This window comes from Falco biarmicus, chromosome 8 (genome assembly GCF_023638135.1).
Source record: "Falco biarmicus isolate bFalBia1 chromosome 8, bFalBia1.pri, whole genome shotgun sequence".
In the NCBI taxonomy this organism is placed as follows: Eukaryota; Metazoa; Chordata; class Aves; order Falconiformes; family Falconidae; genus Falco; species Falco biarmicus.
Genome location: NC_079295.1, coordinates 65590747 through 65660584, shown reverse-complemented (window position 1 = coordinate 65660584; position 69838 = coordinate 65590747). Strand labels below are relative to the sequence as shown.

Below are 69838 nucleotides of genomic sequence, written 5' to 3'. Positions count from 1 at the left end.
CCCATGCTGGATGCGGGTGTGCAGCCGCTTGGCTTGCCTAAGTTTCGGCATGTGAGTAACTCTGTGCCAGCATGTAGTAACTACAGCGGCTTTGCCGGTGGTGTCCCCTCTCAGTCAGCACTCCAGTGCTCTGGATCAGGTGGTAAAGGAGGGGAGCAGCTGGGAAGCAGCCCCTGATGCCGGGTAACCTCCAGCCTGGGAGAATGGGGACCAGAAGTCACTGCCATAACCAGAGACCTGTCCGTGTCTCCTGAGTGCTGACAGCAATTGCATGAAAGATGTGGTATCCTTCTGCCATTGCTTTGGGCAATGAAACCTCACACAGCAGGTCCCACAGTGCCTGTGAGTTTATCCTTGAATTGTCACTGGTGTCCAAACTTGTCAGAAGACAACAAAACCAAAAAAACCCCCAAAAGACAACAACAACAACAACAACAAAAACAGGGAAAAAAAAACCCAAACAAACCCAAATCCAACAGCCTGCTCTTCTTTCATGGTGAAATTGTTATTTAAGGGAAAACCTGTCCCTGACCACAGTGGCAACAAGATCTAAACCCCTAAAATGCACAATTCCAGATACCTTCAGCCATACCTTTCCCTCTGCCTTAACATCTCCACCTTTCCCTCCAGCTTCGTATCCTGCTCAGGACTGTTGTTCTCACCTGAAGTATCCCACACAGAGGTACAGCCATGTTTGTCACTACAATTTAGCTCTAGTCCACAAATCTAATTTATTGATCTAATGATCTACAGAAATCATCCGAGTCTTCACCACCCCTTTTGTGTATTTTTGTAGCTTTTAGCCAACAGACTGAAGATTTTCCCTCATAATTTCATATATTTTAATCACATCTTCTATTGTATCTAATACCTTCCTTTATGTCTAGGGCAAGCCACACTGAACAGAAAACATTCTCCAACTCTTTACCTCTGCTGCTGCTTCATGCTGCGTGTCACACCCTGCGTTGCACTGCAGTGAGTACTTATCTCTAACTCACAAACATGTTTATTTTTCCAGCACTTTGGATGAGAAATAAATTCAGCTAACAATGCAGAACTAAAAACTGGCAGTTTAATTGCAGTTGTACAATATGCCTCCCCAGCGAACAAAACACAAGTGAGAACATTTCCTTCTCCTCTTCCCTGGTGTACCAGGCAATTGTTTCTGCGGCTGCATGCCCTGTACTGCAGAGACCTGATGTGGCAAGCAGGGACAGATTTTCATCTGCTTTGAACTTTGAGGGATGCATTCAGCCATATCTGTATTATCCTTACCTCTCCTGTTGATCTCCTTGGACTAAGTGGACAGCCAGAGAACCCTGGGTACTGGGTACCACACCAGGCCAACGTAAAAAGCACTTTAGGTTTCTGACTGTAACATACCCAAGCTAATACTTAGGAACAATAATAAAAAAATAAATATGACAGAAAAGCAGCTTTTTTTTTTTTCCTATCAGGATAGGTCCATCAGCTTTGAAGACTTGCCTGTCGCTATAGTATCTGCATTTCCAGTGGTCCCTGTGTGTTTAAAGTTAATTTAGTACTAAGTGTTACATCAGGACCTGGATATTGAACTCAGCTTCAATATATTAAACTGAATTTGCTCCTTCGGGTGGTCTCCTAATCCAATATTATATCATTTCATAACATCTGCCATAGTGAAACATCAAGCTGCTATGGCTTGTGGGGCAGTAAGTTACTTGTTTTACTCTGCACCCAAAGCCACAGTGAATCTCCTGCTCTTCCAGCCAGAGATGAAAGCAAGGGCATTGGAGGGGAGAAGTGGTCAGACCCCTTTGAAATTTCTTCCAGCCACTGATCTATGCCCTGAAACGGGAAAACAGATATTCCCTCTAGATCTACCTGATAGGAATACAAATGTTATTCTGCTTTTTATAAATGCCCCAATACTGTATTTAAGTTCTTTCTAAAACAGGTGAGCTCTGTTTTCCAGCTATCATTTCTCCCGGCAGACCAAATTTTCATTCTGCAGTTGTATTTTAGCACTGTTATAACTAACCATCTCCTCCAGGTTAAACCTGCAAAGGCATCCCAAATCATGTATGTAAATGATAGCTAAAAAATTCCCCAAACTGCTTAAGATTAATGATGATCTTCATTTTCATTTTCCACATATTTCTCTCCCTGTAATAGCCATGTGCTAAATCTTCATGAGATTTTTATAGTTTCACTGAAGGAATATTTGCATAATTATTAGTGCATAATCTGCTTTAATGGACCCACTGATTTTACTATTATGACTAAATGTATGTGGTTTCAAATTTAAGCATATAAAGTTCTGGACAGTTCTTGGACAGATCCTGTACCTGCTGGCAGGAAAAGCACACATCACCCATACCTGCGCCCGCTCCCAAGGGAGCAGCGTGGCCGGTGCCCGGGCAGGGTGCTGGTGATGGGCAGGGGGTGCAGTGGGGGCTGGGCTGCAGGGCTGTGCACCCACCCTGCCCCAGGGAGCACTGAGGAAACCACTGGCTGTCCTTGGCCTTCACCACACTCTGCCGGGGAAAACGCCACGGTGGAGACCCACATCCCCTGGTGCAAATGCAGGACGTCCACCCGGTAACTCCGAGGGGGTATGGGGGGCTCGATGCGGCACCAGGACCCCCAGATCCACCTACCCCGGGGGTCCGGCACACGTCCCGCTGCCCACCCCCACCCCGTGGCTGCTGGCAGGGCTGGTGGAAGCGGAGCTGCCCCTGTCATGGGCAGCGAGGTGCGGCGAGGAAGCGCCCCAGACAAATAGGGATTTGCAGAAAGGCAAACCAGGGGAAAGAGCCGCCTGCCTTGCTGCGGTGTGGGGTGTGCCAGTGGGCGACACTCCACTGGACATAATCCCCCCAGATCCCTGCATCGGGCATTGCTAAACGCTTGCCTTCAGGGATGCAGGGACAGGAGCCAACAGAAACCTGTAGGCTCAGTGCTTTGGGTAGGTTTTATGCCAGCTGAATAGGGTCTGGCCTCCTGCTCTCGCATTTTGGAACCCTCCCCCATGGGACTGACGTGAAAATATATAAAAAGGATCTCCTAAAATAAGAGGAGCGAGGTGTGTAGATGGTGTGATGACAGCAACTATATAAGGAGGCAGCACAGAATTTTTAGGGAAAGCATCAAGCTTCTGCTGTTTTCCAACCAGATCATACCTTCTCTATAAAATGTCATTTCCAGAATTTTTTTTTAGACTGTTTCAATAGATAGTGATAAATGTTCTTCTCCTTAGGGCTTGTCAGGAACAGAGGTGATTGATACTACCTTCAGAAGTAGACAAAAATGTTCAGTACAGTATCTGTCAGTATGAGAGATCGCAAAAACAATGGTCTAAATCTAATCTCTATGAAAGTTTTTTTAAAATATTTAAAATTCCTAAAACAGCAATTCAGGTTTAAATCATAGCTCTTCATAAAAGCCATAATAAAGGCCTTTTGACTTTTAAAATCTGGGAAATAAATAAGAAAAGAAAAGCATGTAAAAAAATGTCAAAAGCAACAGTACTTTTGAATACAGTCTTGGGGTGAACTTCTTTTTCTGAATCAATTTTGAAATTCAATTAATAGTATTTAATAAAAATCCTGGCATGTTTTAATTGAGAGATTCCCCAGGCCTGAGCCCGGAGGCTGGGAATGCCTCTTCTCTCCCAGATCCAAGCTCAAGCCTGAAATTAAGCTTTTAATACCTTATTAACAGCAGAGGGTTTTGAGTGTAAAATGTTCTTAAAATGACATATTAAATTAACTTTCCTTATGTATTTTCAGATGGAAGTTAAATATTCCGCATGGCTCTAGACAGCAAAAGACAATCAAGTGGGATTAGCTGAACATTTTTTTTCTCCATTACATCAGACCTCGGGAGCTCGGCTGGGGCCAGCGTGGGCACTGGTGTTCCAGGTGCTAGGGCTGCAGCCCCGCACGGCATGCTGTACTGCACCCCTTGGCTGCCCTGCTTTTCCATGTAACATTTTCACTGAAATCCAGGAGAATTACTTATCTGACGGGTAATTTCGCTTGGTAGAAGCCATACAAATAATGAGCATCCTTGTGTTTCTCATATTACCTGTGCCGTTCTGGGGATTTCAGCTTTCTGAAACACAGTACCATATTCTAAATTTGTTCTTCCATAACAGCTGACAAATAACATTAATTATTATCCTTTCAGCTGTATGCAGGCAACAACAGGAGAAGTTTGTGATTTATTTTTTTTTAAAACAGAAGCTGTCAGAATAACATGATTAAATGTCGCTGTCATATCTCCAAATTGTGCATACTGTAATCCCCAAGTTTTTTCAACAGTTTTGATGGTACCTTATTTCCATAATAGCAGATAAACAACCATGTAGTACAAGGCTATAATTTCATTGATTGTTTCTGGCAACCTTGTATACCATGACAGCTCCTGCAGCTCGAGTGATTTGTCACTTGGAGCTCAAGATGCAAGTCTTCCGTCTGACACGGGCTCATATTTTACATACAGTCCACTTACTTACATTTCACATCCCCAAAATAAACATATTAAGATCACATAGAAATCTGATGCTTCATTCTACCTCACCTGCAGGGGGTCAGTAAAATGCCTCATCAAACATTTTTGGGCATCAAACAGTGCTCAGTGCACCTGAGCGGAGCACGGCTTTTTTCTCCAGACTCCAGTGTCCCCTATGCTCCCTTCCCGCCCGGGCAGCCAGCTTGGGCTGGCACGGCTTCCTCAGGATTTCAAGCAATGTTTGGGGTGGGGAGCAGAAAAATGCCCCTCCAAAAGGGAGCATGACCCACAGCTGGAAAACCTTGGCTTCTGTGTCCGTCCTGAGGCTCGGTCTCCCTCAGGGACAATCTGGTGTGAAGGCAATTGGGGCAGCATGTGTCCGGGGGCGTTCCTGGAAAGCACCGCCACTGCCGGCGTGTGGGAAAGCTGCCCCTTTTGTCTCTTCGGTAGACACGTGGTCAGCGTCCTCTTTTGTAAATGGTGCAGCTGTAAGAAATTAGGAAATAACTTCTGGATAAATAGATTTATTGGTGCAATTTGATTTTATGTGGCTAGAATGGAGTGTTTATAAAATATTTATAGTTTTCCTTCACAGTGATACGAGAACCAGTTAAACAGTGCATGGGTCTTCATTAGTTCTACTTCACATGCAGGTTTGTTTTCTGTCTTGTCTTGTCTTGTCCCTTCATTAAGTTGGCCCTCATGGTAAATTAGCCCAGATCATTAATTAATAATTACCTCATCTTTATAAAATCAGATTCCTCGAGTTAGTGCTACTGGTTATGAATTTAAGATTATGCATAAACCTGTATGCATTTCCCTGCTCCATATTTAAGTCATTCTGCTATTCATCCAAAACCTCAACAGAACAGATAATAAACCACTTCGTGAACAGATGTGCCACTTATTCATCTAGTTCTATAATGATAACGAAGAAAATTTAATCTGGAGTGTCTATGGAAGATGATCTAAAAGACAGATTGGTATGAATAATAAAGATGCTACACAAAAATTTAAGAAATGACATGAAAAGGCAATCCTTAACTACTCTGAAATGCTGCCCTTGATATAGTCCAATAGTGTATAAAAACAAGCACCTCTTGGGTGTTGGACTCCACAAGGAGCTACTGTTTCTGCAGATGTAAATGCTCTAAATTGCTTTTACTTTAAAGAAGTATAGAAGATAATTTCTCTTACAGCTGTAAGCAACATCTGACATTGCAAAATGCTGAAAACACACTGAAGAGAGGTTGGAGATTTCAGATATATTCAAGGTGAGCAGGATAACTCACAGAGCTGAATATTTATCCAAAAAATAAGAAAATGCAGAACAAGTGGAAATTTGTGAAGCCAACACGCTCTGAAGAGCCATTTACCTCCCATTAGCTAGGTATATATTTATCTCTTTCCTCGTAGAAGTTACTATTGATTCCTGTCAATACAAAAAAATCAGGGAAGTGGTAAATGCAGGAGACAAATATTGTAGTCGAATATTTGCAAAGCCTTTAACATAGCTGAGTAGCTCCATGATTTTTGTTAACAGTCAAAAAGAGAATTAAAAATCCCCAAAGTGTCTTTGAAGAAAAAAAGCCATTGTGTTCAATGTTGGTGAAATGTCCTAGACTGACAAATCATCTGTTTATTCCCAAAGCAAGAAAAGCACAAACTGTGCAGTTTAAGCTCTCCAAACATTTGTGGTTGTTTTGTTTGTTGTTTTTTTTTTTTTAAAAAAAAGAGACTACTTGGAGGAGCAGGGCATAGAATAGGACATCATTACAATGTCCATGAAGGGGCACTAACTCAGAAACTTACTCTGGCTGCACATTAAACACATGCAGTTCATCATGAGAACATCAACCAGACCAGTGGGAAAAGTCACCCTTTGCTTCTGTGGAAGACAAATGAGGAGACCTCAGGCAGAGACAGACTTGGGGGGACACAGGCACTTACAGCTGCAGGTACAATGTCATTAGCAAAGCTGTGTAGGAAAAAATGAGTCCTGGAATGGGGCTGTTGCATTTCAGCTGGAGGGAAGTTAATGAAACCATTCGTGAAAACACCAATGCAGAAAAAAATGTAAGCACATGGATATTCTTGGGAACCTTTGAACTTCAGAATTACCTGTGTGTTTGACCAGAGCCCTTGCCCTGAGGAGGACCAGGGCTGTTGGGTGAGGGAGCTTGCGGCACCAGCCCCTGCCCGTCGCAGTGGGGCATCACCTGCGTCACCCCTGCCTCCTGTGGGCTGGGTACCTGCCCTGCGGGAATGGGCGCCCTGAACAAACCCCACGGCCTGTCCTGTTCACACCTCACCAGCCTGCTGGCAGCCACTGGGGCTGATGGAGAAGGCACGTCCAGCTGCCTCGTCCCACAGGGCTGGAGGAGGAAGTACTCCCACCCACACCGGTCAGTGCTCCCTCCTGCTCTGCCTCACTGGGGCCTGCTCATGGCCACTGTTTTACCTCTCAGCAAGAACAGGACTTAAAAAGGAATATCGTTAGTGCGGGAAAACCGAAAAGGAACTTGGTGTGAATAGTTATGTATATCTCGACAAGTCATTACACTGAATTACTTGCATGAGAACGCAGGACACTGTTCTTCCCTGCAGGCCCTGATGTCTGCATGTCCCTTGGTGCTGTGCCCCAACGCATCCTCAGCTGGCGGAGACAAGGTTATTCCCTCTAGAAAATGACCTTGAGGGGAAACAACCCCATAACAGTAAATCTTTTTTTTTTAACAGTTTGTCAACAAAGTACTGCTTTAGCACCAAAAATACTGCCAGCCTCTTTCAGCATCTGTCACAACAGCAGCAGCCAGCACTGCCACAAATTCTGGGTTAAGGAGACAGGAAATAAAATGGGTTTGAGAGGGCAATGTGGAACCTGGGTTTCTCTTTTATGGCAGGTCCTTGAATCTGAACCAGTAAGAGCACATGAGAGGAAGGATCCTGCCCCGTATGCGTGGGTCTATGTTCGCTGTAGAGTTGGGCTTGGTGGCTGTAGGAAGCAGGGTCTGCTAAGGCAGAGTTATTCACTCTTTCTTTCTTCCGTACCAAATCCTGGTTTGTGAGCTTTCCTTCAGTTTTCCTATCGGTTTTGATGGAACAAAGGTTTGCTTTAATTCACTGAGCTCTTACCTTAGTGGACACATTTTAGATTCAGGGTGTCCCCCTCACTGTAGCTGTTTACCAAAACAGAGGACACACAGCCATACCTGTGTGGGCTCAGACTTAGCATGTAGGAGCACAAATAAATCAACAAGGTTTTAGCTATCAACTTCTGCACTCATTTGCTGTCGCAGCACCCAAAGATATCAGGTGGACCAGAGTCCCATTTGCCATACTGTCTGTACCGCTGCCTGTCTCTTGGCCTGGAAAAGACATAGGGGTTCATGGTCTGCTTCCTTCAGTCCCACGTTAGTTGTGGTAGAGGTCACCTTTTGACATCAGTTGTCAGAAATAACAGTGGGGGCATGATATGGCTTTAAACCCAAGAGAGAAACAAGTAGGACAGCCATTGCCTGGGAACACTTGTTGCTTCTTGTCTGTGACCGAAGTGAAGCACACGGCCCCCAGCCAGGAGCATCTAACTCAGCTTTCCTGGAGATGTGAGGAGCCACCGGCATTTTTTATGTATCAGAATTGGTTATATACATTCATATTAATTATATAACTTCTCTGACATCTAACCTTTCATGGAGTGGATTTTAGTACTTTTTGCCAGATCTCTGCTTCTCAAGGACTAGCATGAACTGGCCAAAAGGATAAGTATTTAATCTTCTAGTGACAGAGCAGACATTTTAATAGTGAGATTGTTTTATACTTAGGATACCTTCAGTAAAGGATATACATCTTCCCAAGGACAAATAATTACTTGAGCAACCTACAGCAATTCATCAATGAGAATGACCCTGAGACTAGTTAAAGTTCATAAGGTGCAACATGAGTCACTATTAGAAAATAAGAGAACTATTTTTCTCAATAAAACAAGGTGAAAATTCAATAGCGAATAGGTATGAAATATTATGACGCAAACTAAATCAGAGATGAGTAGATGAAGAATTACTGTTGTTGCTTGTCTGGGAAGCAAATGTGAGACTACGTATTTTGAGTGCTTGAGAGGAAATCTGGTATCTTTGGTAACAGATATAAAGATATCAAGGAAGAACATCCAAATTATTTTAATTTATTACTGTAGTCATGGAACTTGAAAAGGCAATGAATAATCCCAGAAAGCATTTTAAGGACTCCACTCTCAAAGTGCTGGTGGTCCAGCAGCCATCACAGAGAGTACAACTGCAAAGCGCACAACACCAGAGGAGAAGCTGTAGGAAATGGATGTGAGTGCATAGGGTTATACTCTGCCTGTTCACCTGCCTGGTTTATATGCTGGGCTGCCGACCAGTGACATTGACTCCTGATGTGTCACAGCTCAGGACGCTCTCTCCTGATGCAAGTCTGGGGTAGGGATGGCCTTGTCAGGATGCCTGCTGCCCCATTCCACAGCCCGCCAGCCTGAAGGCTGACCTGTGGCTCCTGCTCCCCTCCACCTCCATGTGTCACCGATGGCAAGTGGCAGAGATAGGCAAGCATGAAGCAAGTGACCCCTTTGGGCTTTTTTCCAGCTCCGTGCTGACAGCAGCACAGTCACTGATATTTTGGTCCCAGACAGCTGGACAGGGTCTTGCCCAGCTTTCCAGCAGCTCATCCCTTGCCCAGGAGAGCACCAGCCCAGCCAGGGGAGCATGGGGAGTGAGGCTCTGCCGTTCCCGAGCGCAGAGTGCAGGCAGATTTTGCAGAACTACATGTAAAACCTGACAGTACAGTGACAGAGCAGGCAAATATGGCCACTGATCCAATATGTACACTGATGGATTGCACAGAGTCTTAAATATTATAGGATAAAGTATTTCATCTAGACAGGAAACTTTAAGCAGGACACAACAGACATTTTTCTTACAATATTAACAATTTACCATCTGAACTTTATCTTCTCCTTGGATAATAACCACTAGAGACCGGGCAAAGGAACAATTGATTTAAGATCTCAATCAAAAGAAAGCATTCCTCTTATCTGTATAGCCAAGCAATGAAGTAACAGTCATCTGGCATTATTGTACATTTGTCAGTCCATTAAAAGCGTAGACCCAAAATCTATATATGGAATGTATGACGCGCAGAAATGACTCTTGCAAAAATTTTTAGTGGTTATGAGTTTGCAATCCATGCCTTTCCCTTGATTTCCACAACGTTTACTAAAAAAGGCAAGCGGAAAAAATTTATACTTCCTATAGTCAAACTTGCTTCCCTCTTTCCACGTGCTTTTGCTTGATGATTTCATTGCTACTCCGACAAGGAGTGATGTGGTGCACAAGCTGCACTTACCTCCATCCCTCTGCAGGGTGGAGATGTCATTAGTCAGGATGACCTCACCCACTGTGGTGCAAATGCAGGGAACAACTTCTATGGGTTTGGAAACAAGGCCACAGCAACTTAGTAGTGGTTTGTGTTTTGTGATTTTGTGTTCTGAAATATTTGTCACTGTCAATTTATCAGTGACCTATTCCTGACAAAGCCCAATGTGCTGGGCTTGCAAACACAGCTGGAGGAGTATGTGACATGGCTCTTTTCAACCCTACTCATCTGCTGAAGGCAGAGGAGGAATTCATCACAACATTACAAATAAGAAAAGGACGCTGGGCTTGTACTGCATGCCCAGCACTGTGAATGCAGTTTGAAATGCACAAACTAATGATGAATGGCTGATTTTGAAGATGAGCAATTTGATAAGGATTTTCCCCCACATTCTGCCATCTCTTGCAGTACATCTACTAGCGTGAGGCAGAGATGTCAAATCCAAACTCTTCTGTGTAGAGGAATTATAGAGGAATGAAGGCAGGTTAATTAACATTGATAATACACAGCTGTGGGCTGGCTTCAGGGGCAGTGGGTTGGCTGATGTGGATAAGGTGCAGCTGTGGCTGGTTCCTGCTAAGCAGTTAAATAGCTCTAAGGGGTACAGAAATGGAGTACTGGATGAAGAGAGACCAGGAAAAAGCAGAGGGATGAGAGAGAGAGTGAGCAAGAGTGTGTGTGCCCTGGATATAGGAGAGGCTCTGGGAAGAGAAGGGGGCCTGGATGAGGAGAGGCTGGCTGGAAGAGGAGCTCAGAGAAGGAAGAATCCAGACACAGCAGAGGTAAGATGCAGGGTGGACTGGCCCAAAGAGGATGGAGAAACAGCATGGGCAGTAGATGAACTGTTGAAACCTTGTGGGGGACTGGTTGGCTGTGCTGGGGCAAGGTGTAGGAGCTGCTTACTGAAGTTAACCTGGTATGGGGCAGTAAGAGCCTTGCTGCAGCTGGCTGGTTTTGATAGTGCTGCAACACTGCCGAGTTTTACATCTCGGTATGTTTATTGACAAAATGAAGTATACAAACCCCTTTTTTCTCTCTGAATGTATTTCTAGCAATTATTTTAAGACAGCTTAAAATCTGTGCAGCCTCAACTGATCTCAACCAGAATTTCTAAAGCAAGGCCCTTGCTCTCCAAGGTTTGCTCTACTGTTAATGAATGATGCACTCTCATGCATCAGGTCTGCATTATTGCTGATCCATGCCAACAGTTCTAAGAGCAAACATTGATTCCAGATGTTTTAGTTCAGCAATACATTTGCCATATTAAATATAGTCATTCCTGTTAAAACACTGACTACCTTCCTCAAAAGCTATCTTGAGTGGAAGAACAGCTGTGCTTAGTATGCAAATGTACTGGTGTACCAATAAATTCAGTGACTGATAAGGATTTATCTAAATAACAGAAGTATGAAATAAAACCAGAAATTACCATTAAAAGGAAGATCAGTGTATTTCAGCCTGCACAGAGCTCACCAGAAAGATACCCTGCATGCAGAGCTGAAGCTGCAGTGCTGAATTGGTGAAACCCTGCCCACAGCCTTAATTACCTTGGGGTTAACTTGGACTACGCTTGTGCTGCTACAAGGACAGGCCTACAGGCAGGTGCCCCCCCACCCCACCCCCCCCACCCCCAGAGCTGCTTATCTCCCCCAGGACATGTAGAGGCTTCTGCTGCCCTCACCACCCCATGGTTCCTGATGTTTCCTACCTGGGGAAAGGTATGTCTGCTCTGGAGCCTTCTCCCTCTTTTGCACAGCCTAGTGATCAAGGGGGCCCTGCCAAGGTCTTCCTCTTCTGCCCCAGATGCTGTGCAAGGAGAAACAATGGCGATGGGCAGGTGTGCCATTGACACCAACTGATTGCACAGGGCTTGATGTGCGATGCACTCATCCAAACTTTGGGCAGGTCTCTGGCATGGTGTGGAGTGAGGTGGCTGAGGAATCTGGTGCAAGTCATGTTTATTTTTAACGTGACTGCTCTGCAATGATTATTGTGTCAAGTTGAATGCATGGCAAACTGGTTACGTTTCTATTCCAGTTACCATGGTTGCTAATACTTAAAACTGCCTGAGAAAGGAAGAGAATTGTTCTCCCCATGCTGGGAAATGTCTCCCTGGTTCATTCCTGCCCACATAGTGCAACAATGCTGTTGGTCTCAGCTTTGGATGTGAAAGCTGGCGGAGATCTGCCTAGCCGGGTCTGGCAGATGGAGCTTGGTTTCTCATGGTTTATCACTACACTGGCAGAACAAATCTCCTCACCTCTACTTTGGTTTTATGTAGGGAGAAATCTTTCATACTATTGCTGCCAGTAGGCATCTGTGGGAGAAAAGAAAAAGTGCACTTGCATCCCAAAGACATTTCTGCTGTATTTGATCTGAGCCAGTAACAGTGTGCGGTACCAGGCAGACAAGAACAAGGCAAAAGCCTAGAGGAGCAAACTGTGTGCAGACAATATCTGTGCTCCCTTAAGCACAATGGTCCACTATGATAAGCAAATAGCTCCGCAAGATTAAAAAAAAACAACAAAAAAACCCAAACCACAAAAAACCAACCAGAAAGTGGACAGAGAACAGTGGTTTGAGCATAACGAAGTGAGCTGTTTAATAGTGTAAGCCTTTGCCTTAGCCCTGTTGCTAAGCAGGGGTAACTTGGCAGCAGCATCTCCCTTCCTGGTGGCAGGTTCAGCCGTGCTACAGCCTAGCAAGCTGTGCAGGTGCAGTGTGGCAGGACATGGCACTGACCCTCCCTGTGCTGTGCCAGGCGCCCCAGTCATCATCAGTGTGGGTCTCACCTCCCCAGTGCCATGGTCTGTGGGTGGGATGGACCTGACCCACCTCACCCATCCACAGCATATATGAAATCCCTCCAGCTGGCAGACCCCGCCAGTATTCTCCATAGTTCACAGCAACAAAAACATATTGAGTCAATATGAATCTGAAAAGTCTTTTGACTGCAGGTCTGATGCAAATCCTCTAGCAGGTTGATTTCCCTCTGCTCTCTACTTCCCTACATCCGTGTGATGATTCCCTACATACAAAGAACTAAAACAAAATGTCACACCCCCAAAAAAATACCTGAAGTCTGTGGAGCTTAAATTCACAATTAATTAATGCATTATTAAACAGGCAAAACAATGACCTGAATCATTAAATCTCTAAAGGGTTTCAGAATCAAGGGGACCTTGGTTCAATTTACCTTCATTTAGGAGACTCAAAATAAGTTTTAGTGCCAGTTTAGCTAAATTTATGCCTTTATTCGCTTCTCTGAGCATTTCCGTGAAGAAGTTTCCCTCTGTCAAAATGGTACCTTTTCTGGGAAGTGCAGCCAGTGAGATCTCACTATCGGCACCAGTTTCTCCTTTCTACTGGTTTGAGTGAGGTCATTAAACAGAAGACTGCTGTGGGAAGCCTCCCTCTTCATGGGTGGTGGGGGATTGTGGCACTGGTCAGCACAATAAAGATGCCCTGAAGACAAGAGGACCCCCGAGAAAGGACTGCTGCTGCGGGCAGGGGCTCACGTGGAGGTGCTGCAGCATGACGCCTGGAGAAGGCTCCCAGAGGCTTTTACTGAGTCACCATTAAGTAACAGGCATGGAACAAGGGACCAGAAGCTGAGGAAGTCACCAAAACAAATACATGTTTATTGCCCAGCTAATCATCTGGTGAAACATTCCATGGAAATTCTTTATTTTATTGCTAACACTTCAAAGAAGTGTTAAATGTGTCCCAGAGGAAAAAAAATTAATATACTGCAATAGATTTTTCCTGTTTTCATAACAAATGTTTTGACCAGCTCTTCCTAGGCACCTTGGCATGTCATTCCCTGCTGTAATTCCTAGACCTAATTATTTAAATGCCCAAGCAATCATTTGGAAACCACTGCTCGGCAAGCACTGTTATTTTTCCTCTATTTTCTGGTACATGGCTGACCAGAAGGCATCATTGCATGTGGTAAACTACAGCCACACCTGTGTTTAGACACTTGCATCCTACTTTCCCAAAACAATAAATTGGAAAAGTGCTCAAAATATATCCAGGACCAATGGACGCTTCTTAATATTTCTGTCCATCTGTGCCCAGGCTTCACATTCTTATTCTATTTTTTTACTGAAACTTTTAATAAAAAAACCCCATGTGTTTACATTCCATAGCGTCCCCTGGTGCTGCAGGATGGAAGATCACCTCTGATCAGACCCTGTAGTTCTGCAGCACATCATTTGATAGACTGGATTTGGCTGGGAAGTATTTTGTCCCTGTGCTATTGAGAAGTAAGTTGACACTTCACAGTGGTTTCTTCTGGCTTATGAGTCTGCCAACAGAAAAAAGCAATAGAAATACTTGGGTCATTGATATTTCAGTGAAAAAAGAGTTTTGTAATTAAGGCTTACCTGGCTCTTCTGTTTCCTATTAAATAAGCATCTGGTTTATTGCAACCTATTTGTGAAGTTATCCATCATTCCTCACAAAATTTGGTACAAATTCATGTGAAAAGTCATTATAATATTCAGCTTTCATTATTCTCCTGTCTTTATGCCCATTCAACCACGTGACACCAGTTCCAAAGAACAAGTGGTGTTGTGGGATGAGGCAGCCATGGCCACTGCCAGGGGACACATACCGGCAGGACACGTGCCAGCGGGTCTGGGGGAAGGCGAGGACACAAGGCAACCTCTCGTGTGTACGCATAATCTGCCCTGTCTCAATTACACAGTTCAGAGGCAGCTAATAGCCTAGTAATGATATGAGCAGGACTAGTGAGTACTTACAGACTGCTACACCAGCAGAATATCAAGATGGAGTGGGAAGCTGCTGGCCGTGCAAAGGCTGAGACTCTGGTGGAGGGGTTTGTACCCAGGCATTTTCAGCCAGAAATGCTCCCTGCTGATGTCACTCATGAAGAACTCAAGAACACAGAAATACAGGGGAGCAATGCCATTTCCTTCTTCACAGGCATGGCAGCAAGTGCGCTGGAGGCAGGGCATCCTCCCAGCTGCCTGCCTGTCTGTAGACCTGCTGGTTGGTGGTTTTTTTTCAGCTTGCTTGAGCAGGGGCTTCTTATTAGAAAGCAGCACTCCCTGGCCAGATCTAGGGAGAAAAGGGATATTGACGTCTCTTTTTAGACACTTTGAGGTACAAAAAGCAAGCTAGGAATAATATGAAGTTCCACTGGCAATGTGCATAATGTGCTCAAGAAGCAAGGGAGACTGGAAGGCACTTGAGAGCCAGGTCACAGAAAGTGCTCCATGTGAAGCATTTCTCATGAGCAGATCAAATGGTGTTTTAGTGAGGACTTATTAATATGGCACCTGTTTCAATTATTTTCAACTAGCAGGAGCAGTCACGCCCCGTGTGTGTGGTGACACAGGAAGGGAGCAGTTTGTGACAAGTCTCCTATGTGTACTTTCATGCTTCTCTCCAGGATCACATAGGCTTCTTTTTTAAATGGCATTCTGGGGTAAAAGTGAATCTAATCACAAGCTGAAGAAGGTACAGCTTCATAATTTAGTAGATGTGCACTATATCCTCACAAAGAGAAGGCGGCTTTGGTGGGTACCAGAACTGATCTCACAAACGGCTGCGAGTCTGCAGTACGTAAGCCTGTATCTAAAAGTGCCTTTGGCTACTTGAATTATTCACAATTGCCAGCATATTCCCTTGCAGTAAATACCCTCCTATATAGAGGAGAATGCAGCAGATATTAAATATTGTTCAGTGCCAACATACAATTTATTGCTGCCTCCGTACCCCGTGAGACACTGCTTTGTTACTGGTCAGAGGCTGCGTGTGGAGGCTACCCAGGTCAAAGCTTTTTACAAATGCTACTCTTCTGTAATAGACAAGTGACATTTTTGGGTAAAGGGCAATCCATGCAGTTCTGCCCACCTGAAAATTTACAATGCTTGAAAGCGAGCTACTGTATTTCACCTGATCCTGACGCCTTCCTTCACACAGGGTGTCCAGGTTGAATTCTGCCGTGGAATGGGAAAGCAGCTGGGACTGCCCGAGCTCTGACGCAGCAGTGTCCTGCGCTGCCCACCTTCCCAGCCTGCGCTGCCCAGGGAGGCATGGGCTGCTCCCTCTCACCTGGCACACTTCTGCGCACCCTGCCAGAGCTCAGATGCTCATAAATAACAATGACAAAGCTCAGGTGTTTAAAGCACAAGGGGGAGAAACACAGAATAGCCACAAAACATTTACTGTCAAATAGGCTCAAAGTGCTGCTTTTATAACTGTTACTTACGTCATGACATACTTCTGTGATACAGTGATACACATCCAACCATAAAAATATTGTTTGCTTTTTAAGTCACTTCCAAGTATTTCAGTGCAGAAAACTTTTATATAATATCATTGCACTGTGCTGCATGTGAGCACCTGCACCCCCTGAGTGCTTTTGCGCCCAGAGCAGGAGGCAGTGAGGTGGTGCTGCCCTCTTGCAGATGAACAACAGTCACATGAGGAGGCTTGCCAAGGTCACAGAGGCAGGCTGAGCAGAATGGAAACTTGCTCCAGCATCTCCTGACTCCAGAAGAGATCCATACGTGCTGGACCGTATCTCATTGTGAAGATGCTGGAGCTTTGCAATGCAGCACCAGCACGAGCAACACGGAATAACCCAGCTCAGGGAGGGAGGAGAGAAGATACAGGTTTCTGGGTGGTAACCTGACATGAGTTAAAATTTTATATAACCCCTGCTTATCCTCTCTGCCCTTTCCCCCTCCCTTTCTTTCAGCAAGGGCCCACACACACCAGGGTGGGTAAGGATGCAGAGGGTTTGGTATTTCAGTACTTCAGCCTATTACGGGGGTATCTTGGGATAAAAATTCAGAGGTTCTCACTCTCATCTTCCCCTTTCTATTTCTGCCTTCCTGTTTCAGCCAGATGGACTTCAGCTACTCCTTGAAGCTCTATTCAGTTTCTGATGTGTTTTCCATGAGCAAAAGGGGTACTTACATTTTTCTTCCATCAGCAGTTTTCTACAGTAAATAAGGAAAGGAAATGGAAAACCTCGTAGGAAGTCCCAGGCTGCTGAGGCTTTTTAAATGGACTCAGAGCTCAGGCGTGAGGCAGATTAATCACAAACCAGACATATTGAGCCAGTGCAGAAGATGACATTTCAGGGCCACTGTAAGGAAGCAGGACTAATCGAATGATGGGACTAGGGAGAAGAAGTGAAGCCTGAGAATGAACCACCAGGTACAGGAGAGACAGGTTATGATAGCGCTGAAACTGTTCAACAAAATTAAGCACCATCATCAAAAGATTTTCCTTTGCATGAGCACTGTGATCTCATTCTATTGTGCTTAAGAGAAATAAGAGAAATCGTAGATGATTAATTGGATCATTTCCATATCCTGCTCCTAAGTGAGTACTTAAGGAAACCGTTTTTCTGTTGCTGCCTGACCTGCAAATACAGGGTGTCAGCCACTCCAAAGAAGCTTCAGCATGAAAAAGGATGGAGTGATAAGCAGTACATATTAAAGAGACAGGCAAAACAGGTAATAGCCCCTGTGTCCCCTGAAATATATCCCAGTCCTCAGGTTAACACTTTAAAAATGTATTGCATGGAAATGTACCCCTCATTTAACAAAAATAAATGACTATAGTCAAATAACAGGCTGCTGTCGACAGAAAGCAGCACTTGCCAAATATAATGATGCCTTTTCATGCAGTGTTAGTGCTCCAGAATGGTTAATCTTTGCTCAATGGTCCTTTTACCCTAAAAGTACAGAAGATACATTGCAGTGCTTTCTCCACTGGGAAACCTACATGTAATACTACAGCCATAAGTACTGAGACTCAAATCCCTTTGTCATTTCTCCCCTCTCATTTGGCTTCAGGTGCTGCAAGGTAGAACCAAAAAAAGAAAGGAAGGAACAGAAAAGCTACTGCTGCTGCGAGTGCACCCTCACTCTTCATGGACATGGATGGTGCAGTTCTGTTTGCTGGACAGCTGGTTCCTTCTTAATGCTTCATTTACTCCTGATTACCAGCAGTGTATCTCTTTGTATATCTTCAGCCCCAAAGATTTACTTTTCTTGGGGCTGGAAGATGGCTCTCAGAGCACCTAAAAAGCTGGTTTCCACATATTCTGCTTCCACATAAATATATTACTCATGAATAAGCAAAAGGAGGGTTTTTACTCCTGTCTGAAACCAGGCAGGTAAGCAAATGTTTCATATCGGGCTTGGAGGCAAGCCATCAGCAGGGCTTTATCTGGTGCTTGAAAATCTGGAATGTGCTTACATGGGTACTGAATTGGGTAGTCTCAGGAACAACATATAGCTGCCTTCTCATAGAGTTTGTCAATTCTCTAAGCCAGTTAGGGAAGAATCAGCTTCTCAGAGGCTAATATCCATACATCTGAACCTCAACAGTGTGGTTTCAACTTGTGTGTCGTTCTGAAAACCTTCCCATCAATCCATGACTTCATTTCAGTTTCTCAGCATTGCTAACTTGTTCTGAAGCTGCCATTGATTTGCTGCTCAATTTCTGAGCAGTTTGAAGAGTTTTTCCCCAGCAGAAATGTTCCTTATTTGAAGTAGAAGATGAATCAAATAGGAAAACTTCTTTTAATTTGCAAAACAGAGAAGGTTAAAAGGAGTAGAGAAAAACCAAGCTCCTCAAACCACTGAGTGACAGTTTTTAGCATAGCAACAGTACAGTAGCAGTTCCTGTACTGATTTAAAGGAAAAAACCAAAACCACATCACCTTTCCAACCCTTGCATCGCTGAGACATGTTAAAGGGACCTACCAAAGCCTCTCCGGTGCAGAGCATCATGGTCTGGCTCAGGAGATTCGCAAAGCAAATACTGGCACATGAGGGTGCAGCTCACTCCTGGGCTGGTACCATGTGCTCGCAGTGCGTGATTCCACAGCAACCTAGGAGACTTTAAAATGTTTTACAGATATAAAGTAAACCTTAACACCACCTCCCCTTTTTGCTCTCCTTGTGATCTAAGGCAGCTGAGCACTTACCATGTGGGAGCGGGAAAGGCTCTGTGTCCTGCTCTGGGACATCTCCAGTGAGGTGGAGCAGGCTGCAGACCTCCAGATCAGTGACCTCAGGCTGTACTTTGAACTGTGGATGCAAGCCAGTGCTCTGCATCTTTCCCAGCATTTCCAAGCCAGATGACCCTCTCTTGCCACTGCTGCACTGCTGTATGCTCATATTTGCCATGAGTATGGAGCAGGGAATTCAACCATTGCTGTGTGATGTAGCACTCTGTTATCAAAATATAGTGACAAACCAGTTATGCATTGATATATGAAATGAAATTCAAGATGAAATGAATTGATGTGGTTCTCATCTGAAGTGTGCAGAGACACCTTACTCTGTCATTTTCCACTAAATATACAGTCTTTCTCTTTGCTGAATTTATTTGCCACTTACCCATATCTGAACATTTGCATTCTTTGTTGTTGCATTATGTTTGCAATGAATTCTCATTTGTATGTTGTAGAGAAATATCTCTTTCGATGTCTTTTTCGGTCACCACATAAATGCTGCTTCTTGTTTCCTCATCGGATAACTCAAGAGCAGAGGCTGAAATTTACAAGTGTAAAGGAAAATGATGGGAAGACTCTGTTCCACACAGAGTAATTCGAAGAATGTCACATTTCTTCCGCTGTGAGATCCTTGATCGTTGGTTTTTTCCTTCTGCTAATAAGCTGTTAAAAGTAACACAGAAATTTAGATTCCTGGGTGCATGTTACAAGCCTTGAAGAGAAACACCTTGACCTGCCTTTCCTTGGCATCCCCGCTGCCTGCCCTCCCCAGAGGCGGCATTGCCGTCGCACCCTGCTGTGCAGGACAGTGCCTGCCTCTGCCTTGGACAAGGGCACGGCACGGTGGTGTGAAAAGCAGGCGGTGTAGGGGCAGGGGGGGGGCTGGTGCGAGTCGGGAAAGGTAGATGCACATGTGGGGGTGCAGCAGCAGGGACAGGGCAGGCAGTTGGTGAGCAGTTCTGCCTCCTGCTGTGCTGTGTGTTGTGATGTCTCAGTGTTCCACAGCTAAAATTGCTGTTTTGGGTATCGTTAGCCTCCATAGTTCAAGATAGGACTAATTATGAGTAACAGACTGTACTGTTCTTTTATCACAGGTTTTTGATTAACATGAGACATTATCTTTGGATATTTCCTATGCCAAATTATCCTTTCAATTACTGGAGCCTACATCCCAGGTATTTAGAACTGGTTGTTCCTGTTGAAGTAGAACAGAAAGAAAAGGACAAAATATAAAATCTAGCTCTCCTCCAACTCCTGCTCAACGGTCCTGCTGGCACCATTCAAGTCTTGACTGTACCTACAGGGAGAAGTGAAAAACCTTACTGACACTCGGTGTTTTGTTACAGGTTCTCACCTTTTAGGCCAAGTTCAAACCTGAGCTCTGACCTTCATGACTGAATGCTGAAGCAAGACACACTCTGAATCAAGCAAATAACCAGCAAATCTGCTGCCACCTGGCCGAGGCATGCCGCACATCAGGGGCGAGAGGGGATTGCAATGGGATGAACAGGTTGCAGAGAGCATTTTTGCAAGATGCAGAACATGAGCCTGTTCCTGCTGCCACCAATTCTGCAGCAAGACCGAGCAGGGTTTGAGCAGCCAAAAGCAGCTCCCCCCCCGGCCCCTGCTTGTCTGCCTTTTGTGCTTATTCCACCCCAACGCGGGTGGCTGCGTCTCTGCCCTGTCACAGACCACCGGCTGTGGGACCCCCTGGCCACCCACCTCTGTCACCCTGCTGCACGTCCCTGCCACGTGAGCAGTGCTGTGTCAGCCTTCAGCGCTTCAGAGGGCTGAAAGTAGGTTAGATTAAATCTGGTGGACCAGATTTTGGTCACCTTAAAAACAACACACACACACACACACACACACCCCTTTTCCCTCACAGCCCTCCCACGCACACATCTGCCATGCTTAAACTGGAAAATTAAATCACTTTTCCACTCAGCTTCTTATCAGCAGGAGTCAGCTGATAAGTTGTGAGAACAAGTGTTTTAAAACAAATTAACCCCTTCAGCAAAGCAGCCGAACTCAGAGGCAGGGAGGGCTGGCGCAGAGGTGGCAGCTGGGTCTGTCCCTGCCTTTGGGACAGCGGCTGGGAGGGAGGGCTTGGACACCCTGGAACGAGATACATTGCAGAGTCCACGTGGAGCAGAGCACTTCCACAAGGGCAACGTTCACACCAAGCAGCAGTGTGATGTGGTGGGTTGGTGCAGCTTGCCCACTGCTGCACCCCAGCCTTTCAACCAGAAAAAAAAAAGCAAAAAAAAAAAGCAAGCTTACAATTTTGTAGTGTATTTTGTGGCAATAGTTTAAAGGTCTTGTGGGGAACTACAAAAATTAATTATTCTCAACACTTAAGTGATGCTTTCTCTGTCATTCTGAAATAGAAGGCTACAGTGCTCACTTATAAGTGCCCTGACGTTATCTGTAATTCACACATCCAAGTGTCATCCAAAGCGTGTGGACTGTCTGTCTCATTTTAAACGAAATGTCTCCTGTCACATGCTAGATGAGACTTTTATCTTTCCTGGAGATGCACCTAAATGCAAGCTCACGTGTCACTTCTCAGTTGAATTGTCATTTAGGTGCATTTCCAGAAAGATAATACTCCCTTATCGAAATTAAAGTTATTCTATCTTATTTAATTAATTAAGTGGTTTTGCTGACCTCCTCTCTGCATTGTATTTCCACTTACCTTGTGCTTCATTAAAGTTGTATGAAGCTATCCAGCCTTCAGTGGCTTGCACTCAGGTTGCCAGGAACTAATCTGACAACAGATTGGAAATCACCATGTAAAATAATGAGCAGCTTTTACTGGAGTTATGAAAATACCTATGTCATGTAAGGTGATGCAATTAGCAGGGAAGCAGCTGAGGTCCTAATAGTGAGACAGAGATGACAGACAGAAACAGAGTTAAATCTGCTCAGGAGAGAAATGGGCTGGTGACAGCTCTGGGACTGGGTGGGAAGGGGAAGAACTTGAGAGGGCACGACCACAGCAGCTTTTACTACTGCACTTTTTTTTTTTTTAGCCTCTATACTGAAATGCAATCTAGATGGCATAAAACATTTACAGAAGCACTGTGCCTCGTCTACGTTGCTGCGATAAAACACAGCCTTCTGCAAGTGTCCTCACACAAATTTGATTCCTGTTTTCAACATCCAGCTGACATTGTTACCTGCATAAAATCATACAGACAGGCACGTCCAGAGCTGCCCGCACCAGGACACGAGGAACTCATCAAAGTGCTTGCTCCATGAATGCAGTCATTTGTGTCTGGCAAGTGTTCACATGTAGACCTGGCCTTTATCTCAATCACGGATATTCAAGTCCTTTGTAATTACACCTTATGCTGCAGGTGCTTCCTTGGGGATTAGGTAAGTGATGGGAAATGTAGGGCACCGAGTCATAGCTAACGCGCTCTCCATTCACCACTCACTTTTAGGAAAAAAAAATTATTATCAGGCAATATCAACTCAGTAAGTGATGACTAGCGTGATGAAGAGTTAGCTTTGACGAGCCTCTCACATCTCTAATTTTTTGGGGAAAAAAATTCTGATTTGAAGTGCCTTTACATTTTAGAAATTGTTGCTCAATTCTGGTTTAAAGAAGTTCCAAGGACAAACCCAGAACAAATTACAGTGTGATAAAATCTAAATGTGATGCTCTGATTGGGAACTCAAATGTGTAATGCTGAATACCGTTTCAGGAAAATTTTTAGAATTTATATTTTTCAGCCCAACACAGTGAGAAAAGAGTTGACATCTCAGAAACGTCCTGCCCATCTCTCCCACCCACATCCCAGTGTTGCTTCCAGGAATCTCTATACATTTATTTTTAGCTACCCATTTTCACATAAGATTCGGGACCAAAGCATTCAAGCTCACTCTCATTTTAACAAAACATGTTTAGTATTCAGCGCTGAACTGGAGGGCACAGAACAGCAGGCATTTAAACAGATCTCTCTGCAAAGCTTTCTAGCAGAAGGTTGCTTGCCCTGAGTCGGCCTGGTTGCATTTTCAGAAGTTTAAACCAGGTATCGCTCCCTCAAAGACACTGACTGGTAGAAATGGCTTAAGAACAAGGGTACGGCAATCCTGGGTGAAAGCCTGGCTCACATGAAGCTGCAGGAACCCCCCCAAACCCAGTGATTTTAACGTGCCTGGGGTTTTGTTCTTCACATTAGTATGAGAAGATTAATTTCAACATATAGGTGTGAATAATAAAAATAGAGATGACCTTTTTTAAGCCCTCTCTTAAAGCATTTTCAACGATGAAACAAGTATACAGGCAAATACTCCCCAGTGTACTCGCACCCAGCAAAACATGACAGAGCATTAGCAATCAGTGCAAGAACAAATTGGCACAAACTTACCATCATAAGAGAAACACAAGTGTGCAAACCAGAAGCAAATAATGCCAGGAATGCAGAACAACAAACAAGTCCAACCCCATTGCTGTTGAACCAGGGGAGGATTAAATTTACACTGACTGCAGTGCTAGTAGAACCATGCCTTCAGAGAAGTGACTCACATTGGCCGTCAAAGGATGCATGCATGGGGAGCCTACCACATTTCTCAAATACCCATAAGACCTTCAGGACAAAAACAAAATTGAGAAAAATACACAAATGTTGATAGCTGGGTGACTGAGGTGCTGCCCCATATGTGATACAATATCTTACGTATATCGTGCAGTGTTTACTTAAAGAGTGGATTTTTTCCTTTGATCTAAATATAGTGAGGAGCAAACTCAGAGTACCTTTTGCTGCATCTGCTAACTGGGGTTGTTTATTTGAAATGCCTAACAGTCAGTGGCATTTATCTTCATTTAGCATTAATCATGGCACACAGCATACTTTATGTGACACCACCTTCCCCTGCACAGCATACTTCATATTCATAATATTCCCAAGTTCTTGCAAATCAGTAAGATTCAAGCTCTGTTTTTCACACTTGTGGTGGTATCAGTAAACATCAAAGTACTTGAGAGACCAATCAGGACACTGTGAGTTTTGAGACAGGAACCAGTGCCTAATGCTACACCTGGAAAAAGCTTTTTTTTGCAGAGCAACAGCTCCCCACAAGCACAGCCACCAGCTGCTGGAAGCATCTCCAGCTTTGCCACCACAGGTGAACTCAGGCATTTTGAAAGCTGCTGCCATTGGTGCACAAAGACGCACTCTCTAAAGTGATGACAAATGCCACACGTGAGATGCTTTATCTACTTCCCTCCTCACTTGCCCTTGGACCCCGCTGCAGCTGCCTCCGAGCATTATTCCAGAGGAGTCAGATACTGCCCAAGCCACCTCTTCTGAGCTTAAACTCTAACATAACCTTTTTTTTTTTTTATTAATTTTTAAAATCTATGTAAATGATCCAAACAAGAGTTTGTGTACGAACCCAGACCCCACATGCACATCTGTGAAGGCATTTGTGACATTTCTCATGCTCAGAGCAGCCAGTGTTGCTGTAAAGCCAAGCACCCAAGGTGGCAAGCGTTGCACTATTGCTGGCAGCCACTGCACTGCAAAGCCATACCTGAGCGTGGAAGAGGATTGATTCGGTGCACATCACGCAGCAGAAGCTTGACAATCCCGTGCATTATTCAGCAGAGCCTGTGATGGCTTTCCGTTTAATCTATGTGAAAATTGGATTTATGGTATAGGAGTAAGAGCTATCTGAACATGGCCCATAAAACTGGAAGAATCATATTTTTCTCTTCAGCAAGCAACTTTTAACAGCTCTGCTGGGTGCTTATTTGCAGTCACCAGGCAAAAATTTTCTCTCTGCTGTTTACGACCATTTTACTCATTTCTGTGACAGAGGGGGGTGGTTTGGAGTATGGTGCCAGTGATGCTCTAGTTACTGGTGTTATTTGCTCCAGGGACTCTTTTGATATGTAGTCCTCTGCTGTACTAATGTTCCCATTAGTCTTGATTGCCTCTGCAGGGGGTAGTAAAGACTTCTGTGACAAAGTGCCTAGGAAAATCCTTCTTGAGCCTTTGATATTTTCTTTGTAACATTTTCCTCATCTTTCACAAGATAGCAGTTTGACTTTGAAGTTATTTCCAGTTCTGTTGTTGTCATTACTTTAACTTCTACTGGGGAGCTGGATACTTCTTATGGGGGAGCGAGGAGACACCAAACAGCCTCCCTTTCTGTGTTCCTTATGTGGTCCTGACCCCTTGAGTAAAGCCTCCAGTTATCGAAAGCATACAATCTAAAACCACAAGGTATTAAAATACAGGCATCAAATGCTGTGAGGTATTGCTCAAAGTTGCTGCAAGGAAAATGAAGAACAAAAATATAAATGCGGAAAATCATATACATTAAATATCTCAGTGAGAAAATGGCTGGGGACCAAAGCTGTTTAAAAGCCATAAAGCATAGTGGAAGGTCAAATAAAAAATCGGATATTGGCCTAAAATGTTCAGATGTCCAGCTTCATGCCATGGAAGCGTGATGGTTTTAGGAGGCTGAGCTGAAATGAATGGAGATTTCCTGGTGAAATTTCATAACACTCGTGTTCATGGGTAGACTGAAATAATATTTATTTATTTTTTTTTCCTCTGGGAAACAAGATAGGACTTGAAATGGAAAAGTGAAAATAAGGAGCTAAAGGTTCTTCTCACACTTCTGCTACCTGGAGAGAGCAGCTCTTTTGTAAAAGGGCTTTATATCCCCCGTGATAACATTTGCTTTATAAATATGTCATAATTGCTGCAATTTTCATTATGATTAGCAACAGAAAGTACATATAAAAATACCCAATAAGGAAAGAAAACTTAAGTTAACTTTTTTAACATTGAATATTACTATGAAAACCTGGGAGAATTCCAAGGTAATTCAGAAAAGCTGTAACAAGACTTCTGCTGCTTTGTCATGGAAGAGATGGATATACCTCCCTGCAACATTAAAACATGCCAGAAAAGAGTCACCTCGGGTTTGGATTTGACCTTTCCAGTTCTGTAGTACTCCAGTCCTGAACTGTGATTCAGAAACATTTCTGCAACATGCAATTCACGGAGCCAGACACCAATTTGCTGTCATTATCTGCAGTCACAGTTCCTTTGGTTCAAAGACCACTAAACATTACTTCCCATTACAGTTCACGCCTCAAAAATACAAAGCAAGGGCAAGAGCAGAGCTGCAAAAAAAAAAAAACCACCACAAAGGAAAGCACAGCAGCAATAACCATGCAAACACAACTGATACAAAACCAAGCAGAGGGTTGTCTCCATTTTCAGTTGTTTACATGTAACCCAAAGGCTATTCAGCCTTGAGCCTTGCAGCTTCACCATATCCTCTGCAAGAAGCCCAACCTCTCCATCACCTCCAGCATGCACCCTTCCATGCTGGGATCAGACCTGCTGTCACTGCGGTAACCTACCCATGAGAGAGGATCCAGAGCAGTAGGACTGATGATCCAGCTGCCCTTTGCTGTAAGTTCAGCCTGGGGGGAGGTCCCAGGGGGAAGAAAGGGCTTTTCCTCCATGGATCTCCTGTGCTGCTGGTGACGTTGTTTTTATGCATTTGCAGGATGCAGATAAGAAGGGCATCGAATCTGAATGTTATGCTAATAAGAACATCTGTGTACTTAAAGCAGCACTGAGCAGCTGGTACATCTAAAATAGCCCCCAGCATGTCTAAATGCTCTGTAAATACAGAGTTAATATCTCCTGAGATCAATTTATCATTAATAAGTTATAAAAACAGGATTTGATGCACACTGAAATAAAAATATTTGGGGGAAAAGCCTATTGTTTATTTCCATTTTCCCCACCATCTCAACCCTCCAGTGTGGGAGGGACCCCAACCAGACACTGAGTGGCACAGATGAACTCAGGGCTGGCCTTATCCTGCCTAGGACAGCTAAGTGCAAAGTGCAGTCATCCTTTGGTCCCCGTGCAGTCAATGCCAAGATGCAGGCACCCCAAAAGGTGATATGGCACACAGCTTCTCAGTTCAGCACCTGAACGTCAACCAGTGAGCGTGTGCCCAGGCTAACTTCGAACAAGTGTTTTGGAAAGAGTCTTGGCCAGTATTTGGTGGCTGTTATCCCCCTCCACAGTCACCTCTGCATTGCTGCTGCCATTACTCAGCCTCCTCCTGCCTTTACTCAGCATGCCTGGCTTTACTAAGGACACTGCAATGACCTGCATGTCCCCAAAAGACTCCAGATAGCATCTGAACTTATTCTGAACACTTTGGGACTCCACCTAACACGTAAAAATTAAAGATAGCAACTATTATGAAATGGGTCCCTTTTCCTCTTTTGCTCTCAAATAATCTGTTGTGAACAGGCATTGGGCACAAATATCCTATAGGATATATGGCTATATATCCACTTCTTTAGCCTCCTAGATCCACAGACCAGTGACTACTTCATTAAACATGTATTTTATGCATTGTGTAAGCTCAGGGAAACTGTATAATTCAGGGTACCAGCCAGGGAGTGCAGGTGGCGATTTGATCAATGCTGTGTGCATCTGTTAAAACTAAGATACTCCTCTGAATATTTGGAGGCTGGTTTTGTTTTTTCTCCTGCTCTTCTTTTCCTGGAACACTTTTATCTCGCTCCAGTAATTGCTAGCAAAACTCACAAACAGTAAACTCCATAAGTAAACCTTATCAGCTATGTTACACTCAACAGCCCTCCTCTCCACTTCTGAATGTGTCATGCCTTGAAAGATAAGCACTACTGTCACAACCAAGGTAGTCACAGGTGCCCTTGTCCCACAGGGTCTGGCGCACTGGAGACACATCTGGGAAAGGGTTCCCAGAGGGGATTGTATTTTATTTATTATGGTTTTATTATGGCCCTAAGATGGGTGTGCATGATCTTCTGCTATAAAGGGCCAAAAAATGCACACGATAATCTGTAATTTTGTCTAGCTCCACCCTGTTTGGAACATGAGAATAGATACATAAAATATGCTAAAGCCCATTAGGCTGGCTTATGATGTTAAATAGTCTCGCATAAGGAACTTTGGAGCGAGACTGAAACCCTCCAGAGCATACAGATCATTTGTGCAGCAAAACAGCGAAGTCCTGCCTCTGCACCAAGCATCTGAAGTTGCCACACGGCTGCTGGAGCTCTGTCTAGAAGGCACATAAGATCTTTATCAGGGTGGTTAAAACCCTTATGTTATTTCTATGATTTATATTTTTCCACTCATCTACATCACATAAATAGCATTAACACCTGGCAGAAGTTCCTGTAAACGCTGAGAAAGTCATCTTGGGCAATTTTCTCTGGGCAACTGATTTGATTAATTTTCTGGAGAGAGCCGACCCACCAGTTGGCCTGGCTGGGGAAATGTTAAGATGTTTGTTTGCTTGGTTATCCCTTCCCAGGGGCCTCACTAGGATTACAACTAATTTAAGTTTCTAGGCTAATTTGTTTCTTAATATCCTGGTGTGAAACATGAAAAGCGGCATTAAATTTAACAAGGGAAAAAGGGGAGGAGGGTCACTGTTTTGTCATCATGAAGCTATGCTGAAGGTTTGCATGGCTTTTCACTGGAAGAGACCATCTCTCTTGCCTTGTGCCAGCAGCTCTCCCCTTCCCCGTGGTTGGTTTCAGTTAATTGAATCACTAACAAGAAATGTGCCCGCAAATCCATGAGCTCAGCCCTGCTCGCACAGTTGCTGGTGAGCCTGCTGATCCAAGCTTCCCTGGATTGCACCTAGGTTTTAAGAATTCTTGCTGACATTAAAGGACATGCATAAGATCTACACACTGCTTTGTGAACTTCACAGTAAATATGAACAGGATACAGAAGACAATACATAAATACTGGGTGCATGCACAAGAACCAGCTTTCTCTTTGACGTGTGCTATCCCAAGCTTTCCCTCAGCACTGATATTCCCTTCCTTGGCTTTGCTGTATTCTGGAGAATCCTTTTTCTAATTGGTAAACAATGTTTTTTTTCCTAGATATGTGAAAAAGATAATAAATAATGTTCTAGAAATCCAAAACTAGAGTGGGAGTTTTGATTCCTAATGCTGCTGTGAAAATTCAGTGTTCACTGGAAAGGCTTCTTTGAGCCTTACAGCAGAAACTCAGCGTGGCCAGCACAGAGCTGAACTCACCAGAGCATGACTGCCAAACCCAAAAGAAAGGTTTTTGTCACAAACCTGCCTTGATAGAAAGGAAAATGGGTTTTAGGACAGAAAGCCAGCAGCAACTGAAATTCAGTATTGTATGCTTGTAAAAAGGCATGTAGCATAAAGCCCCCAGTCATCAGAGGCAGAGTCGGGGTGACATCTGAAAGGCGGCTCATCTCGGTCTGCTTCTGAGCTGGCCAGAGCCTGGCACCGCAGAATTAATCACAACCCCAGGCTGTTAAGGACAGAGGCACACAGAAATGAAAAACTTCTCCTGAAGATTTTGAAAGATGGGCTCTGGTTTTGGCCAGGACTCAGGAACACAGGTTTTACATGTATGTCAAGGTAAGGTCAGGTGAGTGAAGTACAGGGAAAGACACAAACTACAAAATCATTCACTTAACAAGAATCCTCAGGATGCATTTGCCAACCTGCCAGGTGACTGCCAGTCAGAACAAGCGCTGCCATATTAAGATAGCAATAACTCAGACCTCTTCGCTTAAAAGGTTAAAGAAAATTATTTCCTGCACTACGGATACCATGCTGTAGCCCAGAAGCATGCTGCAGGTGTGCTGAGATGGCTTTGACCAGGCCAGCATGTCTCCTGATGCCCAGCAGCCCCACAGCTCTTGCCCAGCAGCAGGCTGGACCACAGCAGCAGACTGGACCACAGCAGCAGGCTGGACCAGGACACACACGGCTGGTGTGAAGACTGAGCCCATGGGTCTGAACAACCTGCACTCACATCTGGGAGCTCACGTGTAACCACAACAAATACACGTGTTTAATGAGCAAGGTGACTGCCAAGGTGAGACTGACAGACAATTGATTGCACTCACCCGTCATTCAGAAAGGACAAACCAGACTTACCATGCAAAGGAAATGGAATCAGGTGCCTAAAGGACACCCCTGTGAAATATTAAAAGCAGCACTTACGAGATGAACGGCTCTTCGTGGTTGCACTGACTTGAACAGGAGATGGCAAGAGCTGGTGTGTTGGCACTGAGTTATTTATGGCCTTACCACAAGAGCATTTCCCAATCACTCCTTAGAGAGAACAGAAACTAAACCAGGTGCGAGCCCAGCCTGGGTTCTGCCTCTGGTCTCTGTCTTTCAGTCTCCGTTTCAGTTCTCCTTGCAGAAATGGTGTGACCTCCAAAGTGCTCTGAGAGCTAAGCATGGAAAAATGTAATAGGTAAACTACATATAATTGTCATTGCTGTTTTCTTTCAGATCACCTGGAAAACAGCACTGAAGAGAAATGAAAGCATCAGTGATGCAAAAGCTAAAGGGACATGCTCACTGGGAACCCATCAAACACGGAGGGGCTACCTGAGAATGGAAAATTTAAATGCTTCTGGTGCCATAATCCAAGAATTCCCTTCCTCCTGGCTCTTCCTATCAGTTTTTCCACTGAAGGGGAAATTCCCACGTCCCATTCTGCTTCTAAATTCTGTAAGGAATGATGTTTGAATTTCCTTTTCCCACCTCCCATTTCATGTCCCACTCTGGCACGTTCGCTATTCTGAAGCTATTCTCTTCAATTCATTTTACATTAATAATGATGGTCCTTTCCCTTCCTATTTGAATCCTAACATGTCTTTTCAAAAGCTGTTGAAGTTTATACAACTGTATATACAACCACCTTTTTATTGCTACTCTGCAGGCACCAAGGTACAGTCTGAGTATTTGTAGATGCTTTGGGAATACACCCTCTACCTTTACAGGTGGGGTTTTTTATTGGAACACTGACATATTCTTACAGATAAAACGTGCCTCTACCTTAGTGTGATGACACAGTATCATCTTTCTTCCCCAGCATATGATACACTTTTTTTAAACCTTGAATGTTCTGACCTATTTCCTTTAGTTGGCAAGGTTTGTGATTTTTTTGAAACAGTTTAGAATATTTTTTGGAAGAGATAACTGAGGTCTTTATAGTAAGTGTCACTCAGACTAATTCCAGATGCTTTGTTTGTTTTTACATCAAAGTAAGAAAGAATAGCTCTGCTTGTAGACTCCTCTCTTTTCCTGCATTTTCCTGGGAGAATAACTTGATTAAGAGAAACTTGCATCTGTTAGTTTTTCTTTCATCCAGGATTGACAGCAATTTAATTTTTTAAGGTTTCTTAAATTATTTTAGAATGTGGGAGGGCTAAATTCTGATTTGCATATCCTTACTTGGACATTTTCCAGGGCAGTGTTCATCGGGAAGTATGTGAATATGTTCCACCTTGCTCAGGATTCTGCCTTTAATTTAGGGGGAGGTTTTTGGGAAGGTCCTCAACTCACTTGACTTGTTTAATCCTGCAGGCAGAGCATGGATCCCACGCTGCCCGCCCAGGAAGGGATGCCGGTGGGCTCCCTGCTCTCTGCGCAGCGCTGCAGAAGGGGCCCAGCCTGCGGGTGCCCCAGGTTTGCCAGCTGTGCCCAGCCTGCCCTGCCCTGCCTGCTCAGCCGGCTGCGGGGCCGGCAGGTGGGCGGCCGGCAGATGGAACCCCCAGTGTGGGCGGCAGGGCTCAGCACCCAGGGGCAGCGTGCCAGCCTCGCCTTGTCCCAGGCAGTGGGGCTGCGACCCACTGGCAGCTGTGCCCCAAACTGAAAAATCCATTCTTCTACCGTCTCATTTGCAAGATGAGAACAAGAAGGGTCTTGATTCGAGCATTTCTGCGCTTAATACATTTTTTTTCTCATAAATATATAGGTGGTCATTGGGTGTGTCTGGGAAGGAGAAACATTTTGGTCTTGGATCATTCGGGTTGTGTTCTTGCATGGTTATGAGAGCCCCCAACAGGTACAGCATTGCCGATACCAAAATAGCAGGAATGCTTCAAAGAACGGGGTAAGCGAATGGTAAAAAATCAGTCTCTTTCTAGCAAGCTGTGAATGTGTAAATAAGCATGAGCAGTGTAATTAGTTTTTCCAAGCACTATGAACAGGATGCTTTCCTGGCCAGAAGCAAGCAAAACTTCTTGATGTATTGGGATGCCGTGTACTGAAAATTTGTTTTATATTTAATTGCATTTAACATTTATTCTCTCTTCTGCTCTATCAGCTGAGCAGTGCAGCATTAGCTAGTCATCTTCATTTTGTGTATTTCCTTAATCATATTTGTAAGAAAACTTTCCTAATGCTCAACCCTTCTTTAAAAAACACAGGCTAAAACAGTAATCAGGTAGGTACAAATAAAAGAGATTAGCTGAAGCAATCAATTAAAACTGCATAAAAAAACTGAAGGCTATTTTTCTTCTACACATCATACAGGGTTCTGCTAAACTGCACGTAACTCCTTCACTTTAAACACTGTTTCTGCTGGAGATGCACAAGTTTCTGCAAGGTTAGGAGATGGTTTACCTTGACAGCAGATGGGAACGAGCCCAAACTACCCAAACAGTAACATTGCCTTTGCCCCTTCTGTCCACAGGATATTTCTGGATTGCTTCTCAGTAATGTCTGGCTGAACTTGTTTCTACACTTCTGGAGAAGGTCCAGGACGGTGGAGCACTCCTGGGATGGGCAGGGGCTGCTCTGAGCTGGGGCACCATCTGCCTGGGGAAGAAAGTGGTTGATCAAAACTCCCATCCTCTGCTTCATAACAGTTCTGCTTGACTGAAAGACTTTTAACGAAAACAATAACAAAAATCAACCAAAACACCTCTTCAATTCTTGTTAGGTATATAAACAATCCCAGTTTATAAAAGCATAAAACTTTCGGTAAAATAAACAAGCAAAGAAAAAAGTTTGCTAGTAACTTTTTGGCAGATAACCATCATTTTAACTGTTTTTAGTGCAGTTTTTCCAAATGCTTCAAGCTTAAGAACTTACTTGCATGTTGCCTGTGAGGAAATGTTTTTGTGCAGAACTACTGACCATTTAGTTATTTCTTGCACTTCCCAGCAGTCAGTTACAGCTCTGGACACTGATGTCAGCTAACAGTCATCATCTGCAATTACCAAGATGGTTAAATTTTGTGACAAAGAATGTGTACAGGAAACAAAACCATTAAATATCTAAATAACAGAGAATCACTAACCCTCTTCAATTTACCTGCTCCAGGAAAATGCTGTGCAGGCTGCAGAGCAAGATAACGCTCCCTGCACCGGCGCAGATAGTGCTGGGTGGCAGCTTGTTCTTTTCTGAGAGAAACAAGGATGAACAAAAATCCAACACGCGAGTTATTTGAAAAATGCTAGTAAAATTGTCCTGATCTGAAAGGAAAGATGCTTTTCCAGCTTTACCCAGTGGTGTTTTGGATGTGTGTGATTTTTTTTCTGCTTCTGAGGAATTCTGTGCTTTGCCACCAGCAACTCATCCTCCTTGCACAGCTGTTGCTGCAGCACCTGCCTTTACATTTATATTCTTGGCACAAGGGAAGAAATACTGCCTATTGTCACTTGTCCTCACTTCTTCTATTGTGATATTATGCTTATTACCAAAGCGATTTAAATTTTAAATTTTGTGACTGAAATAGAGAAACTACTCGGTAAATGCCGATTGATGAGTAGCTATGATACCTACACATCCTGAGCTTTGTTTATCCTCAGCATTTCTGCCCCAGCATTCAGCAGCTTTCTGCTGGTCCACCTGGGCACAGTGATCTAAGGAGGAAAGAATGAGCAAGAAATACACACAGTTATGTACAGTATAATCCAGTTTAAGGATATGAAAATACCCTGCCAGAAGCAGCAGACTCACTCTACACCACCTTCTTTATAAAAACAGAAAATGGGTTTCTGAAGTTCAGTGGCAGGAACTGGCTGATGCCAGTGGAGATGACAACCAGCCACCAAGCACTGGTGGTTTATAGCATGGAGATACCCTGGAATAAATCCCTCCTGGGTCAATAATCCCACCTCTCATACCCCAGCCTCCCCAGACCAACCTCTTTCAAATAAGCAGATGAAATTAGATTTTTGAGATTACTTTGTTCTGCAGGACTTGGGCAAATGCACAGCTTAAGAGGCTGCCCTGCCTCTGCCCAAGTACTCTCATTCTGTTCCCTGATAAATTCACTGTGCTTTTAAGGTTCTCCAGATTTAACTCAATCACGTTCCCAGGGGCTGGCAGGAAAGAACAGAAATAAAGAAATCAATCACTTGATGAGAGACAGGCTTGAAGCAGTGCCAGAACTAATACTCCCAAATTCTGGGAAGGGTCTATTTCAATATTTATTAGAAAGGCATGATTCTGTCAGATGTTTACAAGTCTGTTTCTCCCAGCACTTGCTTCAGAAGGCTCACGCACCTTCCCCGAGGCACAGAGGGCATTCCTCTGCAAAGCTATCTCTACAAGCACTGCAGAGGATTGCCATCCCTGTTTCTACAGCAAGAACATCCTTTGTGTCCTGAGGCAGCAGCAGCAGCACTGGTGACCAGAGCCACGCTGCCCGCTCAGCCCATTTAAACCCTTTAAACTTCTTTTTGCCCTTTGTGGGCTTTGGGTTTTACATCCTCCCTCTTCGCAGCTGACTACGTTTTCGGACTGTTGAACTGTACTCTGTAACCTGAGAATAATTGAGGGCAACGGGTAATGGCTTATTACTGCAGGAATGTGGGTTCCCTGAGCATCAGAAACATTTCAAACAGTGCATGGGGTTAAGCCATTTAATGTTGAATTGTACAGGTCAGCCTTCAGAAAGCAGGACTGAAGGTGCAACATTGCTTCTCTTCTTTTCACTCCTGTGCCAGCCACTTATTTAATTTGCCCACAACAGCACTAAATATAACTTAAAATACTCTCTTGTTTATTTAATCTAGTATCTTCAGTCTCTGGTTCAATTTTTACTCATCAAAATTACTGAAACAGGCAGTTCAGACTCATAAAAAATGAATTTTTTCCATCCAATCTTAGTTGTATCTTTGAGAGGTTATTTTCAGCCTTAATTGAAATCTATACACCAAAACTACCATTTTCCCACTAAAACCAGCATCAATGTAAATAAAGTAAGTAGAAGTCCCTGTCTTTCCAGCACCATATTGAAGAGATGGATTCACGTAAACCAATTTAAGAATAATTTAATTCACCCACCAGATCATCACCCATAATTTAATTCACACCGTGTCTCAGCATGGGGCCGCAGGAGCATGTCCAGCCACGCCACGTGCAGGAGTCACGCTCCCCAGCTACGCGGCCTCAGCCCAGCAGCAGACCCAGATACAAAACTACAGCCAGATAACCTTTTCTTGAGCTAAACATACTCATCAGAAATCCAATCTGAACAAAAAGTGCATCATCTAACAAACCATGGAGAGAAGGCAGCCCATGGAGGAAAGCGGGGGCAGCTGCCAGAGTGTTTAGGCAGGGCACTGGGAAGCACTGGGCACTGCTCCTAGCTCCTGCTTCTCTTAGTGCTCAGTCAGTGCTTTTTATCCTGACCTTCAAATGAAAAGCAAAGTAATTTGGTAAATAGAAGCACACTGCTTTGTTTACAGCTGACCAGAATAAACTCTCTTGTTAGGTGTTGGCTCAGGAAAACAGCCAGAATAATTACTTGGATCAAGAAGAGATAGCTGAAACAGCTTTTAAATGTTTCATCCCCTGCCACTTTGTTTTTAGAAAAGAAAACCACGTGGCCACATGAAGAAGACAAGGGGCAATGGACACAAGTTGCACTGGGAGAAATTTCACCTCCATTTAAGAAAGAATTTTTTTTTGCTGTGAGAACAGTCACGGGAACAACCTCCCCAGGGATGTGGTGGAGTCCCCGTTGTCACAGGTTTTCAAGATGCAGTTGGACAGGGTGCCAGAGAACCTCATCCGGGCTCCCTCTCCCACAAAGGGTTGGACCAGAGGATCTTTTGAGGTCCCTTCCGACCTGGGCTGTTCTACACGATTCGAAAGCCAATTCCCTAACTTGGTTGTTTTTTCAGAAAAACAAAACAAGAGAGAGGCAGAATCAATAGCTAAATAAGAAACAGGCCAGATCATTAGTTATAATACTTTACCCATTGACAAAAGGTATCGACTTCCATTGACGTACTATAATATGTATTTAAAGAGGAGATGATGCTTTACAGAAATATTTGGAGTGCATTAAGAAGAACAATTCCACCTGTGACAGAAAATCTGTTTTTATTTTCCATCATTTTTTATTGGGAGGACCATTCACATCAAAAAATGTTGTATCACAAGGCTATTCTCCTTTCCGAGCTCATAATTGGTGTGCTTACGGAACATTTCTGCAGAATTTAATTGCAAATAATAGATTTTTGCAGATTTATTGATCACCTATATAGAATTTAATCAAAATCTATATTTGTGCTATGGAATTAGCAACTAGATAAAGATAATTATTTTATATGGGACATTATAGATTTCATAAAAAAATCTGTAAAGTATTATGTTTCTTTTGAATTTCACAAGTTTCATTCCACAATAAATTAAGTGGTACTGATCACAAAACATCTACAGATATAGGACTATTTAGGCAATGTTATCCTGGTGCTTTAGTTTTGTAAGTGTACTAGAAATCTAAAGTGGCATAGGCAGCCACCTATTTCTACCGGTATACAGCTATTCATGTCCATTCTGGGAGTCTGACAGAGCAAAATCTTCAAGTAAAACTTTTAGTAAGCATTTAGGGTTTAAAAAAAGGTTTTAGGACTTGACCCACATTTTCAAATTAATTTGGAGATAAAGTTTTAAAAAAGCTCTGCACGACCTAGAGTGCCTGAATTTTTAGAATCACTGATTATCAAATTCTTCCCTTACATGTAGGACGAGGAGTTACAGTTTTAAACCAAAAGACAGGAGATTTAAATTAGATATTAGGAGGAAATCCTTCCTCGTAAGGACGGCGAGGCGCTGGCACAGGCTGCCCAGAGCAGCTGTGGATGCCCCATCCCTGGCAGTGCCCAAGGCCAGGCTGGACGGAACTCTGAGCAGCCTGGGCTGGTGGCCGGTGTCCCTGCCCGTGGCAGGGGGTTGGACTGGATCGCCTTTAAGGTCCCTTCCAACCCAAACCATTCGATTTTGATGTTTTTGACGAAAGTGGTTTTGACAGTTTGGACTGGTAGAGCTCTTAAAGCTCTTTTTTTTTTTAAGCAGAGTAATGCCTCAACACTCAAAGTGTCTCCATGTTGGACATCTCACTCTCCGTGGAAGCCACAAACCACAGAGCCTGACCACAGGGCTGGACCACATCCACTCCTTCCCCCGACACTGGGGGCTGCCACCTACGCTGCTGCACCCCCAGCCCCCCTTCTCCAGCAGCAGTGAGGGGGTGAATCCCAGCAGAAGACACCACCCCTGTCATTTAGCTGCAGTCCAACAGGCACATGTGCCTGAGATCAGGTTCCTCCAATTTATTCCATTACGAGTTAAGCAGAGTCACTGAAGAAAATCATTAAGACCATTTTGCTGTCACATCACCTGCAAATGAGTAAACAATTTACTGGAGTGCTTTGCCCTCTGTGGAGGCTGGACCTGGCTCACATTTGTTATGTGCAGAAGCCCCTACACTCACCCACTGAAATAAAAATTCAAGCTGAACTTTGCACTTCTCATGGGAAACTTAAATCAGTGCTTTTCATTACAAATTAAATTTTAAGTGCCACCTTCCAAGCAGGTGTTTTGGTTTAAAAACTGGAAAGAAAAAGAAGACAAAGTCAAAATTAAATAAAACATCTTTTCCATCTTATAATTTTCTTTCATTCATAACACTGAAATTTGAATTCCACCATATATCGAAACAGCTTTTGAAATGCTGACTTGGAAGAAAAATTTTGTTCTGAATCGAGTCACCGGAGACCACAGAGCACTCAGAGTATCTCTTACACGAGTGTGTGTGCAAGGTGCAATGGTGCAATTGTGCAAACTGTTACATTTTATCCAGCTTTTCTCTTCTTGTGTGGAGAGAAGGAATAAAATAATTTCATTCAATTTGTATTAATTTTCGCTGTTCTGATCTAGATAATTAACACTGTTATATATAGTCTTGTATCTATTGGTTAAACAACAGTGTGTGTGAACTGGCATACTCACATGTAGTGTGTCTGTGTATATATATATACACACACACAGACATATGGGAACATGCAGTAAATGAAATGTGAATCAGCTTAATGTGGAAGCCCCCATGAAATTCCTGCACATCAAACAGAAAACAATTAATAAAAAAACAGACAAGAAACAAGTCAGAATTTAAAATCAGCACCCTGAATGCCCACAAAAAGGAACTGTCTATCAAAACCAACCTAATTAATATTTTTTTTTAGCTGTTCTAGGTCTTTGGCCATCAGCTAGTCCATTTTAAAAGAACATTTCTATCATTTGTTTTTGTTGAGCACTTATTTTCATACACACTAAAACCTCCAAGTGATGAAGTTTCTCCTTCAAATGCAAATCCTCTGTAAAACAGAAAAGAAAACCTTCCTTTAAAGCAGCATGGTATGTGTATGCAGCTGACCACATGGCTCCAGATGTTTACAGCAGGCTGCTGTTTGTGTCTGGACTCACATTAGCAGGACAAATTTAATGGCATATTCTGGCAACTGGTTGAAGCGCTATTATATTTCATTACATAAAACAATTTTTTTAAGGCTGCGGGATACACACCACCTAAACCTGAAAGGTATCTCTGAGTTGAGCACCATTACTGAAGGTGGAACCTGCCCATTGCCCTGGCACTCACCTCTGCTGCAGAACTGGCGTTGTGGAATCGCTTAGGGATCACTTCCCTAGTGTCCAGGATATTAAATCAGAGGTCAGTGCTAAGCTTTTTGCAAAAGTCACGAGTGCCTATGTTTCACAGTGGACTAATGACAACCAAGTATTGTGGATTTTAGATTTCATAAAATCTCCACGAAGGGGACAGTTGGCAGGCACTGCAATGGAAGAAGAAAGGAAAAGAAAATCTAAAAGGCTCCAGCACAGATGAGAATAACGAAGTGCAAACAGTTACATATACAGTTACTGGAATGGCATTTGAAGCAGTGGTCCATCTCACAGGTATTTTTACTATTACATTTACCATGGGTATTACAGCAGTGCCCTGAGAGTAAGAACACAGCCCTGCTGCACTGGGAGCTGCACAGAGCCCTGCCCTCAGCAGAGGTGCGTTCCCATTGCCACCTTCCCTTGCTTCTGAAGCACTGCTGGGATCTGATTTACAGGGGAAAACGGCACAAAAATGTTATACATAGTCCAAAGTTCCAAAGTTATAATTTTTCAAGGCATTTCCCAGTCACTGCCCAGTGACCTGGGAAATTGGATTAAGTAACTCTGGATCAAGCACTCTGGTTCCTCACGGGCTACCTTGGTCCAGCAGCCGCCTGCGCTAAATGGTGCAGGTGCATATGCAGACATCTTCTTCTTAAGCCACGAACAAGCTGGTCTTTGCCCTGAGCCCCCCTCCAGCCATCCTGCACACCCATGTCAGCACCCTGGTGCTGCCACCTCACCCCTTCCCCACAGAGCAGGGTCTGGCTCTCACAGGAGTGGTTTTAAGAAGAGCAGAAGCATCCTTTCCACCATTTTTTCCAACTAAAAAGTAATTTTAAAAGTCTTAGTACAAAGCCTAGTAATCACAGGTAAAAATGGATCTCCTTTGGAAAGGAGACAAATTCTGGTGATTCATTTTGAAACTTTATTGCAGAAATAAGCTTCTAGCCTGTCATAATCACGTGCATAGCATTAGCTGCTACTGCTAATGACATTCTCTTGTCATCAAGTCACTGTCAATTTTGGGACAAAATACCATGTGCTCCCGTAAAATTAGTGGGGACTATGGAAATATAAAAACATAGATTATTGGGCTTTATTACCTTTTATAATAATATATTATTATTCTATTGATAAAGTTCAGTACTATCAAAATCTTAAAGATTCATTCTACTAGCAAAATTCAGTACCATCAAAATCTTGGAAATTCATAATTCCAGCAGTGCCCAGGACCGACAGTTCATCACAAGGCAATTGCATTTGCTGAGCCTTCACTTGTTGCCTTTTGACTCTGAGCAGTTATTGTGTGTCATGATCCAATGGAAATCCACATAATGAGGCAGCTGCAGACTTGCTTGAAGGCTCTAGCAACCGTTTTAGCACGTTCCTTTTAAATGACAGAAGGTAAAGATAAGCTCCTGATCCCCACCATTTTTCCAAGAGATGTGCAGAGGTAGACAAAGGTCAAACAAGCCGTGGCTTGGATGTTTTTGAGCAGATAGTGCTGCCCTTTGGCGCCAGCCACTGTGGCCAGGCAAGACCAGAACAACCTGCCAAGGTCCCATCAGTCTCCTGATCTGAGGAAAAGCAAAAGAACAACTGAAAGAACAAACTGTTCTTGTAATCAGGGCCATCTTCGCCAAAATTGGGGGTTTGGGGGAATGTTAATGCTGGTGACATTACACTAACGCCCCTAGAGCAGCTCTGGGCTCCTGCTCAGGTAAGCAAGCAGAAAATAAAAGCCAGTTAAAACAGCCTGTGCAAATTAGGAACTGGGTCCTGGACCTACGGTGGTCTTTTTTCTTTCCTTTCTTTCAAGTGAGCTGTGGGTCTGTTATTTGGTAGTGATGTTTACTTGGTGAATTTTGACATATCACATATCGGAAAGGAAATCTTTACGTTCTGAGACTAACAAATAGGAAAATCAAATTGGTTAATGCAAGAATCCTCCCATCTTCCCTCCCTCCAATTTTAATAGGGGATAAATATTTGCAGAGAAAGGGTGCTGTCTGGAGCTCCGTTTATCTCCTTAACCCCATGGCACCAATGCAATAGGTGCTGAGGACACACACTGGTGGAGATGCTATCGTAAAGCCCCAGCCCAGAAGCCTCTTCTCTGGGCTGGGCAGATTAATTGTCACTATGGCACTCATGTTCTGCATTGTGGGTTTGGGTGTTACTGTCACCCACCTAGGGCCTCAGATAAGAGTGAAAACCCAGCGCCACCTGTCAAAGTGTGTAATATCCCTTCAATATGCTTGACCTGATGATCTCAGCATGGCTGTGGAAGACGGCTGCAGCTGGCAGGTGCTTTCTGGAAAAGCACAGCCTATTCCCTTACTGTTTTTCCACACTGCTATATCTGGTGTTAAATGTGGATGACAGGACTTGGGAAGTCCCAAAGGCTCGTGTCATGTATTCATGGTTTAAAACAGTTATGTTGGTACTTACTCTTTGAAAGGACTGAGTGGTAACAGGTCACAGCACACCGATGGCACGCACACACACAGGCTCAAACCAGGTATCACCAAATGTATCAGCCAACAACCGGAGGGCTGCAAACCAGGTGCAAGTGCTAGATAATGAGTTCCAAAACTGTGTTAAAGTACTGGGGGGATAAGAAGGGATGAGGAGGGATGAGGAGGGATGAGGAGGGGTGAGTGAGGAGCACCCTTACAAGGACATACATCAATAAGCATACCTGTCACAAGAGAATTCGGAGCTCGTGGCTTTCCCGTTGTCTTTTAAGTTGGAAATTTTTTTGCTACATTTTTTTGCCTCTTCAGAAAAAATAAGTTAAACCAGTCCATAGCAGTAACTACATCCCCTTTCTTCCATTTCTTTTCCAAAAGACATGTTTTACAAATAGAGTTTGACTTCATTTGAAATCATCTCCTAATAGATTTCAGAGAAAATTCAATAATTTTCTTTTATCCTGAAGTGACTCAGTGATGGAAAATAGATGTTAAAAAAAAAGAAAAGAACAATTTATTTATCTGCTGTTGCACTTCCTTTGCTTTCATTTGCATATAAGCTGTTTGGCTAAATGGTGGGATAGGGAGAATGTGAACACTGCTCTCTCCTTGTTCTGATGATGTAATGACAAAGGGAGGATTATTTCTTAATTTTCAGTGTGTTAAGTGGGTAATTATTGTCCAATTAGACTTGCTATTAACCTCTCTGTATCTCATTTTTCCATCCATAAAATGAGAATAACAGCACTTACCACCCTCACTGAGATATTGTGGATATTTATTAGTTAATGTACATACAGCACAATGAAAATGAAAAGCACAACACATTAGCTAGAGCAGAATTATTAATAATAAATTGTTATTAGCTTTGTTAGCATGGCTGTAACTCTGGAAACATGGTGTGTCATTTGATGTCCAGCAATAGGTTGCCTCCCTAAGGGTTTCTCTTGTGAGCCTTGAATCTTAAGCTTAAGTAGATGGAGAATCTAGAAATTTGGATGTAGTAAAATGAAAAAAGCCAATTTTAATTGCTGCAGAGATTAATGTACCTTTTTTGTAAGTACAAACAAAAAAAAATCAGAAAAAAAATCTTCTAAAAGAAAAATTAGTTAGCTGGGAAAAAAAAATCTTAAACTCTTCCTCACCAAACCCATTGTACTTGAGCAAATACCTTGTGTCACATCCTGTCCGTGATGTTCTGGTTCTTTAGAAGAAAGCTTTAAGGGGATGGAAGAGACATCTGGAGAGGTAACCTGCCTCAGGGGCGACAGTGGGACCAGAGTTGGTCACTCAACAGCAGAAACGTGTCCTGCTGCAGCTGTACAAACAGGAGCGAAGGACAGAGAGGAGAAGGGACAGGGGCAGGAATCAGGTACTGCAGAATTACTAGTAACATCCTGGAGACACAGCTGGTGGTTTTACTGGTGGAAGGCTCCCTTAACATCCATCCTTGTCTCCTGCCACTGTGTATATATCTCCTTTCCACTCGTGCTGAAATGAACTGAAACCTGCAAATTTTTTTGATTTACCACAGGGATTCCACCAAATCTGGGAAACTCTTACTTCAGAACAATGTTCCCTCACAGATGCTTTGGAGACAAGGTCTGTGACAGTACCTGTGGCCACAGGCATTGACGGGGTTATCGGAGGAACCTTTTGGTTTAGCACACTGCTTTAAGCAGCTTTAGAAGCAAAGCTGCTTGGGCCATGATCAATTAACTAAGTTCCATAACTACAGTCCAGTGCTAATTCACATTCACAAACAATCTCAGAAATCGTGTGTGTGTGGAACAAGAAATCTTAGATGTTAGTTAAAGTAATCTCTTCTAAAATTTTATCCCAATTGTATTATACTTTCTCCAGATGGCTGTTTTTGATGGATCGGGAAAACCCCAACATCCTCTGGCAGATGCGTGGCGATGCCAGCAGTGCTGCCCAGGCACCAGCTGTGGCCTCGTCCCTGCTCTGTCCTGGCACCCCAAGGTCCAGCTGTCACATCAATTGCTTAATGCCTGTGTACCAGACCAGAGGTGGATGACCAGTAATCTTTGATTTGAGGAAAAGTTGCCTGCAGGCACATGGTCCCCCACTCAGCTAACTGCTCTTTCTCCTACCTTCATGGTGATCAGCACCCTACAGCACTGCTGGGGCAGGAACCCACGGCCCCCGACCGAAACATGACCACGAGGACATGGGCACCTGCGGGGTGTCCAGGTGGGGCTGGTCAGGTACCATGGAGAGCAGCATGGGACCAGCTGTGCTGTTACTCTCTAGGCTGTAAAAAATTGAAACAAAAATAATAATTAAAAAAGCTGTAGTATTTGGCCAGAGCTTGCGGTCAACAGTGCAGCCTCCAGACAAGAGCAGCTCACAGCCTGAGGTGCCTCTGCCTTGCGCCTGTGGCCTCCTGCTGCAAACGGCCCGTTACCGACCCGCAGGCTGGGGCAGAGCCACAGGGACCCCGTAACGGGACCCGTACGGTGTTCCAAACCCAGCTGTCTTCTGTTTCACCGGTGGAACCCCAGAGCTACACACCGCTCCTGTGGCTGCAGCTGCCACTGGGAGCAGGTCAGGCTGTTTCTGGGGCTGCCAGGATGCGCTTCCTGGCCTGGAGCGGCACCACCGGGGTCTCGGCTGGTGACTGGGACACGGGAACTGCTGAGTCCAGTCCTGTGCGGGTCTCTCAGGGACTGGAGCTGCTGGTCTGCAGAGCACAGTGATGGCCCCTACAGCCTGTCAAGAGTTCTGTTGGGCAGCACGAGTCTGTGCTGCTGTCTGAGAGACTATGACTTTATGTCAGGGATAATTTAATTAAAGACTATACTAACCGATGCATGGGAACGTACCAGTAATGAGTGTATTTTATCCACTAAGGAACAAGTACATTTTCAGAAACATTCTTTCTTCAGCTCACTTCTCATTTAAACATTTGGATGGTTTCCAGTAGCTTGCTGTTGCTCCTTCTCCCATCTGTCCCACTGTGAAATACAAAACATCATTCTGCTCGTGTATATATGTGTGCATACATGCATACAACATATACATTCATACATAAACCAAAAATGATGTTATACCTTCAGTCATACCATCTAATACATCTCAGGCATGTGAAAGCAGCAGCTGGTTCCTCAGTGCCAGCGCCAGGGCAGAGTCAGGTGCACATTGAACCTGAAGCCAATGTGGGATATCGAGGTATAGCCGCAGGAGAGGGGATGCCTTGTCCCTAATATCAAGTTGTACTGCTTTACTGATAAAAATTCCTGGGCTATGCCCCAAAACTGTGGCCACTAATTGAAAATTCAGTGGCTTTTTCCTTCCTACATACTGTGAAAAGTTGGAATTTCAACCAGCCACACAAACACCCAAATAGTATTTTCTTTTTGAATAAACATAGAAAGAATGAATATTACCTGGGGTACTTGTCAGCTTTGTCTAGCCCAAAGAGAAGTATCAATCTGACTTGTGGTTCATAGTCTCTAAAGAAAGTGGTGACTGAATAACTCTCATGATTGTCCTACCAACAAATCACTTCTAACAAAAAGATCTATGGATACCAAACTGCAGCACAACTGCTTCTCCAACACAGGAGATTAATATGGTGACGTATGTAGGTGTAGCAATAATGTGTTAATGAGTTATTGATTTTTTTAATTAAACTTCACTGGTATCATATTTTCAATCTAAATGAATGCATCATTAAAGTAATTAATAGCATGGTGATAATGGGAACTGTCTGAAATTGCAATTAATCAGTGGTGCACAGTCCTCCTGTAGCACCCTGTAAGGCAGACCAGGAGCCTCGGCAGTGACACTGTACCTGTCCCGGATGGATGCTGTAAGGAACCGGTACAGCAGAGCTACAGGCACGGGGAGCTGGGCTGCGCCGTGCCTGCTGCTTGCACAGCCGCCCTCCATCTGTCACCAGGTGCCGCACTGCTGGGGTGCTTGCAGGCATTCTGGGAATTAGCAACAATGTAATCACTAAACAAACACACACACACACAAAAATCATCAAAAAACCAAACCACGAACAAACAAACAAACAAAAAAACCCTCCCCCCCCAAAAAAAAATAATAATTAAAAACAGAGACAAATCCAAACATTCCAGACCACTTGATTGAAGCCATGCTCCAGGGCTCAGCCTGAGCAGCCCGTAACCGAATGGATGAACCTTTTCCTACTGGTACCAAGATACATTGCTCTAGTTTTTTTTTAGTTGCTTCTGTCCTTTTCTGTTTTCAAAGCATCCCTGTCCCCATGGAGGCCAGACGTGTGTGAGCTGAGCCGAAACCCAGCCCTGGAAGGATGCTGCATGGTCAGCAGGCACTGCGTGCCCATCTCCTGCTGTCCTGCCTTCCCCTTCAAGCTAAGAATGAGCAATCACTATTCATACAGCACTTAATTTAAGAAATTTGATTTTTCTCCTGCTGATCAGTCATATTTGAAAAGCATCCTGGCTGAGCCATTGCAGAGTTAGCTCTTCTCCTCCTACACACACCAAAACCAACCTCAACTTGTGCGATGTGAAAATGGCATATTAATTTAGCAGTTCTAGCTTTGCAAATAGTTGCTTAGGACAGAACACATTGTGTAAACACATTTGAAAGCTTGGTATTTTTAAGCACAGCATTAAAAAAAAATCAAACTCACATATACTATGTTACACAAAGTATAAATAATAATAAATAAAAAAAATACTTAACTGTGATCATAATTACAGAACAATTCCTGAAACTGAGGAGACATTTTCACAGCTGAAACAGAGTGTTCAGGTAGAATATTTTTTTTTAAGATACTTTTTTCTTATAAATAAAAAGCATCTAATTTTCTCAGAATAAGAAAGTCTATTTAAGCTGCCATCCTTGGGCTGGGAATGGGGCTACAGATGTGGTCACTGATGCTCAAGTTCTAGCCCTTCCACAGCTTCCACGTATTTTAACATAAAACCTCACCAGCTATTTTTAGCCTGAACTGATTTTGTGTGATCATATCTGTCTGTGGCAAAAACACAGTATCAGACTCACCCTTACGAAAGTTATGACTTTCTGTAACTTTTTCCAGGACTTGTTCTGCCCTTTTAACCCTGGAAGAACGGTGCGATAAATTCTGAATTCTCCTGCTATAAACCAAAGGAAGAAATGTCCCAGCTGAAAATGAGAGCTAGACAGCAGGACTCTCTCATAGCTTACCCCATCTTCTTGATGAAGACACCTGACTTACCTGTCCTTGCTGTGTGACGGCATCGGACCCACCGCAGAACCATGTAACTGGATTAATCTGATGCCAACGAGGCTGGTAGCTCGCTGGAGGCAGGGAACGGACAAGGGGCAGGGGAAAAAACCTGAGTGATTCTTAGGGGTTCATATAGAACTCAGCTTAAAAGCTCTTTTATTTAAACAAGTTGCCACTGCTAACAACATTATGTCCTTCTCTTGTCTTATTTTAAAAGAAGTGCTTCCTTTAGGGCTAATTAAGCTGATGAATAACACTTCCAAAGATTGAGCAGTTTAACTGATCACAATGCAGTGATGCTGGGGACCCTGGAGAGGACCAATTGCTGCTGTGCACAGCTGGGAAAATTACTGTGCCCCCTCTGTATCAGGACACGGAACGAGAGAAAAATAATACCTCATTAATCTTCCTAACGAACCTCTTCCAAACAAGATAATACACAATTTTATGGGACACATGGGGTTGCTGTGGAGATTTTCTAAGCTGCCTACCAAACTGCAAATGGAAGCGCACAAAACCAAAAGCCAGCTGACAGCAGTAACATGGCAAACCTACCTGCGGTCTTCCCCTCCTTCGAGTTAGCAACACCACCTCAGAACCAGGGATGGGATAGACATGCCTGTGGAGAGGTATGTTTAGCTTTCATGATTACTGGATAGAGGATGCAGCCCAAGCAGCACAAACTGATAAATGGGAGAAATAAAGCGTTCTGAGTCAGGAGCTGGGGTACCTGTACCGGCACTGGGCATCTCCGGAAAAATCTCTTTGCTCCTCTGGTCATGCTGCTGCTCACCAGCTGAGCACGGCTGTCCTTGACCACCTCTGGAACGTGAGAGCAAAAGGTACTGAAACAATCCTGCCTATGCTTCACTTTTCTACATAGAAGGAAGATGGTGCCTTACATCCTCCCTAGGCATGAGACACAGACTCTGTTTAAAATTTGAAATTAATTACTCTAGATGTAGTACTGTTAATCTCACAACATCACAATCATCTTCTTAATGTTCACAATTCAAGACTGAGGTCCCAACCTTTAACGGTATTTGTATGTTTATTACTTGCTCAATAGGACTTATCATTATCTTTGAAGATTTGGATTTAAGTGTGTTGCAGTCCCTAATAGGAAAATGCTTCACCACAGTACAGAGGTACACTGACTCTTTAAATCTTCTACAGGCTTTCAGTGGAATCCCAGATCTATAGTGTTTCAGAGTCCATCTGGTACCTTTCCTACTTTGTTACTGAGTTTTGGGAAAATTCCGATAAAAATCTCAATACTAAATGGTACAGCAAATCCTCAGGCATCCATGGTTTTTTGTATTTCTAAATAAATAACATTATTAACGCAAGTATCCTTAGGAAAAAGAAGCCATCAGGCAATATCTGCATGGGAATTTCCTTCCTAGACAAAACCAGGAACCTTTATCACTGAAGGCTCTGATGTGTGCAAATAGAACTTTTTTTTGGCAGGTCCATTAGATATTTTAAGAGTGAACGTGAGTGCCTTGGCAGGGCAGGTATACATTTAAAGGTTTAAAGTCACAGTTCCTCTTGATGCAGGCCACGTAATGCTCCATAGTCTGCAGCTTTGGGACAGCCTTATTCCTATTCCACAGGCAACAGCACTGAGCAATCACAGATGGTGGTACAGCAGTTCACGAGACACTCATGGATTTCTCATAGTCCATTGTGACCCTAAATCATACAAATTCACATTTGCATGTTAAGCTTTTTTACAGCCTAGGTAGTCTCACAGGACTAAATAAGGATAAAGCGACATCAAGTTGTGTTTCTTTTTTCTTTTTCCATAATGGAAATATAGCTATTATCAGACCAACATGACATTAAGTAAATGATACTATTGCAAATATCCACCAATTTCCATAATGTTTCAATGCCGTATTTCCATAATTTCATACACTCCTCTCTTTCCTTTTTATTTAATGCTGTTTCTTTCAGACAAGAGCTCAGAGCCCATGATCATTTGTGTGTGCCAGAGACATCAGTGAATGCAGAGAGGAGGTGGGAAACCCCACCTTTGAGTTTCCTGCGATCCAGAGGCTTTATCTTTAAATCCAAACTTGAGGCAGCTTTGCTGAACTCATCTACCAGCTGCTCATCTGCGTGTGCCAAAGCACTGACCATTTCTGTAATTTAGTGTAGCCTGAGAATTATTCCATTCTGTGCATTTCCGATTTACGTATGCACTTCAGCAGAGCTATCAGAGCCCAGGGAAAGCCCCATATGGCAACCCAGAACCCTTTATTTAAGGAACCTCACCAGGGCCACAAGGCGTGTGGAGCTGCCTCTGCTCATCTGGAGCTGCTCTCGCTGCTTGCCTTGCACCAGGCTTGTGTGGCTCTGACCATGCCTGGGAGAGCAAGGGAACATCATGCTCCTCCAGCAAGGTCTTGGGCAATATGGGGAGAATCCTGCCTTTAGCAGAGATCGCAGAAATATGTGACAACCATTTCACAGTAGTCTGAGTGTTATCAGAGCCACTCAGACTTCATACAGTGCATCTTATGGAAACTCCTAAAGAGCAGCCAAAATCTTTGTTCCATACACGAATCTCTTAACCATGAGCTCCCTTCCACAGTGTTCTTTGAAGGGTTAAGACAATGAATGAAGTTACCACTTCTTTTGCCTATGAACACAGTATTGAAAGCAGTAGCTTTGAAAAGCACTTCGAAAAGAGTTGAAACTGAAGCCTGCTTCTTGTTCAGTCTTTCATTTCTTTAAAATTGCTTTCCAACATGAGAAAGGTCCACAGAGACAAAGCTCTTCCTCTTTTCTACGACACTGCACTCCTTGGACACAGAGCACTGCAGAGACCGAGGGTGGTGGGAAACTCAGCTCTGGGTTGGTGTTGATTTTCTAGCCCCCAAATGGCATCACCAGTCACTGATATCTAGCATTAATGAATTAAGTTTATCTTTGTTTGTTTCAATACTGTCACCCCCCTCCTACCTCTCCCCTAACATAATCTTGTTATCTTTGGATCTTGCATGGTTTTTTAATTATCATTATTATTTATATAGCACGATACATGCAGACAAATTTAATCATGTTGTTTACATGAGCTAACCTGATAGACTAATGGAGAAATTATGTATTTTGTTCCCACTGTTGGCACAAATGCAATTTCTTTCCTCACTCTCATTAACACAGTTGGTTTTGTAAAAGTCTGATGGTGCTGGAGGAGGAAGTGTTTCCTTCAAAGGAGGTAAACCATAAACAAACAAAAGTTCCTCCCACCCTAATAGCTCGGGCAAAAGTCATGCAGAAAGGCAAAAAGAAATTACTGAACATACACAAAAATTATGAAACCAAATCCTTCTGCAACATAAAGAAAAGAACAGTAAAAAGAGGTGATGGCCAGAATAGTATTCATCAGTGTATGAGATGGAAGAGCACACAAAAGCAATCTAGAGGATAGGTTAGAAAAAAAACCTAAAGGTTTTAAACAAAATATAAACCTACACCCCAGAATAGGCAAGGAAAGAAAAGGAAAAGAGCAAAACTTAAGTTATTCTTGCTGACTTAGAAAGTCATATGAAAGGTCTCTTGCTGCTTGAACAGATGGGTCTAAAATTGTTCTCTGTCAGCAGAAACATCACAGACTGTATTTGCCTGGAAGGGACAAACCCTGGCTGAGAGGTGTAAAAGGAGAAATGCCACACCAGTACTTAGATTGAGCACGCCTCTGTGCAGGCAGAGTGCAGCTGATGTGCCTTATGCAGAGACACTTTATCTCTCCTTCCCCTTTTCTGGCCAACCCTTGTACAATTTATCAGTTACTTCTGCTGATGCACAGATTCAAGGAACACTGGAGCCAAAAATTAAGTAGAACAAAGACCCCTCCCCTAATCTTCCAGCTCATTTTTTGAAAATATCTTACAATTTTCTATGTAAAAGGTGTATTCAGCCATCAGAAAAGGAAGAGCAGATTCTGACCATGTGTGGGGTCAGCACTGACTTTCAGAACAGCCCTGGCCACTCCAGTGGCTGGCAGCCAGGGCCATCTAGTGCTCAGTGGTGGCTACCATGCAAACATCTCCTGCGGAAAAAATTGGCTCCACCTCTCAAGATTTGTACCTCTATGCTGTATACTGTGGACTTGAAGATACCCTTGATAAATACTTATGTTTCTGTATATTTACATTTTCCTTGGAAATCTTTCAGTTTGAGGCACTTTAATCAATTCTCTGGTGGAACATCAAGAGGAGGTTTTGCCTAGCTTGTAAAACTGAGTACAGAAACCAAACTGTTCTGAAATTGCCCATGCAGAAAATCTCATTAGAGCACATCTTTCCAAAAGTACAAGGTATCTACCAAGCTTCATCCTTTTATTTTCTGTACAGCAATGGAATAATTAGGCAGTTCTGGTGGTTCCCTAGAAAGAGAAGAGATACATGGCTACTGTGACACAAATAAAGATGACTAAAACATAGCTGCAACTGGAAAACAAATCCTTGTTCAGGTACATCTTTAACCTGATGCCAGTAACAATGGGTATCATCACACATAGGTACTGAAGACTTTAAAAGGAGACATATCAATTCAGTGAATGAATTCACATCAACACACTTGGACACATTTGAAATCAAGAAAAATTTAGCCAAGTATTGGCTGTTACTGTTGCGAGCAGCTGACTTCACTCCTGCATCTCTTGAGGGACAGCAGAATCCCAGTAAGTTTATGGAATAAATTGCATTAGATGATGAACAATTGAATGAAAAAAAGGCTGAAACACCTTTCTCAATAGGTATTTTAAAAGTTTTTGTGTATCAGAGATGATTTCACCTCCTCTGAACCCAGGGAAAGCTGTGCAGGTGTGACAGCAATCATCCTCACATTCTGTCTACAGATGCGGTCAGGACATTGCTGACCAATGCACATTGAACGAAACTACACCATGCCTTGACATATGCTTGCCAACATATCTCTGCAGCCAGCACAGTGAGCCCCACTGCCAACAGACCCCTGGGTTCCACACATACACAGCCGTTGCATACAGCATCTACCACTCACCCACCAAAGTCTCAATCAAAACTCTGCATGTCCGAAGGGGGTCATACAGCCAGCCAGTGACCTGCTCACCTGTGGCAATCCCTTCCCAAGAAACAGCTACTCCCTTGCCAGCTTCTCACTCATCATTCTTGGGAGAACTACAAAATACCTCTGAAGAGCAAAAATTTGTAAATTACACTGGGTACTAAAAATTAGAGTCAATCCCACATGGCCTTCTACAGAAGACACCACCAGCCACCCCCCGCCCCTCCCCAAGTGTTTTCTGCCTGCCTGTCCCTCTGTCTTGCAGGGACACAACCCTACTACCTCTCATTTTGCTGACACCCTCCCCTGTTCCTCAGGTGTCAGCCTTACTTTTATCTTGTAATACCTCGGAAAATAAGTAGTTCAGGGCAACTATTCCAAACCTTTACTTACCTTGAAGTTTGTTTCAGTTTCACCCCTGAAGGCAGGCTTTTGTGTCTGAACGCTTGTCTGGTTTTGCCATCTAAATGAGTTGATCTACAGACTTGTCCTTAAGCCATTTGCTCACCATGGTTAAAACCAGCCTCATTTTTGCAGTCTCTCTTCATCCAGTTCTGTGGTTTCCATGATATCCCTGCAAACACATCAGAGAGTGTTCACATATACACCCTATGAGGCGTTTTCTACGTAACAATCATCTTTCTGGTCTGCCTCAGTGATGGACTGGCACACAGGCAGAGGTTAGTTTGAAGCATTAAGGAAAAAGCATTGCAAATGCAGTCAAAGGAAACCCCTTTCCAGTGAGAACGTATTATAAGAACACATATGGAATTAGGATGCTGATTACATATTTAAGACAAGTGTAATTTTGCAGAATTTGTATGTGGTACCATAAAATATAGTTCGGGAAAAAGAAATCTAAATTCATAGCTCCCCCGTTCAGACAAAGGCTAGCTGGCTGGCAGCAGTGGATTGTAATTTTCTTTCCCTGAAGAGTCTCCAGCTCTTTCTGATAAGAATGCGATGGAACCGAGCAGTCAGATTTTTATAAGCCAAGAAGAATATTTCTTTGGTGACTGATAGACCTAGCTCTAGGTATTTATATTTTTAAAAAGCAGAAAAAAAATCCAGCTTTTGTTTGTTTGTTTTATAAAAATGACCATCTCTACAACAAAGCTAATCATAATGGCATGAGGGGACAGAACCCAGTTTGAAAGAGCAAGCAGGCAGCAGGCAAGCCCCGACCTGGAGACAACAGCTGTCCAAAAATTATACAGAACTTGCAAGGGATAGGTCAGCTTTGCATCCCAAGTTTATATAAGCTGGGCAATATTAGAAGCAGCAGGTGACAGAGATTAGCTTTTTGTTATCTGTTGGATTACCATGCTCAGGTGGATCATGTAATGCAAGTTCCCTGAGTGGCTCTAATTAGGCACCCATTGTTTACCACATCTTTCAATTTTGCAAGGGCAAAGGCACAGACAGTTTGCTCATTGGGCACAAATTGCCTCTGTTGTTCCGATGAGCCCTCTGGGGACTATGCCCAGGGGATGCTGCAAATCTCTGGCACAGTGTGCCTCCGTACAGGAGGAGAACAACGATTTTGTAAGGTGGCAATTGAGAAGAAATCTAACTACGTGAATACCTGGTAGGGCTCTTCATTAGGTGTATGTTCATTTTGTCAGTGCCTGTGCCAGCATTCCATTACTAATACAGGCCTTAAAACCAGGAGAGCATCACTTCAGGGATAATGAAATTTCATGAGGAGGAAGAATATTGACTTTAAAGGCCTAAAGCCACCAAGACACTGTTTTCAGACCAACTGTGACTCACCTGCTTTGTGGAAATCCAGGTTATGATTTCCAATCCCAATGTTTGACAACCCTGATTATGTTGATTTAATTTTGTCACATTTCTGCAATTTTCTGGTATTAGATTATATTTTTAAAAATAGAGAGACATAAAGAGAGGGGGTTGCCTCCCTGAAACCACATGGAATGGAAGACTTCTGCCTAATGGCTTTTAATCCAAGCCTATGTAAATTTTAGACTGGATGATCTATGACATAGTGAGATCTGTCAAGCACAAGTCATCACACTGTAACTGAAATGTGAATAGACACTCACATTATCGAGCATGCAGCAGATAGATATTGCTATTAGAGAAGAAAGGGGAGAGGTGAAAAAAATGTCCCGTTCCATGGTGAGCAGTGGTAACATTTCATTGCAATGTGAGTAAGAATCATTGTGCACTTTAATCAGAGCAGCATCTCCCATTCTGAGAGCAGGTAACCACAGCACAGAGGCCGCAAAGTGACTGGTACTCTTCTGTGTATCTATTGAGAATTGCCTGGTAGTGCTGAGAGCAGAAACACGTGTGGAGGGCTGAGGGGAGAAGGCGGCAGATACTGTTTGGGAGTATCTTCTTCTGGTTAGTACTTTAGCACCTCATACCTCGCGTGACAAATGGCATTCATTTCGCTTCCCTTCTTGGGAAGCTGTCCTATCCATTCTGCCTGCATTGAAAATCCAAGCACACAGTTCAGATCATGCTTTCCAGTCTTCTGCAGCCCATCTCTCTCCCTCCAAACTGTTCCACAGCACTGGCTCAGTGTCTTTGCCTTCTACAGAGAATTTACCCTGCAGAAATATGTAGCAGTAAGAATTTATTTCCAAAAAACCTGGCAACTCTGGCATAACATTTAGAACAAATTAAGCTGTAATACCAATTCCTCTTTTTGTTTGGTTTTTTTTTTATTTATTTTCCTTCTTTATGGGTCTGTTTAATTCTCCTCCTCCTCTGTTGTTTTTGGGGTTTTTTTCTGTGCTGTTGTCATTCTCACCTTTTCATTCCAGTGAAAATGAAATGAGAAAGGGAAGAGACTATTTGTCTATGCTTCAGTTTTAGACTTTGAAGACACACACACGTATACAGATCTGAACATTCAGGTTGAAGGAGAGTTCATTGCTGTGGAATAAGCGCCAGCACTTAATGCTCAAGACATGCAAAGCTGCCTGGTCCCTTCTCAGGCGGCTCTGAAAACAGCCTTGCTCTGCAAGGGTACATAAAGTGGTGGAGTTAATGCACAAACCTGGTCTTGCAGGAGGCACACCTGATTTCTGTAACCGAGGACTAACTGTCCTTTTACCCTCTACCATTGATTCTATTAGAGATGAACCTGTGTAAGAGACAGATACATAAAATATGACTTTATAATAAAATATGCAGGGACTATAAAGTCCGCAAATACTTAGCACTCTCCAGAAGTGATCTGACAAGATTAAACTTCTTGTTATGCTATTCCCTAGCTAACAGTCCACTTAATATTTGACTAAGCATTATTAAGAATCAAAGACAACCAGAAAATAGTCCCTAATTCACTTCAGAAAGAATGAGACCGTATTCAGATTGACTTGCACTTATTTCAAAGCTCCTGTCCCCCAGCTTCATCAAAGAGATATTTAATCTTTTACACCATCATTTATTCATGCTGCTAGCACATACAGGAAGCTGGAGCTAAGGGAAGGAGCCAGTGGCGTGTACAATGCTCATTATCAGATGGATGACTTTCAAATCCTATTACTGAGCGTGAGGCTCCAGCTAGTGAAAGCAGTCATTTTTCTCTCAGGGTCTCCAAAAATCATCTTTAAACCAATAAATAAGTGACAGACACCCTCAGCTTACTGCCTGAATGTATATAATTAGCAAAATTTCTTACATAGAGCGAAATAACCCAGCAGCTCTAAGAGCAGGCTCGCCCTTCCTTGCACACCACAGGTCCTGGGCAGGAGGAAAGGAGAACTCCATGAAAAGCGAGTGATGCTCCAGGCAAGAGGTGGTCCATGGAAGAGGTCTGCATGAGAGACCCTTTGCCGCAGCGTGCCGCCTCAAGGCCGGCAGCCCTTGGGTGTGAGGATGAAATTCAGACTGACCCCCTGGCTGGGGCACTGCGGTGCTGGGGGTGGGCTGGCCATGGCTGCCCCCTGGCAGAGGGCAGGGATAGAGCTACGCACACTGCCAGACCCTGGGTAATCCCCCATGCCCAGTGCTTGCTGTCCAGACAGATGGAGTTCAGTCCCAAGCACCCCTAAAGGTAACGAACTTCAGTTCCTATTACTTAAACTGAACAGAATTATAGTTTTTGTCCAGCTCCAACTGATGCTGCCACAGCAGGTCATCGCCAGCTTTCCTGAAAGCAGCCCTACTCCTGCCCCTTTTACCTTCAGCCTCTATAGACTTAGACTATAAACAAACTGCTAAAACATCTCAGTCTCTGATTTAAGCAACTTGGAGATTAACTTTTGTGCCAATTCAGTTCAAAATAATTTTTCTTACCCACTAAACCAAAATAAAAATGTCATGCTGGAAGCTAGAAGCAGTATTTCAATATTTCCTAAATGAGATATGCCCGATGGAGCCAGCACACAAAGGCAAACACCCCCTGTTACCTTCCTCAGTCACCACCATGCAAGCTGTGGACCTCGGAGGTTCCCCTGTGCCACACACCCCCGCGGGGCTGCAAGCTCGTGGGCGGCCCACCAGGGGAAATGCCAGAAAAACAAAATTTTGCAGGACGGACATATTTTCATGACACCTTTCTGTTTCTGGTAACTGGCGCATTCCAATGAAATCAATTTTGCCATGAAGTTCTTGACCTGCTCTATCCACAAGTAGACATAATCTGTTGGAAGAATAAAATCTATCGCAAAATCAATACTACATTTTTCTGCACTTAGTTTATCTCTTTCATTGATTACACCACTAAAAATGGTTGAGGCACAGCTACAAGAAAAGATCTAAACATTGAAGAAGTTAGAAATCCATGTAATAAAGGCAAATGTTCCATATCCTCAGCTGCTGGATGTCAAACTGTATGTTTTTGTAAAAGCCCTAAAATTAACTAAAATGTTAAGGCCTGGGGATTTTTTTTGATTTGTGGGTTTTGTTTTGTTTTTTAATGCAGTACAAAACCCTGATTTTAGTTGTATTATATTATATGTATTATATGCAGATACTCCATACACATTAAGCAAGCTAAAACACATTTTATCATTTTATAATTAATCAGCAGCCAAAATTCCACAGATTAAAACAATTTTGAATAAAGCCTAGTTTACAGGATTAGATGATTATAATATCTGCACACAGAGAACGCCAAACTTTCTATGACTTCATACAGAAGGGTGGGGAAAATCCAATTTAAAACTGCTTTGCCAGAAAAACTAAAAGCATTGCAATTGCATTACAAGAAGCAAGAAGTATTAGTCTTTCAACACCTAAATGAGCTGTTATCTGTAAAACTAGCACAGAAAGGTATTTTTGGAATTACTATATTGAAAGCTAAAAGTTCCAGAGACAGTTTAGTAAAGAAGAAAAATAAACAAATAAACAAATAAATCACTGTATATTTACAGCAAAGCTTGCAGTGCACATAAGTCTCTTTTGGATGTTTGCTCAGTTCACACCTGAAAACCCTGCCTTTTGAGGTTATTTTTCTAACAGTCCAGAACAAAGAAAGCTGCAACAAGTAACTAGGAGCACTGGTTTGACTGTGCTCATTAGTCCTAAGGGAGGAAAAAATACCTCCCTGTTTGCAAGCCCAAATGGCAGCTGCCTGACAAACCTGCTTTACTCTGCCTGCAGTCAGCTCCCAAAAAGATTCTCCAAGTTTCCCAATATATGTAATCAGTCATGCAAGCTCTCTTGAAAGGAAGGACAGGCAGACATCATCCCTGTGTGACCCTATATACCTTTTTTCATATTTTTAAATTAACATGAGATTCGGTTCAGTATGTAGGTGATACAAAGATCACAAGTACTCCTGGAATCACCACTGCCTCTCTGGCTGAAGCTCTCTCGAAGGCTTACTAAATTACCCTAACACTAATAAGCAAAATAAAAGCTCATTAAAGTAACCACAGATTTTGCAAAGCAATCTGCATAAAGTCCTCAACACAAATTCCTGCTTCAGTAAACGCAGCTAAGCATTCTGGATTAGATTTATTCTATGTTCTATCACCATAATCACAGTTACATGGCTGCAATCTGCCACAACAATAATATTCTGGGGTGGGGAATCTATGTATCTGCAAGTTTCATAATTGCCTTTTTATTGCACTCCTGGAGTTTTTAGAATTTCTAAAAAAAAATGCTATTAAAATAACGTTCATAGAGAATATTAATCGGTTACAGCAGAGCAATCAGGGTAGGTAGCTGCCTTGAAGCATACCACAGAGCATTCAAATTGAAGACGGCATTTGCACGGCTGACAACGCTGTAAACCAGGCACCAAATCACCCCATCAGTCACACAAAACGCAGCTCTGAACCTCTTCCATGGCATATAACTCCACAGAGCCACATATAAGACTTCACTGTAAACAAAGGTATAAACATAACCATTTTATCACAATTTCAGCTTCATGAAATCATTTATCTTTGTTGAGTCTCTGTAATTACCTCGCAGTTGCCAAAAGCACATCACAGTACGATCAGCAGTACAGCACACACTAAGCACTGCTTGCAGACACAGCGCCTAATTTCTCTGGTTAGAAATTCCAAACATGGCACAAAAAGCACTGCCGGGCTTTTCTTTTCTTGAAAGACAGACCAAACTGCTCGCAATTCAAATGAAGAGTTCTAATCCCCTCTAAAAATACTGACAGTTTTTAGGTTCATTAAGCTCTCCCTGCTATAATTAAAGGTTGTTGTTTTCTGCTAGCAAAAACTATGTCAAAAGAAAAGACCAAAGAAAATTTTCTAAGACTAGTCGGTGAGAATGAAAATACTGAGAAATTCCACTTCTCTAAAAGTGAAAACATTCAAACAGCGGAAGAGATTGCACAGCAGACCTAAGAGGTTTGGCATCTTTTTTATAATTGGAGAAAGAGGAGACCATAAACCTGGAGAAATATCAGCTGCATAGATTATAAACTTCTCTGTGTCTTCTTCCATTTCCTAACACAGTGAATAGCAGGCACATACATCAATATAAATCAGCGCTATATATCTGTTAAGGTAAACATCTACTGTAAATGTACTGTGACAGTCACAGCCTTTGACTTTGGGATTTCAAACATTTCAGCTGCTGTAGACCTGCAATTCTTCATTCATTTATTTCTGACCAAAAAATCCACCCCACCCTGAACATACTTTCTCAAGAGGGTCTTAATATTCGTACCAATTAATGCATGAATTCGAGCAGGTGAGTTGCTTCTCCTTCCTCCTGAGGATGATATATTCAATTACCGCCAGCAGATGTAAGCAAGCAGGGGAGCAAACCACTTTTTTTTTATTATTTCTCCTCCATGCATTGCTGAGTATTTTCAACTCATTTTTATGCAGAGGTTTTGGTGTTAAAAAAAGCTATTCACTCCCATCCGATGCAATACACTGTGCATCTTAAAAAATAATTTAAATTGTGCTGAAATGTTTCTGTCTCCAATAACCTAGTGAGTGATGCCAGCCTATGCTTTGGACATCTGTTATTGCAGGGAGGCCTGTGCAGGGAGATGGAGCATTCAGAGCACGCATCATGCCAGGTCATGCGCAAGAATGTTTCAAAACATCAGGTGTAATTTGCACGAATGAGGATCCTTGGGAGTTTAGTGTCTGATCTAAGAGCAGCTAAACGATTATCAAAACATAATAGCCAGTCTTTAAAGTTTCTGGTGTTTAGAATAACACTGGAATCCGCCACCAAGCTTGGTCAAGTTCAGGAGCCGGTGGAGCTCCCTATCTCAATGAAGGAATTTTGCCTCTCGGAGATGACGTGTTGTTCTCTTAAACCCAAACAGAGCTAAGTCACGCGTACACTGAATGCATATAGACTTTTGTACATGAAGACCCTTGGGCAGCCTTGTGCCTTGAAGAACTTCCTACTTGTGTTTAATGACATAATTTAACCCCTCATGCCAAGCTCCCTGGTCCTAGTCTATGTCAAAGTGAATATAGTGAACTTGCATGGACCCAAACTCAGAAAACTATGCTATGAGCTTCACCCAGGGCTGATGGAAGTCAGAAGCAGCCTTTCCCTTTCCCCCAGAGACTATGACAGACACGGAGCAGTCTGGGCCGTAGGGGACCTCAGGAAGTCTCTTCTCCAGCCTTCTGCTCAAAGAAGGGTCACCGTTTGGTTCTGGCCAGGCTGCTTACAGCAATTGGAAAGCCACCAAGAGCAGAGGCTCCAGAAGCCCCCTGGGCCAGTGCTCAGTCATCCTCACAGTCAGAATCTGATCCTCTACAACCCCCGCTCCTCCACTTTATGGCTGTCATCTGTCCTTCTCCTTCTGTGTACCCACCTGAGCAAGTCCCTAACTTCATCGTCTTTGACCTCCTCACCGTTACTGGAAGGCTGCTGCTAGATGCCCCTGAAGCTCTTTCCAGGCTAAAAAAGCTCAATTCCCTCAGCCTCTCCTCGCAGGAGAAGTGCTCCAATTGCCTGGGAACACTGGCATATGCACAGCTTATTACATTTCTGATTTGCTTTCCTAATAATCTGTTGCTCAGCCAACTTCATTCTATAGTCTTACAACTTAGAGGTGGTGGAGCATGCTAACACTTTATTTTCTTGCCTTTTTTGAGAAATCAACAAGGTCCCACTGTGGTGATTGCATAAATTACCATATCTTCATGGAAAATGTTTCAGAGAGTTATTTCAAAGTGACAGGTTCTGGGCTTTCCAGAAATCTGCACCAATATATTTCTCTATGCCCTGAATGGGATGGGGTCATATGCGTAGCTGATGTAAGCTGTCATAGCACCATTACTCTTATAGAATTTCATTATTCTTTACTCCAGCTAAGGATTAGACCAACAGTTTCTCGTAGGAGGCTAGACAGCATTTCAAATCACAGTCTTGTTATTTTGGCAGCTTATCTCTGTGTACAGAAACCAATTATTGCTGGAATGCATTCATTTCTTGTTCAGCTTTATTTTAAAGATTTAGCAACCCCTTTTTTCCACTGCTGTTCCTAGACTACTTAAAGAACACCACAGCAGAATAACCAGAAGGGATCATGCTGGTAAAGAAAAAATGGTGGGTATTTTCTTTTGAGCATTAGCACACAGAAATCCTTACTTAAATGCCTAAGGATTCACAAGTCATCTGCTAACATGCACTAAACAGGAAAATCCCACGTTCTTCAACGTCATTTCAAGTTTCTGTTCTCCTAAAAATCCCCCAGTCCAGACCTCTGGAAACGCAGATCTTCAAAGAGGTTGCACAAATGGAAAGGAAGGGCACTTCATTAACCAGGCTACCCTGAACCATGGAGCCAGCTACAGGTGAAGAACGGTTAAATAACCTAGTTTTCACTCATGTTCAAAGTACTTAAGTTTATTCCTTGAACCCTTAGCCAAGCAAAAGCCATGGCCATCATGGCAGAGAAATAGAATCAAACCCAAAGGAAAGAGTCTGAGAGGTTATAAGCTTCATCCTCCTCCCATAATTCATTTTCATATTTGGGGAAAGGAAGGCGAAGTCTAAATAGCATTTGCAAAAGTTTAATCTCTCTAATAATTTCATCAGTCTGCCACATTCTTAGTATAATAGAATTTCCTTTTTCTCTGTACTTCCTTGAAGTCTGAGATACCATTCCCAGTGCAACTGAACAACAGAATTAGATATCAGATGAACTCAGTTGGTTCAGTTGCACAGTCCCTATCCTTCCCAAAAAAATAATTTATTTTTTTTCCGGGACTTTTCATTTTCAACTCACTCAGACTTTAAGCAAAAGCATAGAATGTTTTTAACGCATCTGGGTGGAAAGTAAGTAAAAGCTATGCTATACATAGACAATGTTAATGCAGAATTCTAGAAATGTTTGTTTGGGCAGCTGGTATTTGAGAAAGCTGGTTCTTATTTTGACCTTCGTCCCAAGCTCTCTGGATGAACCAGCATTCTTATTTCTTGTCTTTTCCACTTCTGTGGTGAAGTGGGGTGCTGAGTACTTTGGGAAGACCAAGCTCTTTCTGTGCCCCTTCAGAGGACAAACAGGCAGGTCACTGATGCAGAGATGCAATCGGTGCATCAGTCACAAGCCTGTGGAGAAGTGGGAGATGTTCTTTAGGGAGAATTTGCGGTTATGGAAAGCTGCTGGAATAAAGAAGAGAGCCTTTTTCTATTTCGTCTTTTATATATGTGCGTATATATATAGATGACACAGAAGAAAAATTTCCTTGAAAAATATTAAGCTAGTGCAGTTTGAAATGGAAATGTTCTCATGAACTCTGGTCTGGGCTGGTTTGATGCCCAAATGCTTTGATGTGTGTTTGGATCAGGGTAGTTCTGCAACTTAAAACCAGTTCTACCGATTTCTCTTTTCTTTTACTTTCTTTATATACGACTGCATGTGTCCCACCTTTGAAGAAGGGGAGAAGGACTGTCTGATCACAGAAGAAACCAGCAGGGAAATTCACATTTAGACGCCAATTACTGTTACATGAAGAACTACCCAAGTGATGGAATTAATCAACTGCATCGATTAACAAGACAGAAGCAACTGCACAGAGCTTGGACTATGAAAATAACATAAGACCGCTCATTTAGAACGCTTTTACCAGCACCAACACATGGTGCTAGCAAGTAAAATACTCAAGTGCCCTGATGGATAATGCTCATTGCTCATATATCCTGCAGTGCTTCTGCCCTTGCACTAATATACTGATCCACAGAGATAAGGGAAGGCAAAGCTATGAGCTGAAACAGGTTGACACCCTGCTTTATGATGTAATATAATTAAACATAAAGTTCACCCTTAAAAAGAAAAAACAACATCTTGTCAGTCCTATTGCTGTTAATACCGTTAGTTCAGTCTCTTACACAGCAGGGAAGCCCTCCTCTCCCTGCCATCAAATAGTTTAGAAAAAAAAATAATCTCTGAAACACCTGAAAAACCATGCACATATTATACAAAAGGAAAACAAGCCCCTATCTACATGAAACACAAGAATTTCAGAAAGCAAGCTTTCCCCGTGCTGTTCAAAGGTCACATGATCCACAGTTGAATGAATTTATAAGTGACTGACATCTCACCTTTACAATTTGAAATGAAAACCCATAAAATGTGTGCTAAGTATTAACTTTAGAGATAAAATACCAGTTTAACCACAAATGATTCAAAAGAAAAAGGAAAGAATACAACACAGAAAGTGACTAAACAAAGTTCACATCAAAAAATCTGTTCAAAATATATCATGCCTACTGGGACTGAGCCAACGAAGGTAACTGCCCCCAGCTCTCTGCCGCCCTTGCCATACGAGGCCAAAGCTGACTAACACCTACCCTCGCCAGGCTGAATTTCACAGAGGTGCCTGACCGGTAAAACACCCAATTCAGTTATTTTGAATACTGCTTTAAAATGTTACAGAAAACACAAGAATCACACTTTAACACTTGTGAGCTGAAATGTCTGCTTTTCAACAACTGGACGCTCTGTGTGCGGGCGGCGAGACCTGCTTTCCCCGTGTGTGCATTGTCCTGTGAGCACCAGGGGAGCAGCACACGGTGGCGACGAGCAACGAAATCAGGAGAGATAATACTTTTTTTACCCTCATGGAAACGTAGGGGTTTAGCTGTTTTCAAATCCCACTGGCTTCGAACACACTCCTCATCAACCTTAAAAAGACAGAAACAGGTTCAGCTACTGGGCTGGAGCAGTTAAAAAAAGCTGGGAGCCACACTGACCAGAGCTCAGGGCAACATCAGGCTGGGGCGAAGGATGCCAAACCCCACGCTCGTGCTTTCTGAGATGTTTCATTTCATTCTTGTCAGGCACTACAGGCTTCCTGAGCTACAGCTAATTATACAAGATTTATCTGTATGAAAACATGAGGATTAGGCAGACTGGAAAGCAGCTAAAATTTATTTGCAGGTTTTGTTTAATAAAGAGGTATAAAAAACAGGATTTGTACAGAAACAAATAATTTCTGAAACATGTATCTAAAAGCAAGGGGGGGAGGGGATTAGCATTCAGGGTTTTTTTCTTTTCTCCCATCCTTTCATGCTGCTGCCAGGGGGGGAAAAATTTTAAAAAAACCCAAAAAGCAATATGAACTTGTGATGCAGCAAGGAGTTGATACTTCTGGTAAACAGGAGACTGCTGCTCCTCCCCATTGTTCCTGAGAGCCACATGCTCCTCACAGAGCTACGATCAATTCTTTCACCAGTCTGTACTGTACGCCAGGTGTGTAGTTCATGAGGAGGCCAGTCCCCACAGACGAGATCAAAACCCCATTATTCAAAACCTGAGATGATAAAAAATACCACTAAGGAATCTAATGTTAAACTGTAGTCAATATCAAAGCTTTCCCCAGTTTCACCAGGAGTGGGATCAGGATGAAGATACACACAGATGATAACATATGGACACGTAAAGGTCAACACAGTTCCCACCAGGTGAGCTAACTAAACCCATTTACACTGTAGGAATGGACCTGAAACCTCTGGCATCACACAGCACCTCCACGCACAGGTTCATTTCTTTTTACGACTAATAGTAGCTGTGTGAGCAGCTCCTTCACTCATGCTGGGCAAGATCATGACTCTCCCATTCATTGCAGTGAGAGATGAGAACACCACTGGCCTTTTTTTATGTTTCTCTTTACACCTTGGGTGAGAAATTGCTGCTAAAAACATTTCCAAAACATAGCTTTTAATCTTAACCTTATATTTTACTCCCCTTAATTTTGGCAAAGATAGCTTTTAGTCTTACTTCTTTAAAAACAATTTCTTCCCAAACTCTCCCCCTGTATTAGTCTCTCCTGGAGTTTCTTAGTAACATTAATTAGTTATTGTACATCAGTCCTAATCTGCGATACACGTAAAGAGACCTCACACTTCATCACTTCTGTTTATAGCTCATTTGCATGAGAGCTTTGTAATAAATCAGTCTCAAGACAAGTACATTTTGCAGGTTAAACACATACACCAGAACTTAATTCATCACCAGCTTTTCCATCATATTTACATTTCATTATCTGTGGAAATAATGCCGTGTGTATCCATTTAATTTGCAAGAGTGTAGTGCTCCTCCTGAAAGATTTGTAGTGGCTCCTACATGCACTGGAGCCACAAAAAAGTGTTTGCACCCTTTTTTCAGCACTTGCTCAGCATCTCAGGCAATGAGTTCTTGAAAAGAAGCTCTGCCACAGGATGACACATAAAAAAATATACATGAATAATGGCACAGATACTATAAAAAATATCGTTCACCCTTCCTTCTTCACTAGTATTTAACATTTTGATGAACTGAAATTGGAAAAACTACAAATAGCTGTACCGGAAACATAACAATTTGAAGCTGATTTTATAGGCAGCTGTTTGCTAAAAGGTATATTTATGGTATTATAGTTATCTTAGAAATCCATTTGTGGGTGGAAGGCCTCGTATTTCTTCTCCATATAGCCTACAAGCTCTGAGAAGCAAGGACCATCTGAGCCTTTATTCTGTATGGTACTTATAGTGGGAACAGAACACAAATAAATTAATAAAAAAAGATGGTAAAAACAACTTTGTACAGATAACCTTAAAAAAAGCAGCCAGTGGGACCCCTTTCTGCCTGGGACAAGCCCACACTGTGCTCTGGGTCCTGGTGCAGAAAATCTCCCAGGAAAGCGCTCTCAGCTGCAACTGGCAGTGGGAAAATCTGTTGCAATTTGTCATCAATAATCAGTGCAGTCAATATTGGGTTACAATGTCACAATAGCAACTGGAGATCCATTCCAGCACCAGCCAGACTTGGCAGTGTGTCTCCGTACAGGCTACCGCCCCGACAGACAGGAACCGTCTGAGGGACTGGCAGTCGGCGTTGCAACACCGGCTGAAGGGTCCGTGTGGCATTGATGCCTTCCCGCGGGATGGGCTCTGCGCACAGAGGGTGCGGGGGGCGTCTGCCCCCTTGCTGGGCACGTACCAGTGCCCGCCCGTGCCCCTGAGCTGGGGTGGGCTGGGCCCGGGTCCAGCCAGTGGGGGGCTCTGGGGCGATGTGCTGGAAGAGCGAACACAAGCTCTCTGCTCCCGTGGCTCAGCATCCAACCCCTTCTCTCCAGCCATCACAGAGATTCTCCTCCTTGCCCCTGTTGGGCTACTCCTCCTCCTCCTGGCTGTTGTTGGGCATCTTTGCAGAGTTCTTTTTCCTCTCCAATACTCATCAAAGGGGTGGTGCGGCACAGCCACCTCTGCCACTGCTGGGGATCCCACACAGCATGCTGCTTCATATTTCTTGCCAGCAAGAGAGATGTGGGTCTGCTATCATCATGCTGAACTGGCCTTTCACCATAAACTTCTCATTGTTTTAATTTTCTCTCTCTTCCTTTTAGGTCTCGTTACATGGAAGATGCATTTTTTCCTGTAGCAGCTCATTTTTTTCCTGTCATGCTACCTCACCACAAATCCTCTGAATTAAACACCATGTCATCTGTGCATCTGGAACAGTTAAGACTCTCACTGCTGGTATTTCAGGGTGGCTAAAGTAATTCTGTCAGCAGAAAATTGTCCTGTTCTTCCCAAGGCACATCCCAGCAGCTTAGGGTGCAACAGGGAGTCACCTTGTCCTGGTTATCTGCTGGAACTGAGACTGTCATGGTCTCTGCATGACCTGTACCACTTCACTGTCACAGAGGTGTACGCTGTTTCTGATTGAGCAGCTGTTAAAAACAGTAACTTTAGCATTTTGAGCCTTCAAGAGTTATGGTGGCTCTTTGTATAAGACAGTGCCTGCTTGCAGCCTGGAGCATAGAAGCACCTCTCAAGAAGTCCTTGCAAAATCAGATGAACTTCTTTAATAGCTTACCCCATTTTTCTTCTTTTCAGCATTTAATAAATTGTCCACTCACTGGATTGTGGCAGAAAACCCAGCAGTAGGTGCAGAATAATTGCACCAGGTTCTCTTTTTAAAATCTCAGTTAAAGAAAGGATCAGCAATGCCAAATCAGGAAGCGAAGAGAAAAAATAATTTTATGGCTTTCTAGTTTTATGTTTCTCCATTGTTTCAGTTCAATCAAGAGTCACAGAAAAAAGTAGTTTGGATTTAGCTGGGACTTTGCAAGGGTCATAAAGCCATTGGCAGGTGGTAGGATCTAGGGTTCTTGCATCCTACTGAACACCAATCAATATTGATGAGCTTTGGGTACCTCACTCCCTAAGGTTCAGACACACAAATCGGATACTTAGGATAATATGCAATATGAACTGATCCATGGCATATCTCTCTCTCCACATGCACCCTCACTTCATGGAAAAAAAATAAAAATCAAACCACAACACCCACAGATAATCAGCCTAAGTAGACAGGAAAGTGCACTAAATTAAATTCCTCATGCTTTCCACATGTATCCATACATGTGGTAGGAGGGTTGGTAACCCTCATTAGCTGTTCTGGAGGAGTAACCTTACTGCGTGCAGCAAGGCCCCTGTCGCTGCACTTGAAATAGGCAGGGCTGATGTGCGTCAAGCAAGATACAACATCAGTCACATGAAAGTTTAAATGCAATCCAAAAGATTTCAAGTATTGTCTCTCTGGAGTGCCCTGCACAGGAACACAAGCTTATGCACTCATCACGCAGGACAGAGAACCCCAGGCAGCATTTTGAGCTTTCAGGTCTCTAATATACTTCTAAGAACTTTTGTCTGAAAGGTACACCCCTGAAGGGGAATTGAAAACTGTTGTCAAAAGACAATTTAATTTGCAAATTAATTCAATTCTTTTTAAAAGCCAGGTTTCACCTCCCAAGCAGCTCCAGCATAGCCCTTTCTCCTTATCACATGACAATACAGCCCTTATCCAATTACACGATCAAATAACATTCTTGCTGTTAGATTTTTATCTCATGCCACAGGTTGTTGAAGAGATTGTAGAGGAAAAGATTGCTTTCTGTTTGATCTTTCCATTTTTGCTGCCAAGATGGAAATATTTGTAATCAAGAAGGTAAGAGGAAAGTGGAAGGAGCAGCGAACACTCCCTTGAGAGTGCTGATCATAATGCTATACACCAGCATCACGATCAATAGGAAAACAAGCAAAGAAAAGAGAATCCTGTAATAGATGGTGGGAGACAGAGAGAGCAACCAGCGTTGCTCTGCGTGGAGCTGTGTGGTGCGGCGGCAGCAACCAGCACAACCAAGGGGCGATGAAAAGAGACCCTCCCCTGCTATAACAATTGGTCACAGATAACAAAGAGGTACTGAAGAATGTGCAAATAACATGCTAGAGGTGATGCTGGAGGGGATTTACACATGCTGCTCAGCACAGAAACATAAACACACAAAATATGTCCCATTCACTGCAGATTCTGCCAGCGAAGGGAGGGAGAGGTGGGTGAGCCTTCTCCCCATCTGGGCATCATCTGACAAACCCCAGTGAGGCTCAGAGCGTGGTTTTTTAACTTGAGCGAACTAAGAGAGCTGATGATTTTTGGGTCAGAAATTGTGTGTTGTAAATAATGAAATAAAGCCAGAAAAGAACAGGCAGAGCTGAAGCTCAGTGACGCAATGAAGATTTGAGCAGATACAGCTGCAGTTGGAACATTAAAATTTTCAGTGCTGTGCTGGCATTTCTCAGCTCCTGGTAAAAATAGCATGGCTGGTGTGGTTACCAGGGACTGCAAAAAACCTGTGAGAAAGTTCCAGTGTTGAACAGGTATTAAAAATAAAACAGCCCACTGGGAGAGCGGATTGAAAAGCCACGGGGAAAAGAATGAGGTTTGCATGTGTGAGGCGAGTGACAAAATGCTGTGAAAAGGCTCGGTGAGCAGGTTTGGAACTGCACATTTTGCACTCGCTTTAACGGAAGAGCTACAGCAGCCACTGCCACGTGACCGGCCATGCAATGCAGTTACTGTGGTCTCTGCGGTAGGGTGATACAGTCCACAGCTTGATACAGCACATCTAACAACAGCATTATGTTATTCAACATAATTTCCTGGCTTGGGGTTAAAAGATCAGAGGCCCAATGCCCATTTCTGACAGCACACGTACCAGGAAAGTGCAATGTAAACTTTTCCACCCTGATTCTGCCAGTGCATCAGCCCTGAAACAAATGCTGTTCACACTGCATTGGACAGGCAAGGGACAAGAACCTAGAGAAGACCTCAAACTATAAATTTCCATATATACACATATTTTTGTCTGAGAAGTTGCAAAGTGTTAAAGCAACTCAATCCCTGCCTTCATGACTATTTAGCAGCAACTGATGTTGCGTGGGTCAAGCCCTTCAATCAAAAAATGTAGAAGCTACTGCAAATTATTAAATGGCATGTACAGTTGAAAGACAGCTCAAAAGAGAGAAAATCATCCTGCTGAATTGAAAAATAAGGCCTGAATGCCCTAAGTGTATATTACTCAATCTCACCATCAACAGAAGGAAAAAATATATGGTGTTTTATAAGACTTGTTGCAGAGAGCTAATACATAAATGTTTCGAAGTATGCAAGGGGTCCTGCTGAATTAGAGTAATCACAGGAGTTAATGGTGAGTTCAATTCACTTGCAGAAATCCTAACAAGAGCACTGCTAACCTGCTGCTCACAGCTTGACCCCCAAAATCTCATGAAAGCATGTAAAATGCTGTCAACAGTAGCCTTTTCTATGTACCTTATTGCACCGATGCTGGTTTTCAACTCAAATGTATTCTAAAAGCAACCAGGCAGCTACCTCGGGATTCAAATCATCACCTTCCCTAAGCAGATAAACCACGGAAAGCAGAGCTGCATGTACACACGGACAGCTGCTCCAGCAGGATTTTGGTGGCTTCTGAAACAAAAGGAAGACCAAGAGGGAGCTCACATGCTGTTCTCAGTGCACTGCAAGTAGCTAACAGACCACCTGAACTATGAACACTGTTGAGAGTGGATCTCAAAGGACTAAAACATGGGCAGTCATACCTGTGAATATGTCTTAGAATAAATAAGCTGAACCAAAGGTTTTCCAGAAATACAGAGTAACAGCTAAACCTTGTGAAATTGTGACTTGACATTTTTTGAAGCTTGTGAGGCTGACTACATCATATTACTAAATCTCACACAGCAGAAGCAAATAATTTCCAATATAAGGCATGGCAAATGTCACAGGACGAGTCAAGGTGATTAACAGCAAGGCACTTGACGTTGCCTCCCTGCTCAAACATCCATTCGTACCTGGGTCGCTTTGGAAAACAGCTTTAAGTTCAAGAGCAGAAGACAGGTGTGAGCTCATGTCCTCAGCTGCTTTAGCAAGATGCCCTCCCCGTTCTGAGTTAAGGTACAGGAATCACTATCTTCAGCCTCTGCCTCAGGCCTTTGGCAATCCAAGACTTTCTGCAAGGGGCTGCTTTGCACATCAGCACAAGTCATTCCTGCTGTGCCTCACACTTGTTACTTCTTTTGACCTAGCACAAGCATATTCCAGAGCTATTGTCACTGCAGCAGGATTCAATTAGCCCTCTCCCTCCCCACACCCTAATTCTCCCCTT

General features: G+C 43.2%; 3 long non-coding RNA genes across 6 annotated transcripts; all 3 read right to left on the bottom strand.

Annotated features, from left to right (window-relative positions):
• Nucleotides 1-11847: 11847 nt before the first annotated feature.
• On the bottom strand, nucleotides 11848-14851 carry LOC130154143 (uncharacterized). The gene is made up of 2 exons (XR_008823616.1): nucleotides 14673-14851; nucleotides 11848-14215 (listed from the first exon to the last, which is right to left on the bottom strand). It is a non-coding gene; the product is annotated as an uncharacterized LOC130154143 (long non-coding RNA).
• A 6-nt stretch (nucleotides 14852-14857) lies between these two features.
• LOC130154141 (uncharacterized) lies at nucleotides 14858-33401 on the bottom strand. Of its 4 annotated transcripts, none has more exons than XR_008823613.1 (8): nucleotides 33078-33401; nucleotides 32385-32973; nucleotides 29967-30202; nucleotides 24458-25199; nucleotides 21612-21683; nucleotides 18887-19579; nucleotides 18659-18798; nucleotides 14858-14991 (listed from the first exon to the last, which is right to left on the bottom strand). It is a non-coding gene; the product is annotated as an uncharacterized LOC130154141 (long non-coding RNA). The 4 variants fall into 4 exon arrangements; XR_008823615.1 differs by lacking the exon at nucleotides 33078-33401 and adding an exon at nucleotides 23451-23511 and having other exon boundaries at nucleotides 32385-32522; XR_008823612.1 differs by lacking the exon at nucleotides 33078-33401 and having other exon boundaries at nucleotides 18887-19133; nucleotides 19302-19579; nucleotides 32385-32522.
• Nucleotides 33402-39643: 6242 nt separating this feature from the next.
• Nucleotides 39644-44568, bottom strand: LOC130154501 (uncharacterized). Its single transcript, XR_008823768.1, has 4 exons — nucleotides 44239-44568; nucleotides 41392-44142; nucleotides 41142-41265; nucleotides 39644-40267 (listed from the first exon to the last, which is right to left on the bottom strand). It is a non-coding gene; the product is annotated as an uncharacterized LOC130154501 (long non-coding RNA).
• Between the last annotated feature and the right edge of the window lie 25270 nt (nucleotides 44569-69838).